This window comes from Nicotiana tomentosiformis, chromosome 1 (assembly GCF_000390325.3).
Source record: "Nicotiana tomentosiformis chromosome 1, ASM39032v3, whole genome shotgun sequence".
Classification (NCBI taxonomy): Eukaryota; Viridiplantae; Streptophyta; class Magnoliopsida; order Solanales; family Solanaceae; genus Nicotiana; species Nicotiana tomentosiformis.
In genome coordinates, this window is record NC_090812.1 from 131,235,427 (window position 1) to 131,307,515 (window position 72,089).

The window sequence follows — 72,089 nt, forward strand, 5'->3', positions numbered from 1 at the left end:
GTAGTCATCTTTTAGTGTACCACCAGCACGGGGTTCATACAATGATTACTCTAGTTATCTGGCACAGGCTTAGTACGAGCAGCCACACCCGTTGAGGGGTTGTTATGAGTGTGGCGATACCAAGCACATCATGAGAGATTGTCCCAGACTCGGTAGTGGTGGATTTCATCAAATCACTCAGACTTTGGGCTCTATTCCAGTTTCTACTCCACTTGCACAGCTAGCTAGGGGTAGAGGAAAGGTGGGTAGAGGGCGCCCTAGAGAGGGAGGCCCGACCCGTTGATATGGTTTCTATGGTAGGGCTGAGGCCGCTACACCAGATGGTGTCTTTACAAGTATGGTTTCGATTTGTTATAGAGGAGCATCATTCTTATTTTGATTCGATTCTGCTTATCGGAGTGAGTCCTCCTATCTTGCTTTGCATATGGGTGAGTTTCATGATTCTTGTACTCTGCTTATGTGTTTACCCTTGTTGGGAGATTCTATAGTGGTAGCTCATGTCTATCATTGTGTTTTGTTCACCATTGAGAGCTATAAGACTAGATTGAACTTTCTGTTACTCATTATGGTAAGTTTTGACGTGTTTTCTAGATGGTTTAGTTATGATTTGTGATTTAGGTGCTCTACCGATATGGAAAGTCCATTATGTGTTGTGAGTTTGTTTGCGGAATAGAGTTAGTGGAAGTTTTCGGTTGGTGTGAGGTGTATTCTACTTGTGATTCAGAGCTGAGGGTGAGACCCTCGCATTTTTATGTGGTTTGATATGTTTGAACCGGGCTACGTGCCGCGATGGAGTTATATTAGGATGAGATCCTTGTGATTAGTTCATATGCTTTGATTCTCCCTTGTGGAATTGATTCGTAGTATGATACTGATAGGGAGTTGTGCCTGTCAGGCTTGTTTGATAGTTCTCTCAGGTGTTCATCTTTCAATATTTAGTCATATTCGCGTTATGCTTATTGGGTTTTAGCTTGCGAGGTATGTGCCTAGGTGGCGTTGAGTTATGATTTGATAGTTCTCTCATGTGTTCCTCTTTCAATATTCAGTCATATTTGCATTGTGCTTATTGGGTTTTAGCTTGCGAGGTGTGTGCCGAGGTGGCGTTAGGTGTGATTTGTTGATTTGGGTGAATGGTTATGAGATCTTCATGTTTCTTGCATCGTTCTTAGCATTATGAAGGCTTGCGACAAGGTTTTAGCTGATATGAGGTTATTTGCCAGTGCTGGATTTGATTATGGGCAGATATGGTGGTCAGAGATGTTGTTATGGGCATGTGGGTGATGTATTACGTCGGGTGCTCATACCTTGTGTGTATATCATGAGGTGTGGAACCTAGTTGAAGTTGGTACAGTGTGTTGATATGGGAATAGGGTCTTTGGGAAATGATCGGATGGTGAAACAATTTGGTTCTAAGGCTTATCGGTGTGGGTGGAAGGAAAACTCTTCAGTTGAGATGGTGTTGTCGGACTTAAGTGGATTGGGGTGACGTGGGATCACCTGCGAGTGTATGTATGGTGAGTTCATTCGGTGATTTGATGACTTCAGTCTGTTCTTGTCACAGATCTGTGTAAGGCCCCGTAAAATTTTGCTAAGGAATTCTAGTTTTGTGGTGTCGAGGTCGGGTAATGTGTACGGATGTACCGCGGTACAAACTTTTTGGGTTGAAGAATGCATCGAGGTGTTGGTAGAAATGTTTTGCTGAAGGGCCAGCTATGCGGTCAGATTCGCGACCGCAGATCCATTTTGCGGGCCGCATACCCGTCGCAGAGCTGAGCAGAAAAATGGTTAAATTTTGAAGGTCGTTTTGCGGTCTGATCTGCGATCGCACATCCATTTTGCGGTCTGCATTTTCCATCACAGAGTTGGCTTGAAGAATTTGGTTGGATTATTCTGCGGCCGCATAAGTGGTCTGTGGACCGCAAACCTGTCTAGACCATTCCAGTTTTTGGGCATCAGTTTCGCGGTCCATTTTGCGGACCGTATATCTGTTATGCGGTCCATTCTGCGACCGCAGACCTGAGTTCGGATGGTCCATTTTCCAATTTTTATAACCCGACCCCATTTTGATAAATAGCCTTAGTGGCTCATTTTGAAGAAAATATCTGATGATTTTAGAGAGAGGTGAGAGCATTTTAGAGAGAGAAGGAGGAAACCTAGCCTTCTAATCACTCATTCTTGCACCAATCTTCAAGAATCAAGGAAGCCAATCACTAGATTATCATTTATCCAGATTGTTATTGCTAGAAGTGTTGGGACGTTGTGGTAATCTAAGGGAAGCTCAAGCAAGGTATGTTGGCTAAACTTCTCTCCTATAATTGAATCCCATGATGTTCTTGTAAGTCCCGAGTTATTCATTGTAAATTGACTATTCCGAATAAGCTTTGTGTCGAAAGGTATATGTTCAAAACGTGTTCCGAATTCTCTTGTCATATTATGCTATCATACAAGAATGTGTTCAAGTATGGGATGTGTGTTAAGATGTTATGACTTCAAGTCGTGTTTCGAATGAAGGCTATTATGCCAAATTGTGTAAGAAATCTCGATGTGCTTAAGACTCTTAATTACTCATGTGTGTAATGAAAGCCGTGATTAGAGATGCTTTTGTTGATAATCTATAAAGATGCTTGAAAGTGAAAGGAGTGAGTTGAGATATAAAGTGTGGCCACCGTGCCAAGAATGAAAGTTATACTTGTGTCCAATAGTGCCAATGAAATGAAATGATGTGTGAAAGATTATAAAATGAGACTTGATTCAACTGTTCCAAATTGACTTTGAAAATAGATTTGCCTAAAATCTTATGTACTCAAGTTGTGCCCAAATGTGGTTGTTTCAACTAATGATATGCTTTTTAAGTATTTCTAACGTGTTTTGAGCTCTTTTATATTCATGAGTTGAAATTGTGTATTGCCCTTTTGGGGAAAAGTATTTCAAGAATAAATGTGTAACGACCCGGCCAGTCATTTTAAGAGTTATAGCCCCATTCCCCTATTTACTGCTCAATTTATGCTTCACAATTGTTATGTGACTTTCCGGGTGATTAGTTTGGGTCCGGTGAGGTTTTAGGAATGAATTGGAACACTTAGTTCCAAGGTTTAAAGTTTAAGTTGAAATAGTGACCGGATGTCGACTTATGTGTAAACGACCTCGGAATAGAGTTTTGATTATTCCAATAGCTCTGTATCATGATTTTGGACTTCAGAGCGAGTCCGAAATTTTTTTTTGGAAGTCCGTAGTGGAATTTGGCTTGAAATGGCGAAAGTTGAAATTTTGGAAAGTTTAACCGGGGAGTTGACTTTTTGATATCGGGGTCGGAATCCAGTTCTGAAAATTTTCGTAGCTCTGTTATATCATTTATGACTTGTGTGCAAAATTTGAGGTCAATCGGAATTGATTTGATAGGTTTCACCATCGAATGTAGAAGTTAAAAATTCTTAAGTTCCTTAAGCTTGAATTGGGGGATGATTCGTGGTTTTAGCATTGCTTTATGTGATTTGAGGTTTCGACTAAGTTCGTATGATGTTTTAGGACTTGTTGGTGTATTTGGTTGAGGTCCTGAGAGCCTCGGGTGAGTTTCAGATGGTTAACGGATCAAAATTTGGACTTAAATAGCTGCTGGAATTTTTCTCCTGGAAATCGAGGCTGGAAATCGGGAGCTGGAAATCGAGGGCAGAAAATCGAGGGCAGGAAATCGAGGGTAGGAAATCGAGAGTAGGAAATCGAGGGAAGGAAATCGAGGACAGGAAATCGAGGGTAGGAAATCGAGGGCAGCGCCTGGACAGAAACTTTAAGTTATAAAACTGAGGCTTCGTCCCATTTTCCATTTTTGACAAATTGGAGCTTGGGAGAAGCAATATTTGGAGAGATTTTCAAGGAAAATCATCCGGGTAAGTGATTCTAACTCGGATTTGGTTAATAGACACGAATATATCATTGTTTCCATCATTTAATTAGTGTTTTGAGATGGAATTTTGGGGGAAATGAGGAAGAGTTCTTGGGCTAGAATTTTGGGGTTTTGAATGGAATTTTGTTGTCGGATTTGAGTAAATTTGGTATGGTTAGCCTCGTGAGTCAATGGGCTTTCGGAGTTTGTGACTTTTGTCGGATTTCGAGACGTGGCCCGGGGGCCGGGTTTGAGCCAATTTTGGATTTTTGGCTATAATTTCGTATTTTCTTGTGGAATTGATTCCTTTAGCCTATATTGATTGTACTATACTGCTTGTGGCTAGATTCGGGATATTTGGAGACCAATTCACGAGGCAAGGGAATAGCGGAGTAAGTAATTACGCGATTTTGAGGTAAGTAACACTTCTAAACTTGGTTCTGAGAGTATGAAACCCCGAATTGGTGTTATATAAATTGTTTGGAGGTGACGCACACGATAGTTGATGAGCGTGTGGACGTGCACCATTGAAATTGTAACTTGAATAAATTCTGTGAAGTTGTAAAAATTAAAGAATCATGTTGTTATCTGAACATTTCCCACGTGTTAGAGAAATTAAGTTGAGGCTCTTATTAAATATCATGTTTAGGCTACGTGCCGATATTTTGGGACCCATAGGATCGTGTTGCTGTTAAATTAATTGTTTTTAAAATGTACATTTCACACTCAGTCATATTCGTCCATTGTGAGGATATTTATGGGATCGTGTTGCGTGCCGCAGCAGGCCATATTGGCTTTATATATATTATTGTTATATGGATCAGGGCTACCCGCCTGCAGCAGGCCTTATAGGCTTTACTATTATATGGATCGGAGCTGCCCGCCTGCAGCAGGCCTTATAGGCTTTATTATTATTATTATGGGATCGGACTGCACGTCATCGTAGGCCATATCAGCTTTATATAGCGCTTGGGCTGAAGGAGCCCCTCCGGAGTCTGTACACACCCCCAGTGAGCGTTGATGATTATATATTCAGGATGGACTTCCTGGGGAATAGACTTGCCTTACTTATTTATATTGTGATGAATTTTCCTGGACATGGATCTTGTCCGTATCATTTACATTTGGGGATAAATTACCCCAGGGCTGGATTGGCCTTATACAGTACTGAGTGACTGACTGTCAGTCGATGTGTATGTATATATGAGATGGAATATCCCTGGGCTGGATTGGCCATAAACAGTATTGAGTGACCGAATGAATTCTGACCAGTAGTACATGAGGTCTTTCCGCTGAGATGTCATATTCCTCATATCATGCAGTATTGATCTATTTTTGCTTGTACTGGGTTTAACTGTTGAACTTGAAAGCATGCCTATATTTCTGTACCATTGTTTATGTACTGGATTGTACCTGCGGAGCTCATCACTACTTTCAGCCTAGAGGTTAGTCTTGTTACTTATTGAGTTGGTTGTACTCATTCTACACTTTGCACCTCGTGTGCAGATCCAGGTGCTCCCGGATACGGCGGCTGCTAGATTTCAGAGTTTATTTCTGTTGGAGACTATCAAGGTAGCTGCTTGGCATCCACAGACTTTGACTCCCTTTCTTTTTAGTTATTGTATTATTCTATATTTTTAGACAGTGATTTTATCAATCACACTTTGTATTCATTTAGATGCTCATGGACTCAGTGACACCGGATTTTGGGAGTGTTTATATATGTATTTTTGAGATTTCTTCCGGTGAATTTAATTATTATGTTTTCAAACTTAATAGATATAGTTGTTTATTGGGATTGTCGGCTTGCCTAGTATCGAGATAGGCGCCATCACGACAGATGAGATTCTGGGTCGTGACAAGTTGGTATCAGAACCTAGGTTACATAGGTATTACTAGTCATGAGCAGGTTTAGTAGAGTCTTGTGGATCAGTACAGAGATGTCTGTACTTATCTTCAAGAGGTTGCCGAACCCATAGGAAAATTTCTCCTTCTTGCAATTCTGTCGTGCGAATTTATTGATTCCAGAAACTAAATTTTTGTTATTCTATTCTCTTACAGATGGTGAGGACACGTACTACCGGATCAGACTGTCAGCCACCAGTGCCACCAGTTAGGGTCGCGAGAGGTCGGGTCCGTGGTAGAGGCCGGGGCTGAGGTAGAGGTCGAGGTGTAGCTCGTACAACAGTTGGAGTCGCACCTGTAGCACCACCAGTTGCTCCAGCTTAGGAGCAGATTCCAGATATAGCTGAGCTGACAGGACCAGCTCAGGCACCAGCTGTGGCCATTGTGATTCCAGGCCTTCAGGAGGCTCTAGCCCAGATATTGACAGTTTGCACTAGCCTTGCTCAGGTGGTTTTGGCTCAGGTCGCACCTGCCACTTCTCAGGCCGGGGCGGTACTCCTACCCATGTTGCCCGTACCCCAGATCAGGTAGTGCAAGGACTTCATATGCCGGGGGCACTACTAGTCCAGCCAGTTACAGCTGCTCAGGCCCGGTAGTCCCCGTTATGGCAGATGATGAGCAGAGGAGACTTGAGAGATTTGGGAGACTTCTACCTCTATCATTTAGCGGTGCTGAGTCAGAGGATAGGGTTTTCTGGATAAGTGCCAGCGGATGCTTCGGACAATGGGTATTCTGGAGACCAGTGGGTCTCGTTCACTACTTTTCAGTTTTCTGGGGCTGCTTTCAGATGGTGGGAGGCTTATCAGAGGCACAGGCCGGTCGGTACATTTCCACTCACATGGCAGGAGTTCTCTGTCCTATTTTTGGAGAAGTTTGTGCCGCAGTCTTGCAGAGAGGAGCTGCGCAGGCAGTTTGAGTAGTTACGTCAGGATGGCATATCTGTGATGCAGTACGAGATAAGATTTTCTGAGTTGGCTTGTCACGCAGTTTGGTTGGTTCCCACAGATAGGGAGAGGATTAGGAGGTTCATTGATGGCCTGACATATCAATTGTGGTTACTTATGACTAGGGAGAGGGTATCTGGTACCACTTTTGACGAGGTGGTTGACATTGCTCGGCAAATAGAGGTGGTCCGTAGCCAGAGCATGGTGAGAGGGAGGCCAAGAGGCCTCGAGGTTCGGGCGGTTCTGGTGGGGTACCTTCTGGAGGGCAGTCCTACCACAGCAGGGGTTGTCCTTACACACACGCTCAGACGGATCGTCCAGTTCACCGTGGTGCATCATCTAGCCATGGTTCATACAGTTCTCATCAGGGTCAGTCATCTCTCAGTGCACTTCCAGCCAGAGTACATCTTGTGCTCCTTTAGTTCAAGGATCATCTATACCAGGTTTTTCTGGTAGTTATTCTGGTTCTCGAGGTCTGCCTCAGAACTCGCCACCATTCTTCGAGAGGGAGTGCTATGAGTGTGGAGAGTTGGGTCATGTGAGGAGATATTGTCCCCGCCTTATGCGAGGTCCAGTTCAGCAGAAGAGTCAGGCTACTACTTCTGCACTAGTTGCTCCACCACCCACCCAGCTAGCTCGGGGTGGGGCTCAGTCATCTAGGGGTCGCCCAAGAGGGGGAGGCCGATCAGGTGGCGGTCAGGCCCAATTTTATGCTTTTCCTCCTAGGCCAGATGTTGTTGCTTCAGATGCAATGATCACAGGTATTGTCTCAGTGTGCCACAGGGATGCTTCTATATTATTTGACCTTGGTCCCACTTATTCGTATGTGTCATTGTATTTTACTCATTACCTGGATATGCCCCGTGAGTCCTTAGTTTCACCTGTTCGTGTATCTATGCCGGTGGGCGATACTATTATTGTGGACCGTGTATATCGGTCGTGTGTGATAACTATTGGGGGACTGGAGACTAGAGTTGATCTCTTATTACTCAGTATGATTAATTTTGATGTAATCCTGGGTATGGATTGGTTATCTCCATGTCATGCTATTCTGGACTGTCATGCAAAAATCGTGACGTTGGCGATGCCGGGGTTGCTGAAGATCGAATGGAGAGGTTCTCTAGATTATGTTTCCAGCAGGGTAATTTCTTATTTGAAGGCCCAACATATGGTTGGGAAGGGGTGTTTTTCATATTTGGCCTTTGTAAGAGATGTCGATCCAGATACTCCTCATATTGATTCAGTACCGGTAGTGCGAGAATTTTCGGAGGTATTTCCTGTAGACCTGCCAGGTATGCCACCCGATAGGGATATTGATTTCGGTATTGACTTAGTGTCGGGCACTCAGCCCATTTCTATTCCTCTGTATCGTATGGCACCAGCTGAGTTGAAAGAGCAACTTCAGGAACTCCTTGATAAGGGGTTTATTAGGCCTAATGTGTCACCTTGGTGTGTACCGATTTTATTTGTAAAAAAGAAAGATAGTACTATGCGGATGTGCATTGATTACAGGCAACTAAACAAGGTTACAATCAAGAATAAATATCCTTTGCCGCGTATTGATGACTTATTTGACCAGTTCTAGGGGGCGAGGGTACTCTAAAATTGATTTGAGATCTAGGTATCACTAGTTGAAAATTCGATATTCGGATATTGTATAGACGGCATTCAGGACTCGTTATGGCCACTATGAATTTCTCGTGATGTCTTTTGGGCTGACCAACTCCCCAACAGCATTTATGCACTCGATGAATAGTGTATTCTAGCCATATCTTGATTCATTTATCATAGTATTTATTAATGATATCCTGGTGTACTCACGTAGCCAGAAGGAGCATGTACAATACTTGGGTATTGTATTACAGAGGCTGAGAGAGAAGAGACTTTATGCCAAATTCTCTAAGTGTGAGTTCTGGCTTAGTTCGGTGGCATTCTTGGGACACACAGTGTCCAGTGAAGGAATTAAGGTGGATCCGAAGAAGATAGAGACAGTTCAGAGTTGGCCCAGGCCATCTTCAGCTACTGAGATTCGGAGTTTTCTCGGTTTGGCCGGTTATTATTATCGCTTCGTGGAGGGTTTCTCATCTATTGTGGTGCCTATGACTAAATTGACCCAGAAAGGTGCTCTGTTCAGGTGGTCGGATGAGTGTGAAGAGAGCTTTCAAAAGCTCAAGACAGCTTTGACTACAACCCCAGTATTGGTGTTGCCTACAGGTTCAGGGTCTTATACTGTGTATTATGATGCACCGCGTATTAGTCTCGGCGCAGTGCTGATGCAAGACGGTAGGGTGATTGCCTATGCGTCCAGACAATTAAAGGTAAATGAGAAGAATTATACAGTCCACGACCTTGAGTTAACAGCTATTATTCATGCCTTGAAGATTTGGCGACATTATTTGTACGGTGTCCATTGTGAGGCTTATACCGATCATCGGAGTCTATAGTATTTGCTTAAACAGAAGGGTCTTAATTTGCGACAATGAAGGTGGTTGGAGTTGCTTAAGGATTATGATATCACCATTCTCTATCATCCCGGAAAGGCCAATGTGGTGGCCGATGCCTTGAGTCGTAAGGCGAAGAGTTTGGGCAGCTTAGTATACTTACCGGTAGTAGAGAGGCCTTTAGCCTTAGATGTTTAGGACTTGGCCAACCAGTTTGTCAGATTGGATATTTTTGAGCCGAGCCGAGTTTTGGCTTGTGTGGTTTCTCAGTCTTCTCTTTATGATCGCATCAGAGAACGTCAATATGATGACCCTCACCTGCTTGTCCTTAAGGACACGATTCAGCATGGTGATGCCAAGGAAGTCCTCATTGGAGATGATGGTGTATTACGGATGCAGATTAGGCTATGTGTGCCTAATGTAGATGGTTTGCGTGAGTTGATTCTCCAGGAGGCTCACAGTTTGCGGTACTCCATTCATCCAGGTGTTGCGAAGATGTATCAGGATTTGAGGCAGCACTATTGGTGGACGTGAATGAAGAAAGATATAGTTGGGTTTGTAGCTTGGTGTTTAAATTGTCAACAGGTGAAGTACGAGCATCAGAGACCGGGCGGAATGCTTCAGAGACTTCGTAGTTGGGCTCCCACAGACTTCGAGAAAGTTTGATATTGTTTGGGTGATTGTAGATCGGTTGACCAAGTCAGCTCATTTCATTCATGTGGTTACTACTTACTCTTCGGAGCAGCTGGCTCAGGTTTACATTTGCGAGATTGTCAGGCTTCATGGCGTACCAGTATCTATCATCTCTAATCGGGGTACACAGTTTACATCACAGTTATAGAGAGTCGTACAATGAGAGTTGGGTACTTGTGTGGAGTTGAGTATAGCATTTCACCCTCAGACGGACGGGCAGTCCGAGCGCACTATTCAGATGCTGGAGGATATGCTTCGTGCTTGTGTGATAGATTTTGGGGGTTCTTGGGATCAGTTCTTGCCACTTACGGAGTTTGCTTACAACAATAGTTATCAGTCGAGCATTCAGATAACGCCGTATGAAGCCTTATATGGTAGGCGGTGCCGGTCTCCAGTGGGTTGGTTCGAGCCGGGCGAAGCTAGACTATTGGGTACGTACTTGGTTCAAGATGCTTTTGAAAAGGTTAAATTGATTCAGGATCGGCTTCGTACAGCCCAATCTAGAAAAAAGAGTTATGCGGATCGAAAAGTTTATGATGTTGCATTCATGGTTGGTGAGCGGGTGCTGCTCCGGGTTTCGCCGATGAAGGGTATTATGAGATTTGGGAAGAAAGGCAAGTTGAGCCCTAGGTATATTGGGCCTTTTGAGATTATTGAAAGAATTGGAGAGGTGGCTTATAGACTTGCACTACCATCTAATCTCTCTGCAGTTCATCCAGTGTTCCATGTTTCCATGCTCCGAAAGTATCACGGCGATCCGTCTCATGTGTTAGACTTCAGCTCAGTCCAGTTGGATAAGGATCTATCTTATGTTGAGGCGCCAGTGGCCATTTTGGACAGACAGGTTAGAAAGATAAGATCGAAGAGCATTGCTTTGGTAAAAGTACAATGGAGGGGTCATCCAGTTGAGGAGGCGACTTGGGAGACCGAGCATGATATGTGTAGTTGTTATCCTCATCTTTTTAAAACTCCAGGTATAATTCTAAATCCGTTCGAGGACGAACGTTTATTTAAGAGGGGGAGGGTGTAACGACCCGGCCAGTCATTTTGAGAGTTGTAGAGCCATTTCCCATTTACTTCTCAATTTATGCTTCACAGTTGTTATGTGACTTGTCGGGGTGATTAGTTTGGGTCCCGTGAGGTTTTAGGAATGAATTGGAACACTTAGTTCCAAGGTTTAAAGTTTAAGTTGAAATAGTGACCGGATATCGATTTATGTTTAAACAACTCCGGAATAGAGTTTTGATGATTCCAATAGCTCCGTATGGTGATTTTGACTTATGAGCGTGTCCGGAACAATTTTTTGGAAGTCTGTAGTAGAATTTGGCTTGAAATGGCGAAAGTTGAATTTTTGAGAAATTTGACCGGGGAGTTGACTTTTTGATATCGGGGTCCGAATCCAGTTCTGAAATTTTCAAAGCTCTGTTATGTCATTTATGACTTGTGTGCAAAATTTGAGGTCAATCGGAATTGATTTGATAGGTTTCGGCATCGAATATAGAAGTTGGAAATTCTTAAGTTCCTAAGCTTGAATTGGTGTATGATTCTTGGTTTAGCATTGTTTTATGTGATTTGAGGTTTTGACTAAGTTCGTATGATGTTTTAGGACTTTTTGGTGTATTTGGTTGAGGTCCCGAGGGCCTAGGGTGAGTTTCATATGGTTAACGGATCAAAATTTGGACTTAAACAGCTGCTAGAATTTTTCAGCTGGAAATCGAGGCTGGAAATCGGGGGCAGGAAATCAAGGGCAGGAAATCGAGGGCAGCGCCTGGACAGATACTTTAAGTTATAAAATGGGGGCTTCGTCCCATTTTCCATTTTTGACAAATTGGAGCTTGGGGAGAGGCGAAATTTGGAGAGATTTTCAAGGAAAAACATCGAGGTAAGTGATTCTAACTCGGATTTGGTCAATATACACGAATATATCATTGTTTCCATCATTTAATTAGTGTTTTGAGATGGAAATTTGGTGAAAATGAGGAAGAGTTCTTGGGCTAGAATTTTGGGGTTTTGAATGGGATTTTGTTGTCGGATTTGAGTAAATTTGGTATGGTTAGACTCGTGAGTGAATGGGCTATCGGTTTTTGTGAATTTTGTCAGATTTCGAGATGTGGGTCCGGGTGCCGGGTTTGAACCGATTTTGGATTTTGGCTATAATTCCGTATTTTCTTGTGGAATTGATTCCTTTAGCCTATATTGATTGTACTGTACTGCTTGTGGCAAGATTCGGGATGTTTGGAGACCAATTCACAAGGCAAGGGCATAGCGGAGTAAGAAATTACGCGGTTTTGAGGTAAGTTACACTTCTAAACTTGGTTCTGAGGGTATGAATCCCCGAATTGGTGTTATATAAATTGTTTGGAGGTGACGCACACAATAGTTGACAAGCGTATGGACGTGCACCATTGAAATTGTGACTTGAATAAATTCTATGAAGTTGTAAAAATTAAAGAATCATATTGCTATCTGAACATTTCCCACGTGTTAGAGAAATTGAGCGGAGACTCTTATTAAAGATCATGTTTAGGCTACGTGTCGATATTTTGGGACCCATAGGGTCGTGTTGCTGTTAAATTAATTATTTTAAAAATGTACATTTCACACTCAGTCATATTCATCCATTGTGATGATATTTATGGAATCGAAATACACGCCGCAGCAGGCCATATTGGCTTTATATATATTATTATTATATGGATCGGGGCTGTCTGCTTGCAGCAGGCCTTATAGGCTTTACTATTATATGGATCAGGATTGCCCGCCTGCAACAGGCCTTATAGGCTTTATTATTATTATGGGATCGGATTGCACGCCGCAGTAGGCCATATTGGCTTTATATAGCGCTTGGGCTGAAAGAGCCCCTCCGGAGTCTGTACACACCCCCAGTGAGTGTAGATGATTATATATTCGGGATGGACTTCCCAGGGCATGGACTTGCCTTACTTATTTATAATGCGATAAATTTCCCTGGACGTGGATCTTGTCCGTATCATTTACATTTGGGGATAAATTACCCCTGGGATGGATTGGCCTTATACGGTACTGAGTGACTGACTATCAGTCGATGTGTATGTATAAACGGGATGGAATATCCCTCGGCTGGATTCGCCATAAACAGTATTGAGTGACCGAATGAATTGTGACCAGTAGTACATGAGGTCTTTCCGCTGAGATGTCATATTCCTCATATCATGCAGTATTGATTTATTTTTGCTTGTACTGAGTTTAACTGTTGAACTTGAAAGCATGCCTACATTTCTGTACCATTATTTATGTATTGGATTATACTTGCGGAGCTCATCACTACTTTCAGCCCAGAGGTTAGTCTTGTTACTTATTGAGTTGGTTGTACTCATACTACACTCTGCACCTCGTGTGCAGATCCAAGTGCTCCCGGATATGGCGGTTGCTAGATTTCGAAGTTTATTTTTGTTGTAGACTATCAAGGTAGCTGCTTGGTGTCCGCAAACTTTGACTCCCTTCCTTTTTAGTTATTGTATTGTTCTATATTTTTAGACAGTGATTTTATCAATCAGACTTTGTATTCATTTAGATGCTCAGTGACACGGGGTTTTGGGAGTGTTTATATATGTATTTTTGAGATTTTTTCCGCTGAATTTATTTATTATGTTTTCAAACTTAAAAGATATGGTGGTTTATTGAGATTGTCAGCTTGCCTAGTATCGAGATAGGTGCCATCACGACAGGTGAGATTTTTGGTCGTGACAAAATGATGTGTTACTCGTTTATGATTTTAACTTGTGATTCGATTGCCAATCATTTTACTCTATTTCTTGGAAAGAAATCCATTGTGTTTAAAGTATTCATTACTAATGAACCTAAAGTTGTGATTTTCGGAGTATTCTATTTGTTGATATTTATAATGATGGTCCATGAAAGGAAAGAAATTAAAATGTGAAATATGAAATACGGCCATTGTGCCATGAATGAAGAATCATATGTATGGCCAAGAGACACAATGAAATAATGATGTTGTAAGTGGTTGAAAGTGCCAATGAGGCTATAAATGGCGTGAAAGGTTATGAGGTAAATGCAATTGTATTTCTGTTTTCCTTGTATGAAAATAAAAAAAATGTTTTTTTTCGGAAATATCGTTAGTCACCGAGGAAGGGTAGGTTGGCATAACCTAACCCCGGAATACACCTCCACCCGCATACATTGGGGTGAGAGGGCCGCTTTGTGTAGAGATTGTGATAGTGAATACACCTCCACCCGCATACATTGGGGTGAGGCGGCAGGGCCGCTTTGTGTAGAGTTGTGGTATTGTGATTACACCTCCACCTGCATACATTGGGGTGAGGCAGCAGGGCCGCTTTGTGTAGAGTTTATGATTGTGGTTACACCTGCACCCGCACAAATTGGGGTGAGGCAGCGGGGCCGCTTTGTGTAGAGTTTGTTACAAGGGATCTCCCAACCAAAAATAATATTACTATCATATTTTTAAAATTATGTTTATTTTTTAACTTGGTATTTGGATATCATTGGTTGTTGTCATTGTTTTCATGGTTCTCCCTTTTTATTTTGGCATTCTATTTTGAAAGAGGACAGTTAGCTTTACATACTAGTACTATTCCATATGTACTAACATCCCTTTTGCCGGGGGCGCTGCATCTTCAATGGATGCAGGTGGCACGACAACGGACAGCTTTGGATCTCATTAGCAGTTACTCCCTATTCAGCAGGTTTTAGTGAGCCCTACTCTGTTTTGGGCTTTATGTCATTTGACGTTGTACTTTACGTTTTGAGGTGTAGTCGGGGCCTTGTCGCCGGCACTTCCATTCTACTCTTCGGTTGTACTTAGATGCTCTGTAGATAGGTTGTGGGTGGTGTTTGATGTTGGGTAATAAACTAGAAGTGTTGGTATGTGGCAAACATGTTTTTTATCATATCTATAAACTTGTAATATTTTGGAAATTGTAAAATGAATCTCCTTGAGTAATGGAAAAGAATGTGGAGCTTTTGACTCCTCTCATGTATATTTCTGGAGACTGATTCTTATATTGTTAATGGGCAAGGTTAGGTAGAAGGCATCTAGCATGCTTGCTTGACCGGGGTATCTCGGTTGAGCATCGGTCGCGCTCCCCGAGGTCGGGGCGTGACAATCAGTATGTTGATGTTCATACTTATCTTAGAGAGGCTACGGGGCATCTAGGAGATATCTCTTTCTTTCTCCCCTTATCATGTGACTTTATTTCAGCTTGAAGTCTATAACCTCAGTTCATTCTTATCCACTTATATGTGATATTGAGTACTCAGTATCAGTTGTGCATCAACGACTTATGATATCATGGATGAGGTGCTAGATGTGCTTCTATGTTGTCAAGGTAGGCCAATTTAAAGAAATTGCGGCCAGGTTTTGACCGTAGCATTGGCTCAGTAGATTTAGTTATGTGAGCATGTAATTTAGGGCTCTTATGTCTGGTAGTGTCCCTAGTATGGGAACTGATGGCTCAATAAGTGGCTAGATAGCTATGTGATGGGTATTATGTGACTGAGGACTATGCTTAGATAGTTTGGATGTGACGAGAAGGATTTTCTTGGGATGCGAAGAGCTATGGATTTTTTTATTATCATCTCAGTATGTTGTATAGTCTTAAGATCTGGATGTGTGGGTGGATATTTCAGTTGTTCATTTGAGTAATAAAGTGGATTATTATATCTTGTTGACGAGTGTAGACTTGGGAAGATTAATTGATTTCAAAATGGTTGTGACCATGGTAAGATTAAATGAAGAGGTCGATTTGGGTTTAAGCATGTGGATTATCTTCTGCGAGAAGGTTTGAGGTTGTATGATTCTTATGAGGCTTCTATCAAGAACTTTCCTTCCATCCAGTGGAATGTATGTACTACCATTTTAGAGCGCTTGAGGAAGTTGGCTCGACTGTCATGAGGGTTAGTGTGCACTCGGCAGATCATTTGAAGTGTGTCTTGACTAGTGTTGCAAGAGCTTATAAGGAACTAAATAACAGTGTGAGGCCATGGCAGTTAAGAAGGAAGAGTATTGTAGGTTGTCAGATAATGTTTTTTGGCTTCAAGCCAAGTGGGTGAGTCTACCATCGACGATCAGGTCATATGGGCATATAGTGTTGTAGTTCCTAGACTTGGATACGCTTATGGATTGGATATGGTTTGAGAAGGGCGTCATCGAGGATGATTGTTTCAAGAAATTTGTTGGATGCACTGATGTGTAATATACTTTATATTGTTGTGGATATGGGGTGCATGGAGAAAGGATTTACCCCGTAACTTAAAGATGATATTGCTTCTTAAAGTATTTATATGCTAATAGAGCACAAGTCGTTTGGTGCATATTGGCTATGCATAGGAGATTAGAGTAGAACAGATGACTCTCAAGAAAGGTTTGAGTGGGTTTAAGTTCCGAGAGATGGTGCTTAAAGATTTGCCAGATTTCATTGTGTGGCTAAAGATTCGAGATTGCATTGGGTTGTGCCCGAGACTTATTTCTATATATCATTATGGATGCTTCGTTGCAGCATTAAAGAGATGAAATAGATAGCTTCAGATTCATTGAAAGTCTCTTTGGGCGAGCATTTCAGTTTGAGGTACATTTGTGTTTGGCGGCCTGCGAGGCTTGGTTGATTTAGACGGATCAGTGCTAATGGCTTGGTTATGTGCAAATGAATTTCAAAAATTTCATTATGGTTTTGACCAAGACTTGAGGTTGATTCCTCTACAGGTACGAAACGTTTGTCGCATGTTATGATCCTCTCCTAAATTGAGTTAAGTGAAAGGCTACTGGTCGATGGAATGAATTTGAGGAGGACCATACTACTTATTGTCACGCCCCGAACTCAGGGAGCACGAACGGCGCTCAACCGAGTGAACCCGGTAAAGCAAGCATGTTAGATACTTTCCACCCAAACTCACTTATGAAATAAGAGAACACATATTTTCGTTAATTAGACAATAAGGAGATCATGTATACAATACCAATTTATTACCATTAGTAACTTCATTTTAAAGCCTCAAATTACACACATTTTCATGGTCTGAAGTGGAACAAGTAATTCAAACATAATATAACTTGTTTGACTTCCCCATCACTAATATACAACCCACACTATGTCTACAAAGCCTCTATTAGATAAAAAAAAGTACAATGATAGTGCCGACAACAAGGCCCCGGCTATACCTCAAACACAATACACAAGGAACAAAAGATACATGACCCCGAAATGAAGTGGGGCTCACCAATTTAGTTGGGAAGAGGGTGCACCGCTATCACTGATCAATGTCTCCTGCAGTGGAACCACCTGCATCCATTGAATATGCAGCGCCCCCGGCAAAATGGACATTAGTACATATGGAATAGTACTAGTATGAATGACAAAACACCCTCTCAATAGAACGAGTAATAATACAAGCAAGAACAATTATAATATCAGTGGAAGCCTCAAACAACATCAAACCTCAAGTTAGGACCAAGACAGTGTTCAAATAAATTTCCATATCTTTAGTTGGGAGATCTTTAGTACCAATATGCCACCGTTCACAATACCACCGTACTTTTAGCACAGAGTTCGATCATGACCTGATCGGCTAGGCTGTCTCATCCGAGATATCAACCATAATCACAATTTCAATTATAACTTCCAGCACAATCACCACCATGTGTGCGGCATGGCGTCCGATCACGACCCGATCGGCTAGGCCGTCTCACCATAATGATGTGTGGATCAACATCATCCTTTTCTACCAATCATCTCATTTCATACTTCTTTCACATCTTTTCATTTTATTGGCACTAGTGGCCACAATTATAAAATCATTCTTAGCACGTCGGCCATGTTTAGTATTTCATGCTCCCCTTTTTCACTTCAAACATCATCATCATCATCATCAACAACAATAAGGCGTTTCAAATCAAGGTTTTTAGTACACATGTGAGAAATTAAGAGTCTTAGGCACATAGAGATTTTTCACAAAATTTGGCATAATAGCCTTCGTTTGAACTTGACTTGAAGCCGAAACATTTTTAATGCACAGCCCATACTTTGAACACATTCTCAAATGATAATATAACATGATAAAAGCATTTGGGATACATATTGAATATATATCTTTCAACACAAGCTTATTCGGAATAGCTAATTTTATAATGAACAACTCGGGACTTATATAAATTACATGAATACCGTAGGATTCAATTCTAAGAGAGGAGTTTAGCCAACATACCTTGCTTGAGCTTCCCTTAGATTACCACAATGTCCCAACACTTCTAGCAATTCCAATCATCTAGAGATATAATAAAATTGAACCATAATTAGGGAGAGATTCATGGTTTCAGCTCATTTGAGCATTTTATCAAACACTAGATGTGCAAAATGATTACAAGGTTCTTACACAAGATTTCTTTCACTTCACAATCCAATCTTTACCCATTTGGGCTCAACAATCTTCCCACAAACCTTATTAGTACATGCATGTATACATAATACTCTCACACCCAAGAATCATACTCCCAATCACCCATCTCTTACCCCAAACTCGAAATTGAAGACTAGGGTTAGAACCTTACCTTTTGAGTGAAGATCTTGTGAAATTTCTTTGTTGGATTCCAAATCTTGAATAAGATCTTGATGAACAAAGCACTTGAGCTTCTTCCTCTCTCTATAACACTCTCACTTCTCTCAAAAAATATCACATTTTTGCCTTCAAAATGAGCCCAAAGGCTATTTATCAAAATGGGATCGGGGTTATAAAAATCAGAAAATGGACCCTTCGATTCCAAGTCTGCGATCGAATAGTGGACCGTACAGTTGATATGTGGCCCGCAAAATGGACCACAGAATTGATCTCTAAAACCTGGGTTGTTTCGGGTTGGGTCTGCGGCCCGTAGACCTGTTCTGCGGTCGCATAATGTACCGCAGAACTTTCCTCCACAAATCTCCATGATTATTCTACGATGTATTGTGCGGTCTGCGAAACGATTATGCGGCCGCATAATGGACCATATAAAGGTCCTAAAATTAACTCAAGTCTCTGCTTCACTCTGCGACGCTTATGCGGCTCGCGAAACGGTTTTGCGGTCGTGAAACGGACCGCAGAATTGCCTTCTTCTACCAAAAGGTTTCATCAAAAATTTAGTGAAATTTTCATCAACGCATACGTCTACCCCAGCATCACGGAGCCTTAGGTTTTAGGTGAAATTTTACGGGGCCTTACATCCTCCCCCACTTAGGATCATTCATCCTGGAATGATGGTCAAAATTCACCATTAGCACCCAATGTGAGTGAGTTGCTATAACACACACCAGCAGTTCCAAATTTTAGACTAACTCCCTAAATTTTCAAAACTTTTGCCAGACTGATAACTATTGTTATAGGCAAATTCTATGAGTGGCAAATGATCATCCAGCTACCCTTAAAGTCAATAATACAAGCACGCAACATATCCTCAAGCGTCTGAATAGTCCGCTCTGCCTGCCCGTCAGTTTGTGAATGAAAGGTTGTACTAAGATTCACCTGAGTACCCAAACCTTGCTGAAATTTCTTCCAAATATTAGCCGTGAACTGTGTCCCCCGATCAAAAATGATAGAAACTGGAGTGCCATGCAACCTGACTATTTCTTTGATATACAACGGAGCATAATGTTCTGTTGTGTCGGTAGCCTTAACCGGTAAGAAGTTTGCTAATTTTGTGAGTCGATCCACAATCACCCAAATCGAGTGAAACTTACGAGGAGTGTGAGGTAGTCCTACCACAAAGTCCATATTAATCATTTCCCACTTCCACATTGAAATTTTTATGTTCTGTGCCAACCCAACGGGCCTTTGGTGTTCGGCCTTCACTTGCTGACAACTTGGACATCTACCCACAAAGTCCGCTACATTCCTCTTCATATCATTTTCACCAATAGACCTCCTTAAGATCATGATACATTTTTGTAGAGCCCGGGTGCATGGAATACCTAGAAGTGTGAGCCTCAGTCATGATTCTCTCCCGGAGATCATCTACATTTAGAACACATAGACGCCCTTGATGCCTTAGTGTACCATCACCCATGCCAAGAGAAAAGGCCATGGTCTTATATTTATGAATCCCCTCTTTCAATTGTGCCAACATATGATCGTTGTATTGCTTCTCCTTGACTTCCACAACAAGTGATGATTCAGCCCTATTTTGCAAAATCACCCCTCCTTCACAAGAGTCTGCAAGACGAACTCCCAAACTAGCCAATCGGTGAACTTTCTTTGCCAATGGAATTTGATATGCCTTCAAGTGTGCTAAACTACCCATAGCTTTCCGGCTAAGAGTATCTGCCACAATATTAGCCTTCCCCGGATGATATAGAATATCAATGTCGTAGTTCTTGAGTAACTCAAGCCATCTTCTCTGCCTCAGATTCAATTCCTTCTGCTTGATAATATATTGAAGGCTCTTATGGTCCATGAATATATCCACATAGACCCCATATAAATAATGACGCCAAATTTTCAATGTGAATACCACCGCCGCAAGTTCTAAGTCATGCGTGGGATAGTTCTTCTCATGATTTTTGAGTTGCCTAGAAGCATAAGAGATCACCTTGCCATGTTGCATCAATACACACCCAAGTCCGATTCTCGAAGCATCACAATATACTACAAACCCATATGTACCCTCTAGTAGGGTCAACACCAGTGTCGTAGTCAATCTTGCTTTCAACTCCAGGAAGCTCCTTTCGCAAGCATCAGACCATTGGAACTTAATTGCATTCTGCGTCAATTTAGTCAACGGAGAGGCAAGAGTAGAGAGCCCCTCCACAAACTTTCTGTAATACCCACCTAAGCCTAAGAAACTGCGAATCTCTGTTGGAGTTGTAGGCCTCAGCCAATTCTTCACAGCTGCAATCTTCTGAGGACTAACCTTAATTCCTTCACTAGAGATGACATAACCCAAGAATGTGACAGATTCAAGCCAAAATTTATACTTTGAGAACTTTGCATATAACTTGTGCTGATATAGGGGTTTGCAAAACTACCATGAGATGATCAACATGGTCCTCTCGACTTCGTAAATATACAAGAGTATCGTCAATGAACATTATCACAAAGGAGTCAAGAAAAGGCTTGAAGTCTCGATTCATAAGATCCATGAATGTCGTCGGGGTACTCGTTAGCCCAAAAGACATCACCAAAAATTCAAAGTGCCATATCGGGTTCTAAAAGCTATTTTCGGAACATCCTGCTCCCTGATCTTCAATTGGTGATACCCGGATCGTAAATCAATTTTGGAGAAGTACTTAGCACCCTGTAATTGGTCAAATAAATCATGTATCCTTGGCAGTGGGTACTTATTCTTGATTGTGACCTTGTTGAGCTGCCGATAGTCGATACACATTCTTAGTGACCCATCCTTCTTCCGTACAAAGAGAACTGGTATGCCCCAAGGCGACACACTCAGACGGATAAAACCCTTCTATAATAAATCCTTCAATTGTTCCTTTAGTTCTTTCAATTCTGGCAGTGCCATCCGGTAGGATGGAATAGATATAGGTTGCATGCCTGGCATCACATCAATCCCAAAATCAATCTCCCAGTCTGGTGGGATCCTAGGGAGCTCTTTCGGAAAGACCTCCGAAAACTCATTCACAATTGGCATAGACTCAAGTGTAGGTGCCTCAGCATCGGTGTCCGTAACCCAGACCAAATGGTAAATACACCCCTTGTGATCATCTTCGTGGCCTTAAGGTAAGAAATAAACCTACCCTTCGGCACCACATCATCCCTCTTCCACTAAATAACTGGCTCATTTGGAAATTCGAACCTAACGGTACTAGTTCGGCAATCATGCTTGGCAAAACATGAAAAATCCAGTCCATCCCCATTATTACATCAAAATCGACCATCCCCAATTCAATGAGATCGGACATGGTGTCCCGACCACGCAACGTGACTACACAATCCCTATAAACCCGCACGGCCAAAATAGACTCACCAACCGAATAGATACAGAGAACGACTCATGAAGCTATTCCGGTTCTATCCCAAATTCCATAGCAATATAAGGAGTGACATATGAGAAAGTGGAACCGGGATCAATAAGAGAATACACATCATGATATTGGATAATCAATATATATGTGACAACATCTGGAAAAGCCTCTTAATTCTAGCGACCCCTCATAGCATAGAAATGGCTGGATCTCCCAAACTCTGTGCTCCACCCCTAGCTGCACCACGCCTTGCGGGTGTTAGAGTGCCTCGAGCTGGAGGAGGTGCTGCGGATGTAGTAGCTGCAGAACTGGCTGGTTGTGTCGTGCCCCTGCCCGCACCCTGGCGGGACGAACGACAATCTCTCTGAATGTGACCCCTCAATCTGCACCCGTAGCATATGGGTAAGTCCATGTAACAAATTCCTAAGTGCATATTTCCATACCGAGGGCATGGGGGCCTCTGCTGCTGCTGGAATCTACCACCATGCTGACCATGCTGGTAGGAGCCCCTATTGCCCTGACTGAGCCTGAAACGGCTCCACTGCTGCTGACTGGGCCCTGATGGTGGTGCACTAACTGAAGACTGAGAAAATGACTGATATGGCCCTGATGACCCTCCCATGAATGCTGACCTGCCACCACCAGAAGAACCACCAAAGTTGTCCGCGGATCGGGCCTTATTACTACCCTCTCGCTCCATTCTGTTCTTCAATTTGTGGGTCTCTGTGGCTAGAGAGAATTCCACCATCTTTCCATAGTTCATATCAGAATTCAAGGCAGCTGTAGCAGACTCATTAATTACCAAGGGACTAAGGCCTTGCACAACCCGGCGCACTCTAGCCTCCATAGTAGGCAACATGTAAATAGCATACTTGGACAGGTGCATGAATCTCATAAGGTGCTCCAACACACTCAGGCTACCTTGCCTCAGGCTCTCAAACTCAGCGGCACGGGCTGCCTAAGTCTTGGCAGGCCAGAAATGATCAATGAAGGCATTGACAAACTTACCCCACCTCGTCGGATGGCTCCTCTCCTCACGGGACTCCTCCCATAGCTCAAACTAAGAATATTCCACCTCTTTCAAGCGGTAGGAGACCAACTCCACTGCATCTATCTCAGTAGCACACATAACTCGGAGAGTCTTATGCATCTCATCAATGAAGTCCTGGGGTTCCTCCTCTGCGTTAGTACCCATTAACACTGGAGGATCTAACTGAAGAAACCTGTTCACCCTGGAACTAGTAGAATCCCCTAGTGGCTGGAAGAAGTAGGTGTAATATTCGATCTCTCGGCCTGAAAAGCCACTATCTGAGCCAACATCTGTATGGATCCCCTAAGTTCCCCATCAGAAACACTAGGACCGGAAGCTGAGGCTGAAGGCGGAACTGGAATATCAGTTGGAGGAATCGATGCACCCTCAGTGGGCATAGGAACTGGTGCAGTCTGAGCAGGAGTAGTAGAATCAGGCAGTGTAGTAGTTGGGGAATTATCCTCACCCCTAGTGTGCTTACCCGCATCACCAAGTATAGGATCAACTGCCACTCCTGGGGTGACATTAACTCTCTGGCCAATTCTTGCCTTCTTCTTAGGTGTCATGTACTGAAAATTAGAGTAACGCACGAGTTAAGGGAGGAATAGTCTTACAATCAGCTTTATCGCACAATCTAGAACATCAAAGAAGGGTGTTATTCTTAAATTCCCAAGTAGCCTCCTAATTATAGATGTTGTCACGACCCGAAATTCCCATCTTCGGGACCGTGATGGCGCCTAACATTTCACTTGCAAGGCAAGCCAACGTTAGAATAATTTAAACTATTTATAACAATTCACCTTAATTAAATAGTATAGAAACCAACAATCGGAATAATATCTGAATTTAAATATGCAACCCAAAAATAATACTATATCTAAATACCATCCCAGAACTGGAGTCACAAGTGCACGAGTTTCTAGAATAATAAAAACAAGGGTCTGAATAAAAATAAAGTTGCCTGAAAGAAAGCACACAGCTAAGATAAAGTAGAAGGGGAATTCAGAGCTGCAAACGTTGTGCAGCTATACCTCAAGTCTCCTCTGATAGCTGAATCCGAGCAAATCTACAGTACGCCGCTGGGACCAACTCTGGTATCTGCACAAAAAGTGCAGAGTGTAGTATGAGTACAACTGACCCCATATATTATGTAAGTGTCGAGTCTAACCTCGACGAAGTAGTGACGAGGCTAAAGAAGGTCGCTTACATTAACCTATACGTAATAATAATAATAATAATAATAATAATAATAATAATAATAATAATAATAATAATAATAATAATAATAATAATAATAATAATAATAATAATAATAATAATAATAACAACAACAACAACAACAACAACAACAATAACAATAATAATAACAACAACAACAACAATAATAATAATAATAATAATAATAATAATAATAATAATAATAATAACAACAACAATAATAATAACAATAATAATAACAACAATAATAATAATAATAATAATAATAATAATAATAATAATAATAATAATAATAATAATAATAATAATAATAATAATAATAATAATAATAATAAAGGGAATAGAATTAAGAGCGGTAAATCATATCAATAATTCAAGTCAATTCAGCAGTCATAAACATTCAATTAATTTCCGTTGCGGCGTGCAACCTGCTCCAACAATATAAACGTAGAATAATTCCATTGCGGCATATAAGCCGATCCAACAGTATAATCTTTTAATTTAATTCAGTTGCGGTGTGCAACCCGCTCTAACAATATAAACTTTCAATAAAACCGTTGCGGCGTGCAACCCGCTCCAACAATATAAACTTAAACTAAATTCGTTGCGGCGTGCAACCCGTTCTATCAGTATAATTAAACAACTCTTAAATGAAAAAAAATACTCCAATAAATACCACATTTAATAAGGAATTATTAGGCAACAAAGCATACGATAATTATGATTTATTTAGAAAATAAGTAATGGCAAGTAGCAATTAATTGTGGAAATCAAGGAGAAAATAGGTAATTTGATATTTAATATATTAAATGTCAAGTAGCAATTAAGACACATAATTCAAATAAGCATGTATCAATTATAGCATGAATCCAAGACATAATATTGGACAAGGAATATGAGAGAAATAATTAATATAATAATTAATTCATGATTTAAAATAATTTATGATTTTCAGATAAATATGCAAACTATCAATTTGACGACGTATAGGCACTCGTCACTTCACCTATACGTCATTACACATGAAATTTACTTAACAAATAATTCAAGGGTTTTATTCCCTAAAGTCAAGGTTAACCACGACACTTACCTTGTTTTGCAATTTCAAGTGATCACTCGACCACAGCTTTTCCTTTCGAATTATCCTCCAAACCTAGCAAATTATTTACCAACAATTCAATTTGAGCTTTAGAAATTATTCACAATTCGAAAGAGACTTAATTTAAGTCATTTTCGGAAAAGTCAACAAAAGTCAACTTGGGGCCCACTTTTCGAAACCCGACGAAAAATTACGGAATCAGGACACCCGTTCCGATACGAGTTCAACCATATAAAAATTATCGAATTCTAACATCAGATTGCCTTTCAAATCTTCATTTTACACTTGTGGAAGATTTTATTAAAAAATCTGATTTTTCTTCAATAGATTTATGATGTGAATGAGTATCGAATCATGAAATTTAATAAATATAGGATAAGGAATACTTACCCAATTCGAACTTGTGAAAACCTCTCTGAAAATCGCCCAAACCGAGTTCTAAATCGCGGATAATGAGAAATGGGATGAAATCCCATTTCCAGAACTTAAGTTCTGCTGTCCAGGGATTTCTTCTTCGCGAACGCGACAGGACCCTCGCATTCGCGAAGCACATTTTTATGCTTCCCCAGATTTATTCTTCACAAACGCAAGGGCAGTCTCGCGAACGCGATGCTTTGCCAAGCTTGGCATTCGCGAACGCGGTCTCCCCTTCGCGAACGCGAAGCCTTATCGCCTGGTGCCCGGCCAGGCCTCGCCCTTTTACGCGAACGCGAACACTCCCACGCGTTCATGATGAACACTGTCCATTACCCTTCACGAATGCGGTCCCCTCTTCGCGAACGCGAAGAGTAAATTCCGCCTGCCTCCAGTTACTCTTCGCGAACGCGATGAAGGAAACCAGAAACTGCACCTGAAAATTTCCAGCAAGGTTCCAAATCCAAAATTCATTCCGTTAACCATCCGAAACTCACCCGAGACCCCAGGACATCAACCAAATACACCAACAAGTCCTAAAACATCACACGAACGTAGTTGCAATCTCAAATAACATCAAACAACGCTAAAACCATGAATCATACCCCAATTCAAGCTTAAGGAACTTATGAATTTTCAACTTCTACATTCGATACCGATAACCTATCAAATCAAGTCCGATTGACCTCAAATTTTGTACACAAGTCATAAATCACATAACAGACCTATTCAAATTTTCAGAATCGGATTCCGACCCCTATATCAAAAATTCAACTCCCCGATCAAACTTCCAAACTTAAATTTATATTTTAGTCATTTCAAGCCTAATTTAACTACGGACTTCCAAATAATTTTCCGGACATGCTCCTAAGTCCAAAATCATCATACAGAGCTATTGAAATCATCAAAACACTGATCCGGGTCCGTTTGCTAAAAATGTTGACCGAAGTCAACTTAAGTGAGTTTAAAGTACTATTTCACATTTTTCACATAAAAACTTTCCGAAAAAATTTACGGACTGCGCACCCAAGTCAAGGAATGCTGAAAGGTGCTATTCGATCCGAACACATAAATTAATATTAAATTTAAAGATGACCTTTCGGGGCATCACATTCTCCACCTCTAAAACAAACGTTTGTCCTTGAACAGAATTAGAAAATTACCTGAGATGGTGAAAAGGTGTGGATATCTACTACGCATGTCCGACTCGGACTCCCAGGTAGCTACCTCAATCGACTGACCTCTCCATTGTACCGAACTGAAGGATAACTCTTAGACCTCAACTGTCAGACCTGCCGGGCTAGAATAGCCATCGGCTGCTCTTCATAAGTCAAGTCTTTGTCCAATTGGACTGAGCTGAAATCTAATACATGGGACGGATTACCATGGTATTTTCGGAGCATGGATACATGGAACACCAAATGAACTGCTAATAAACTAGGTGGTAGTACAAGCATGTAGGCTACTTCACCCACCCTTTTAAGAATTTCAACAGGTCCAATATACCTAGGGCTCAACTTGCCCTTCTTTCCGAACCTCATTATACCTTTCATAGGTGAAACTCGAAGCAATACTCTTTCTCCTGCCATGAATGCAACGTCACGAACCTTACGGTCGGCATAACTCTTTTACCTAGATTGAGCTGTGCAAAGTCGATCCTGAATAACCTTAACTTTATCCAAGGCATTCTGTACCAAATTAGTACCCAACAACTGAGCCTCTCCCGGTTCAAACCAGCCAACTGGCGAACGACATCGCCTCTCATTTAATGCTTCATATGGAGCCATCTAAATGTTGGACTGGTAGCTGTTATTATAGGCAAACTCCGCAAGTGGCAAGAACTGGTCCCAAGAACCTCCAAAGTCTATAACACAAGCGCAAAGCATATCTTCCAGTATCTGAATAGTGCGCTCTAATTGTCCGTCTGTATGTGGATGAAATGTTGTACTTAACTCAACCCGCGTGCCTAACTCGCGTTGTACAGCGCTCCAGAAGTGTGAGGTGAACTGTGTACCTTGATCAGAAATGATAGACATTGGTACACCATGAAGGCGGACAATCTCGCGAATGTAAATCTCAGCTAACCGCTTTGAAGAATAGGTAACTGCCACGGGAATGAAATGTGCTGACTTGGTTAACCTGTCCACAATGACCCATACTGCATCGGACTTCCTCTGAGTCAGTGGGAGACCAACAACAAAATCCATAGTGATACGCTCCAACTTTCACTCAGGAATTTCTAACTTCTGAAGCAGACCACCAGGTCTCTGATGCTCATACTTGACTTGTTGACAATTTAAATACCGAGCTACATATGCAACTATATCCTTCTTCATTCTCCTCCACCAATAATGTTGCCGCAAATCTTGATACATTTTGGCGGTACCCAGATGAATAGAATACCGAGAACTGTGGGCCTCTTCAAGAATTAATTCACGAAGCCCATCCACATTAGGCACACAAATACGACCCTACATCTGCAGAACTCCATCATTTTCCACAGCAACCTGCTTGGCACTACCGTGTCACACCGTGTCCTTGAGGACAAGCAAATGAGGATCATCATACCGTCGCTCTCTGATACACTCATATAAGGAAGACCGAGCGACCGTGCAAGCTAGAATTTGACTAGACTCTGAAACATCTAACATCACGAACTGATTGGCCAAAGTCTGAACATCTGCAGCTAACGGCCTCTCACCAACCGGAATATACGCAAGGTTGCCCATACTCACAGCCTTTCTACTCAAAGCATTGGCCATCACATTGGCCTTTCCAGGGTGATACAAATTGGTAATATCATAGTCTTTCAATAACTCCAACCATCTTCTCTGCCTTAAATTGAGATCTTTTTGTTTGAACAGATTCTGTAGACTATGATGATTAGTGAATATCTCACATGAGACACTGTAAAGGTAATGTCTCCAAATCTTCAGCGCATGAACAATGGCTGCCAATTCTAAGTCATAAATAGGGTAATTCTTCTCATGAACTTTCAATTGCCGCGATGCATATGCAATCACTCTGCCATCTTGCATTAATACTGCACCAAGCCCAATGTGAGATGCATCACAATACACTGTATAAGATCCTGAACTTGTGGGTAATATCAACATTGGTGCCGTAGTCAAAGCAGTCTTGAGCTTCTGAAAGCTCAACTCACACTCGTCTGACCATCTGAATGGGGCACCCTTCTGGGTCAATTTGGTCAGTGAGGATGCTATAGATGAAAACCCCTCCACAAACCGGCGATAATAACCTGCCAAACTTAGGAAACTCCGGATCTCTATAGCTGAAGTAGGTCTAGGCCCATTCTGAACTGACTCAATCTTCTTAGGATCCACTTTTATGCCTTATGCCTATACAACATGCCCCAAAAAGGCAACTGAGTATAACCAAAATTCACATTTCAAAAATTTGGCATATAGCTGATTATTCTTCATAGTCTGAAGTACAATCCGAAGATGTTGCTCATGCTCCTCTCGACTGCTAGAGTAAGTCAAGATATCATCAATGAATACAACCACGAAAGAATCCAGATAGGGCTTGAATACCCGGTTCATCAAATCCATAAATGTTGCTGGGGCATTTGTCAACCCAAATGACATCACTAGGAATTTGTAATGCCCATACCGAGTCCGAAAAGTTGTCTTAGGGGCATCGGATGCCCTAATCTTTAACTGATGATATCCAGACCTCAAATCGATCTTTGAAAACACCTTGGCACCCTGAAGCTGATCAAATAAGTCATCAATTCTTGGTAACGGATACTTGTTCTTGATAATATCCATGTTCAACTGCCGATAATCTATACACATCCATATTGAACCATCTTTCTTCTTTACAAATAACACTGGTGCACCCCAGGGCGAGATGCTAGGTTTAATGAATCCCTGATCAAGCAAATCTTGTAACTTCTCCTTCAATTCTTTTAGTTCCGGTGGGGCCACACGGTATGGTGGAATAGAAATGGGCTGGGTGCCCGGAGCCAAATCAATACAGAAGTCAATATCTCTATCAGGTGGCATCACCGGCAAATCTGTAGGAAATACATCTAGAAACTCACGGACAACTGGGACTGAATCCATAGAAGGAACATTCGCACTACGATCTCGAATATAAGCCAAATAATCTAGACACCCTTTCTCGACCATACGACGAGCTTTCACGTAAGAGATAACCTTGCTGGTGGAATGGCCAAGAGTTCCTTTCCACTCTATTCCAGGTAACCCCGGCATGGCTAAAGTCACTGTTTTGGCATAACAATCTAATATAGCATGATAAGGTGACAGCCAATCCATTCCCAATATAATATCAAAATCTACCATATCAAAAAGTAGAAGATACACGTTAGTCTCAAGACTCCTAATAGTAACCACACACGAACGATAGACATGATCTACCATAACAAAATCTCTCACCGGTGTGGACACACACACAGAAGCACTCAGAGAATCATGAGGCACAACCAGATATGAAGCAAAATAGGAGGACACATAAGAATAAGTAGATCCTGGATCAAATAGAATTGAAGCATCTCTATGGAAAACTAGAACAATACATGTGATCACGACATCGGATGATTCGGCCTCAGGCCTAGCTGAAAAAGCATAAAATCGAGGTTGAGCCCCACCACTCAGAGCTATATCTCTGGGACAGCCTCCGCCTCTAACTGGCTGGCCTCCACCTCTAACAACCTGACCTCCACCTCTAATTGTCTGACCCCTGCCCCTAGCTGGCTGGGCGGGCGGTGGAGCAATCGGTGCCGGTATGATGGCACGAGAATTCTGCTGAGATCTATTGTTCGACAACCTAGGGAATACCTTTTGATGTAACCAATGTTCCCACACTCATAACACCCATCTTGCTGTTGTGGCTGCTGAAGCTGAAGCTAGCCTGAACGGGCCGAATAACTGCTATAATAATTTTAGAGCGGTGGTGCACTGATAGGAGCTGAATGTGCACATCTATGAATCTCCTCACTCTCTCTTTTTTAGTAGGAAGCAAGACGATGTCATGACGTGCTAAGTCCACAAATCAGGTCTCATACTGGGTAACAGTCATACTACCCTGCTGGAGACGCTCAAACTACCTGCGATATTCCTCTCTCAGTGTAATAGGAATAAACTTCTCCAGAAATAGCTGTGAGAGCTGATCCCAGGTAATTGCAGGTGAATTCCCTTGTCTAGCGAGTACATACTCTCTTCACCACCTCTTGGAGGAACCAGTCATCTGAAATACAGCAAAATCAACTCTGTTGCTTTCAACTATTCCCATGTTCCGCAGTACCTCATGGCAGTGGTCAAGATAATCCTGTGGATCCTCAGAAGGTGTACCACTGAAGTGAACTGTAAAGAGCTTAGCAAACTTGTCCAACCTCAATTAAGCCTCAGAAGACATGGCAGGTCTATCACTGTCCTGTTCCGCAACAACTGGCTGAACTATCCCAACTGGCGTAACTACTGGAGCCTGATACTAGGGAGCCATCTGCTCCGGAGCGGGAGTAGTGGGAGTTTTTGCTCCTCCCCTAGCCTGTGAGACGGTTGGTGCCACTGGAAATGTACCATTCTGGGCCACACCCTCCATTAGGCTCACTAAACGGACTAGAGCGTCCTGAAGTACTCGAGTAGCTATGAATCCTTCCGGGACCTGAACTGGTCCAACATGTATTGTCTGAGCTGGAACCTCCACTTCCAAATCCACTTGAGGTTCTACAACAGGTGGTGCTGCTCGAGCTCTAGACTGAGCTCTACCTCTTCCTCTACCTCGACCTCTGGCACGACCACGGCCTCAGCCTCTACCCCTGGCCATAGTTGCCACCGGGGACTCTGGTCCCTGTCCGTCGGTATATGTATTACGTGTTCTCGCCATCTGCGAGAGAATAAGAATATAATGGTTCAATCATCGATGATAGAATAAAATCACACGACAGAATAAGAAAGAAGTGATATTATTCCTAAACTTCATAGCCTCTAAGAGATAAGTACAGACATCTACATGCCGATCCTTCAGACTCTACTAAGCTTGCTCGTGAGACCTAAGTAACCTAGCACTCTGATACCAACTTGTCACGACCCGAAATTCTCACCTTCAGAACCGTGATGGCGCCTAACATTTCACTTGCTAAGCAAGCCAATGTTAGAATAATTTAAACTATTTTTAACAACTCATCTTAATTAAATAGTATCGAAACCAATAATCGGAATAATATCTGAATTTAAATGCGCAACCCAAAAATAATATGATGTCTAAATACCATCCCAGAACTGAAGTCACAAGTGCACGAGCTTCTATAATAATACAAACAACGGTCCGAATAAAAATAAAGTTGTCTGAAAGAAAGCACACAGCTAAGATAAAGTAGAAGGGGACTTCAAAGCTGCAAACGTTGTGCAGCTATACCTCAAGAAGTGCAGAGTGTAGCAAATTATTTACCAACAATTCAATTTGAACTTTAGAAATTATTCACAATTCGAAAGAGACTTAATTTAAGTCATTTTCAGAAAAGTCAACAAAAGTCAATGTGGGGCCCACTTTTTGAAACCTAACAAAAAATTATGGAATCATGACACCCGTTCCGATACGAGTTCAACCGTACAAAAATTATCGAATTCCGACATCGGATTGCCTTTCAAATCTTCATTTTACACTTGTGGAAGATTTTATAAAAAAATCTGATTTTTCTTCAACAGATTCATGGATTCATGATGTGAATGAGTATCGAATCATGAAATTTAATCAATATAGGATAAGGAACACTTACCCAGTACGAACTTGTGAAACCTTCTCTGAAAATCGCCCAAACCGATCTCTAAATCGCGGATAATGAAAAATGGGATGAAATCCCATTTCCAGAACTTAAGTTCTGCTATCCATGGATTTCTTCTTCGTGAACGCTACAGGACCCTCGCGTTCGCGAAGCACATTTTTGTGCTTCCCCAGGTTTCTTCTTCGCAAACGTGATGGTAGTCTCGCAAACGCGATGCTTTGCCAAGCTTGGACTTCGCGAACGCGGTCTTCCCTTCGCGAACGCGAAGCCTTATCGCCTGGTGCCCAGCCAGGCCTCACCCTTCTACGCGAACACTCCCACGCGTTCGCGATGAACACTGCCCATTACCCTTCGCGAATGCGGTCCCCTCTTCGCGAACGCGAAGAGTAAATTTTGCATGCCTCCAGTTCCTCTTCGCGAACACGATGAAAGAAACCAGATACTGGACCAGAAAATTTTCACCAAGGTTCCAAATCCAAAATTCATTCCGTTAATCATCCGAAATTCACCCAAGGCCACTGGGACCTCAACCAAATATACCAACAAGTCTTAAAACATCACACGAACTTAGTCGCAACTTCAAATCACATTAAACAACGCTAAAACCACGAATCATACCCCAATTCAAGCTTAAGGAACTTATGAATTTTCAACTTCTACATTCGATGTCGAAACCTATCAAATCAAGTCCGATTGACCTCAAATTTTGCACACAAGTCATAAATGACATAACGGACCTACTCAAATTTCCAGAATCGTATTCCAACCCCGATATCAAAAAGTCAACTCCCCGGTCAAACTTTCAAACTTAAATTTCTATTTTAGCCATTTCAAGCCTAATTTAACTACGGACTTCCAAATAATTTTCTGGACATGCTCCTAAGTCCAAAATCACCATATAGAGCTATTAAAATCATCAGAACACCGATACGAGTCTGTTTGCTAAAATTGTTGACCGAAGTCAACTTAAGTGAGTTTTAAAGCACTATTTCATATTTTTCACATAAAAACTTTTCGAAGAAATTTACTGACTGTGCACGCAAGTCGAGGAATGCTGAAAGGTACTATTCGAGGTCTCCGAACACAAAAATTAATATTAAATTTAAAGATGACCTTTCGTGTCATCACAGATGTGATCGACAACACACCGATAAGAAGGACTTTACTAGACACGGCTCTGAGACATCCTAGGACATTTTAAAACCTTAGGCTCTGATACCAAGTTTGTCACGCCCCGAACTCGGGGAGTGCGACCGACGCTCAACTAAGTGAACCCGGTCAAGCAAGCCCCTTAGATACTTTCTACCCAAACTCACTTATGAAATAAGAGAACACATATTTTTGTTAATTAGACAATAAGGAGATCATGTATACAATACCAATTCATTACCATTAGTAACATCATTTTAAAGTCTCAAATTACACACATTTTCATGGTCTGAAGTGGAACAAGTAATTCAAACACAACATAACTTGTTTGACTTCCCCAGCACTAATATACAACCCACAGTATGTTTACGGAGCCTCTAATAGATACAAAAGAGTACTATGATAGTGCCGGCAATAAGGCCCTGGCTATACCTCAAACACAATACACAAGGAACAAAAAATACATGACCCCAAAATGAAGTGGGGCTCACCAAGTCAGCTGGGAAGAGGATGTACCGCTATTACTGATCAATGTCTCCTGTTGTGGAACCACCTGCATCTATTGAAGATGCAGCGCCCCCGGCAAAAGGTACGTTAGTACATATGAATAGTACTAGTATGAATGACAAAACACCCTCTCAATAGAACGATTAATAATACAAGCAAGAACAATCATAATATCAGTAGAAGCCTCAAACAACGTCAAACCTCAAGTTAAGACCAAGACAACGTTCAAATAAATTTTCATATCTTAAGGTGGGAGATCTTTAGTACAAATATGCCACCGTTCATAATACCACTGTACTTTTAGCACGGAGTCTGATCACGACCCGATCAGCTAGACCGTCTCATCCGAGACATCAACCACAATCACAATTTCAATTATATTTTCCAGCACAATCACCACCATGTGTGCGGCATGGCGTCCGATCACGACCCGATCGGCTAGGCCATCTCACCACAATGATGTATGTATCGACATCATCCTTTTCGACCAATCATCTCGGTTCATACTTCTTTCACATCTTTTCATTTCATTGGCACTAGTAGCCATAATTATAAAATCATTCTTGGCACGTCGGTCGTATTTAGTATTTTATGCTCACCTTGTTCACTTTCAAACATCATTATCATCATAAAAAACAAGGCGTTTCAAATCAAGGTTTTTAGTACACATGTGAGCAATTAAGAGTCTTAGGCACATAGAGATTTTTTACAAAATTTGGCATAATAGCCTTCGTTTGAACTTGACTTGAAATCGAAACATTTTTAATGCACAGCCCATACTTTGAACACATTCTCAAATGATAACATAACATAATAAAAGCACATATATCTTTCAACACAAGCTTATTCGGAATAGCCAATTTTATAATGAACAACTCGGGACTTACATAAATTACATGAATACCGTGGGATTCAATTCTAAGAGAGGAGTTTAGCCAACATACCTTGCTTGAGCTTCCCTTAGATTACCACAACATCCCAAAACTTCTAGCAATTCCAATCAACTAGAGATATAATAAAATTGAACCATAATTAGGGAAAGATTCATGGTTTCAGCTCATTTGAGCATTTTATCAAACACTAGATGTGCAAATTGGTTACAAGATTCTTCCACAAGATTTCTTTTACTTTACAACCCAATCTTTACCCATTTGGGCTCAACAATCTTCCCACAAACCTTATTGTTACATGCATGTATACATAATACTCTCACACCCAAGAATCATACTCCCAATCACCCATCTCTTACCCCAAACTCGAAATTGAAGACTAGGGTTAGAACATTACCTCTTGAGTGAAGATCTTGTGAGATTTTCTTGTTGGATTTCAAAGCTTGGACAAGATCTTGATGAACAAAGCACTTGAGCTTCTTCCTCTCTCTAGAACACTCTCACTTCTCTCTAAAAATATAAGATTTTTGCCTTCAAAACGAGCCCCAAAGGCTATTTATCAAAATGGGGTCGGGTTATAAAAATCAGAAAGTGGACCCTCTGATTCCAAGTCTGCGATCGCAGAGTAGACCGCAGAGCTGATGTGTGGCCCGCAAAATGGACCGCAGAATTGATCTCTAAAAACTGGGTTGTTTCGGGTTGGGTCTGCGGCAGGTCTGCGGCCCGCAGACCTGTTCTGCGGTCGCATAATGCACTGCAGAACTTCCCTCTAGAAATCTCCATGATTATTCTATGATGTATTATGCGGACCACAAAATGATTATGCGGCCGCATAAAGGTCCTAAAATTAACTCAAGTTTCTGCTTCACTCTGCGACGCTTATGCGGCTCGCAAAACGGTTCTGCGATCGTGAAACGGACCACAGAATTGCCTTTTTCTGACAAATATTTTCATCAATAATTTAGTGAAATTTTCATCAACACATACGTCTACCCCGGCATCACGAAGCCTCGGGTTTTGGGTGAAATTTTACGTGGCCTTACACTTATGATTCAAAGTTGATAGTGGAATTCTCATATTTTTATATAATATCATGACAGATGTGGTGAGCTGTGTGCAGTTGAGATTGAATGGACAAAGTTGCGGTTCAGTTTTGAAAGGAAGGTAATGAGTTCCATACAGCATAAGAGATTCCAGATATTTAAGAGAGTGCTAGCACTATCTTGTATTACCTAGGGAAGGTGTGTGTTGTGGAAGACGCGTTGTGTATTGATTTACAGTTATTTGACTAGTACTTCAAAAATTGCATGGTTGGTAACCGTATATCACTACTCGATGTAGAGGATTTATGGGAGCATTTGTCATGAGATGATTGTGTATGACACAACATCAGTAATTTAAATGGGATATTTAAAGATCGAATATAGAGATTCTTGTATTCATGAGATTTAGAGATGGGATCTTCGTGGAGGTAAACTACCCATTTGGTTGAGGACTGTGAAAGTATGTTTAGGGTTAGACAGTTGATTGTATGTGTAATGGATACAGTCACTATGTGACTTATGGAAGACTATTTACCTATTTCTGAATGGTTTGAATCGGTTTAGGGGACTATTGATAGACCTAATGTGAACGTGTATTCTACACTGGATTGAATTTGCTTACTCAGCGCAACTTTTACTTTGGGTGAATCATCGGGTAGGACTGATTTTATTCATGCCCTGATCTATTTCATATGTTACTCTCCTATGCTACGATGGGTTGTAAAGCTACTTGATTATTCACGTGCATGTTATTGTCATGTTTAGGCCTTATGGCGATGTGTGAGTGAGATGGCTCTTGAGATATTGATTTGCTTATTTCACCTCAATCGTGCTTACCATTTTCATAGTGTATTATGCGATTCGTCTCCCCATGGTTATGCTTATACATTGTATGTGCTTGTTGTTGATACACATGTGTTTGGTGAGTATGAGAATTATGGCTTATGGGTATTACCATATGGATTAGTATAATGTTAGATCGGGTTACACGCCGTAACGAAGTTATGTTGGGATACGATTCATTGTGCTTACTTCGTGTCTTTTGTTTATCCCTTATGTGATGGATTCATAGCATTGTGCTTTTGTGGTTGTATCTGTTAGACTTATAGCCTAGGTCTCTTATTTGGTTCTATTCTCATTGTTGGTCATATTCGAGCAGTTACTTAGTGCGCGGATTGCGTCGTATGAGGTCTAGATGGCATTTGATATGGCCAGTCAGTCAGCAGCTTGTACTGGGTGAGACGAGTTTATTGGACCTGGAATTAGTCCAATTAGTTTTGGATAAGGTATGTTTGTAAGAAGCATGTCATTAGTCAGCTCAGAATTTGTCAATGGTTCTTGTCGGGAGAGAGAACTCCACGACTGGTTGATTTGATGGGTGGTTATGGGTTTCTTCATGTTTCTTTCATCATTAGCAATGTTGCAAAGGTTTGGAACAAGGTTTTATTTTAGGCGAAATGGCCTTCTGGCCTCTTAAACTTGCTCTCATTTGTAAAGCTGATCCACGAACTTACATCATTCTTGGAAAGTAATTCCAAAAATCTTTAAAAAAGGAAAACATAACCTTAAATAACTAAGAAATCAATAAATATAGTCCCAAAATATATGAAAATAAGTCTCAATCCAATCTTGGATAAAATCTTGGAAATCTTGAAGGAAATTTACAAGCAACTTGGCACCAAGTCATTCTTGGAAAGTAATTCCAAAAATTTTTTTTAAAAAAAAGAAAACATAACCTTAAATAACTAGGAAATCAATAAATATAGTCCCAAAATATATGAAAATAAGTCCCAATCCAATCTTGGATAAGGTATGTTTGTAAGAAGAATGTCATTAGTCAGCTCAGAATTTGGCAATGGTTCTTGTCGGGAGAGAGAACTCCACGACTGGTTGATTTGATTGGTGGTTATGGGTTTCTTCATGTTTCTTTCATCATTAGCAATGTTGCAAAGGTTTGGAACAAGGTTTTATTTTAGGCGAAATGACCTTCTGGTCTCTTAAACTTGCTCTCATTTGTAAAGTCGATCCACGAACTTACATCATTCTCATATGAACACTCAAACTCATGTATTTGGTAACTAATAAACCTATTCGACCATTGACCATGGACATGTAGCAGTGGCAGAGGTGATGTGGACAAAGTGTGTGCAAGTCACGTAAATTACACGTGTGACTATAATTATTTTGATTTTCAAAAATCTAAAATCAAAAAAATGCAAATGAAGAGAAAGAAAATAAGCCCCCACCCCAAATAAGTAATACCATTATTCCCCTGACCTTTTTTTTGTTTCTTTTCATCTTTCCCCATTGTCGTCTGCCCCACACCTCCCCTTCTTTTCTTTCTCCCTCACTCCAATCTTTTTCCCCTCTTCTATTTGTTTCAAACCCAGGAAACAATAGTGAAAAACAAAGAAAAGCAATGAATTTTGTCAAAATATTTTTGTAAATCCTTTCTCTCACATTAACTCCCCCTCTCTTTTTTGTATCCATCTCAAATTAGAAGATAGATAGAGAAAAGAGAAAGACCATCGAAAAATTGTCGAGTTTTGGTCAGAAATCCCACTTACACAGTCCGGCTTCTTCCCTCTTTCTGATTTCACCATTCATGTACTTTTTTGACATAGCCTCGCCGGCTCTCTTGATGCCTTGATAGAATTTTAGCAGGTGCCTGATTGACTCTTTGACTTGGGTATGGATTTTATTAAAAGTGAAAGATGGAATGGATTTTATGGAAGTCCATGGCTGATTGAGGCATGTGGTCAGGTGATGACTGAGATTTTTTCTTGGACTACGACGCTAAAAGGTGTAGAAGAAATAGTAAAAGAAGTAAAATAAGAGATAAATTTTGATAAATTAGTTTTAAAGGAAAGGGGCCCACAAATGACATATGTAAAATAATAAATGGTCTTAGAATTTGACGTGTTCTTCCTGTCAGGCAATTGAGCTACACGCTCCGATGAATTAGTTTATTTATACTCAATTGGTTGAGTTAAGGTGCTAAAATGGGAAAATTAAAAGTTTATATATCAGCTTTAAAATCCCGTACAAGTTTAAGTGGCCATGAGGCCATTTTGCTAATTACTGGTAACGAATTTGGTAACGAGTAACTATTATAGTTGGAAGATATGGCTATGGGCATATGCGTTATGTGGTATATCATGTGGTTATATCTTGGGAGTAAATTTATGGCTTGAAGCAGCTTGTGGGGATTGATTATAACGCATATATACAAGAATCAGATCTTAGAGGGAGTTGCGGAAGTTGGAATTTGGTTCTAAAGATTGTAAGCTTAGGTTGAAGGAAGAATCTTCGATCCAAATTATGCTAATGGTCTTATATAGATTGAGATGATGTGAGATCACCCATGGGTATGTGTATGATGAGTTTATGCAGTGATTTGGTAGCTTTGGAACGACTCGGCACGTTCGAGGATGAACATATATTTAAGTGGGGAGAATATAACGACCCGACCAGTCATTTTGAGTTTTAGAATTTTGTTCTGTGATTTGAGACCTTGAGTGACTTTATATAATTCATTATGACTTGTTTGTATGGTTGTTTTCGGTGTTTAAGAGGTTCGAGATTGATTTGGAAGAGCGATTCTAAATTTAGTAGCTTTAGATTGAATGAGTTGACCAAGATTTTACTTTTGAGTAAACGGCCTCGGAATCGGGATTTGATGGTTTCAATAGATTTGTATGGTAATTTTGGACTTGGGCTTATGTTCGAATTTGAATTTAGATGTTCCTAGAAGGTTTTGGCTCTATTTGTCGAAAGTTGACAATTTGTAGAATTGAAGAGTTCATATCTTTGGCTAGAAGTTGATTTCAATATTATCGGACTCCTATTATGGTTTTGAGTCTTTGGGTAGGTTCTTTTAGTTGATTGGAACTTATGTGCAAAGCTTGGTTGTGATCCGAAATGTGTAAGTATGATTTGGACGCATTTGGCGATGTTTGAAAATTTTGTTAAAGAATGGATTTTGATCTTCGATTCTTGATTTTAATCATTTTTTGGGTCTTTGGATAAGTTTGGGTAATGTATTCGTACTTGTTAGTATTATTGAACGAGAGCAAAGAGGGATCAGGTGTGTTTCGGCGTAGTTACGGATCATTTTGGTTGATTTTGGAGCAGTTAAGTCGTTGATGTGTTGCAATGCTTCAAAATCACAAAGTTGGGCTCGCAATTGCGGAGAAGGATTTTGGCCTACTGGACAATTATGATTCGTGTTCCCATAGAGTGATTTGGGAGCTGGGATCATTGTGCTTCACTTTTGCAGGTGATGTCTGCGTTCGCGTAGACCTGGGCAGACTGGTCATCGCGTTCGCTTAGAGACAGACCGCATTCGCGTAGAGGTAGAGGTAGGAGGAGGTTGGCCTATGCATTCGTGTGTGTGTGTGATCGCGTTCGCTCATAGTCCGAGTTAGCTAGGGTGAATTTGACCTTCGCGTTCACGAAGGTGTGTCCGCGTTCGTGTAGATGTGCGACTGCTTGGCTTTTGCGATCATTGGGCTTCAGACATAATCGCTTAGTTGTATACCCTATGGTTACGGCAATTTGTTCTATGTGATCATGGTACATATGGTTGCAATCACGTAAGGTACTTCTGAGCAAACCATAAAATGTTATTTCAGGACTTTTACCCATTCTTCCATATTTTGAGCCCTAGACTTCGAGAGGAGGAGATTTTGAAGAGAAATTTCACTACTACATTGAAGGTAAGGAATTTTCACTTGGATTTGGTTATCTATCATGAATCCTCATGGATTTCGACACCTAAAAATTGGGATTTTAAAGTGAAAATTCAGATTTTTGTCTACACTTTAAGAGATGTATTTTGAGGATTTGAGTATCGATTTGAACTCGATTTTGGAGACTAATTATATATTTGGACTCGGCAGGTTATGGGACAACGTATTGGTTTTGAATTTCGGGCACGCTAGCCCGGGTTGACTTTTATTGACTTTTTGGAAATTCATAAAAAACTGAAGCTTTATTGATTGGTATTACTTCTTATAGCATTGTTTAACTTCCTTGGATGATGTTTGGCTTGGATTTGCATGTTTGGAGGGCTAGAACGAGATTTTGACGCGATTTGATGTTGAAGACTAGCCTGATAAGGTAAGTTTCTAGCCTAGCTTTGGTTTGAGAAAATGTTTTCTAATAATTGACATTGTTTGTTACATGCAAGGGTGATGTACATGCGAGGTGACGAGCGTATATGCGTGCACGGGGTATATCCATGTTCGGTATGGTCTATAGGTTGTATCATACATGATTTTCATCGCATATCTTCTCAATATGCTAGCTCCAAAATGTATACATGCCTCTTTATGCATATATTCTATGTATGCCGCTTTGGTTGAAGAATTGATTCACAGTAAATATCTTCTCTATATGTCAACCTGTGTAACTTTGACTTGCTTACTTATGCATATCTTTTCTATTTACAATTGTTGATGATTTATTGATGCTAGATGCATATCTTCTCTATATGTTGCTTTAACTGATAAAATGATTCATGGTGCATATCTTCTCTATATGTTGCTTTAACTGATAAAATGATTCATGGTGCATATCTTCTCTATATGCAGCTTTAATTGATGGAATGATTCACAATGCACACCCTCTCTATATCCTGCTTTAATTGGTGAGATGATTCACGGTACATATCTTCTCTATATGGCAATCTGCGTAACTTGACTTGTTTAATCATGCATATCGTCTCTATATATTGAATTGCTAGTTTGTTTACGATGCTTGTTCATATTTTCTCTATATGCACTGATGGCCTTACTTGTAATTTATGCTTAGATTTCAGTATTGTTGTCATGTACATATATATTCTATTGCACATCACATGTTAAGTAAAGTGAGTATCTTTTGACTTAAAAACTCGTCATTTCTTCATTGAGGTTAGTCAAAATACTTACTGAGTACGAAGGCTAGTATTGAAGATGCCCCAACGTTCCAGATACAAGCTACCACTTGTTCATGGTAACTTAGGATTTGTACTTTTGCTTATATATATTCAAAACAGATGTTGTATTTTTTCGTACCGGGTTATAAATATAAATCTTAGTGGCTCATGACTTGTACTACCAGTCATTAGAATAATTGTATTGATTTTCGTATTTTTATATTATTTATTGGATGAATTCCAATTTGAATTGTAGCATATGTTCGGTAGTTTACCTAGGAGGATGAGTTAGGTATTGATAGCATCCTAGAAAGCTCAACTCTATTCAAGGATAAGGATGAAGCTTTGGAATCTCAAAGAGGACTTCAACAAGATGTCAAGCTAAAGAGTAGCAAAACAAGGCCATTAGAAGTGCAAATAAAGAAATTGTTAATTGGGAGGAAGACCTCAAGGATAAAGGATATGAATTGTCTAGGTATTGTAATTATTTATAGGACTTTATTTTCTTATTTTTTTAGCCTTAATTTCGTGACCCCTCCCACCTATATAAGGGGTGTCTTCTTTGTTTTTAGACTTAGATTATTATACACTATTATTAATAAAAATTATGAGATTTTTCTTGCACTCTTGTGTGTGGCTACTCTTGGATTTATTCTTCAACCTTCAAGACTCAACTTAAGGTGGTAAGACTAAACCCTATTCAAAATTTTAGATCACTTCTAGGTATTCAAGAAATGTGATAAGTTTAGGCTTATTATTGTTCTTGTTATTATAAAGGGTCGGGTTTCACAATCTATCTCTTGTTTTTAATTCTCTATCAAAGACGATTTGTTCTTCGTTAGCTAATTGTTGTTGTCAGGATTCAACTTCAAGAATAGATTTCTTGAATTCAAGAAATACTTTCTTGAATTCAACCTATCTTTAATTTCTGTCTTCTTTTTCGTTTCTCTACTTTTTAGCTTCCGTATATATTTTGATTTTCTTATTTTTCTTTAGTAATTCTTGAACCCCTATCGTGTTGTTATCAAGTGGTATCAGAGCATAGGTTAATCAAGATTTCAATCTTGACAATCTTGGGAGGTTCTTGAGCAAAAAACCAAAAAACAAAAAAAAACAAAAATTATCCAAAAAAAAAAGTCTTATTGCTCATTATTATTTTTAGAATTCAAGTATTATTTGGTTTCCAAGTCAAGAAAGGAAACAAGAAGAGGGATCCTAGTTCTTGAAAATTAAGGTAACTTCTTTCCTTATTCTTGTGGGTTTTGGGTTTCTTAAATTCCTTCTTTTTTTTTTCCTACTAACTAATTCCTATTCTTCCTAGGTTTGGTCCTTCACTTTTCTTTTTCTAACTCCATATTCTTATCACTAACGGTTGTGACTAATAAGGTTTATTAATAAATCTAAAGATTCACGATCAAGAGACTCTTTGAGTGGAAAAAGGCAAGATAAGTGAGAACATTAGAGGGGGAAAGCCAAATTTGAGAGATACATATTTCTTCTAATTTATGTCAAGATGTCTCAAACAGGTAGCTATAGTGAAAGGAGGCGAGCTATGATTCAACAACTTGAAAAGTCGAACTTACAGTATACCAAATGGAAGGAAGACAATGGTAAAGTAAATTTGGGTTGGGACATCTCTGCATCTAGTTTATATTTATATCATTGATCATTAATTTAACTATTTTTTTACCAGTTTAACCAACTCCAAATTATTTAACATATATCTTTTAGACCTCAGCGAGAAGATCAAGTATTTTATAAATGTGTACAAACAAAAAAGAAAATGAAGTAGAATCACATATTAAATCTTTTAAAATGTCATCAGAAATAACTTGTTTCCTAGCGCTTCATTTGTTTAGTATTGTTAGGGTTTGCACTGATTTTCTTTTCGTATTTGAGTATTACTTGTTACTTGAAGAAAGGGTAAAATATTTATCATAGTTAATTTTATTTTTTATTAAAAAAAATCTTTTTCATATTTGACAGATCCCTTTCTTGGGGGAAAAGATTGTGACCTCTATAAATTGAGGATCCCTCCTTCATACACAATATAATAATATAGTCCTCAAAAGAGTTTCATTTAGGGAGAGAATTTATTCTCTCAATAAGTTTTTCTTTTCTTCTATGTTAGTATATTGATGTAGGTCACTTGACCAAATCATATTAAATTAGTATGTCTCTTTTTAATAATTTTTTTTATGTTATCTGATTTATCATCGCAAAGATTTGTTTGATAATTTTCGCATGATGCCTTGTTATTTTTTATCCCATCAAGTAGTATCAGAGCTAATGATTAACGGGATTGAAGACATGTTCAAAATGGATTCAAATTAAGTTACAACCAATTTGATGATAATAAGATTTTTATCCAAAAAAAAAATCGGAGTATTGCACCTGGAGATAAACTTTCAATCATATTTTCAGTAATCCTGCTACTGTATCTTTAAGATAAAAATTATTTTTAACCTATGGTTACTTTAATGCATAGGCTCCAACTTTTAACCCATGCTACTTTTAAAGCATGTACTCAACTTTTAACCCTGCTCACTTTTTAGCGTCGGAGTCTAATATTTTTAACTCATACCCATTTCTAACACATAAGGCTCCAATTTAGAACAAATATCTACTTTTAACCATGGCAAACAACTGTGATGAAAATTATGTGAAGACGGTGAATCAGGTTTTGTCAAGAAAATCCAAGTCAAATCGACTTGAAGGAAGGGTAAATTATTTACTATAATTGATTTTATTTTTCATAAAAGAAAATATAAATCTCTTCCATATTTGACTGATACCTTTCTTGAAGGAAAAAATTGTGACTTATATAAATTGAGAATTTCTCTTCATACACAAATTTATAATGTAGTCCTTAAAAGAGTTTTATTTAAGGGGATAATTTATACTCTCAATAAGTTTTCTCTCTCTTTTATATTAGTATATTGATGTAGGTCACTTGACCAAATCATATTAAATTAATATGTCTCTTTTTAATAGATTTTTCTATGTTGTCTAATTTATAGTCGATTTATGTTGTTAGTTTTCGCATGACGCCTTGTTATTTTCGGTCCCAACAAGTATAATATAATTTTTGCACCTTTTTTGGTACCTTTTTTGTTTCAATTAAAAATATTATTTTAGTAGTTGCTTTTGCTTATAATTTAACAACAACCTATCCAATGTAATCTCACAAGTAGGATTGTTTAAACCTTAATATTTTATTTTTTAAACACAAGGGGTAATTGTATTTTTTAATTAATACACTAATTAAAGGTAGAGTGTAACAACGAACTAGATAATGACAAAATTTACGATTATATCATGTGAAACAATCTGAATCGAGCCATCAAATAGCTTATCAATTGGAACTAATAGCTTGTTTGATCATGTTTTTTCTAGTCAAAAGTACTTTTTTGTCAAAAGTATTTTTTCTGAAGTTAAGTTGTTTGACCAAGCATTTAGAAGGAACAAAACTACTTTTGAGTATAAGCAGAAAAAATAGCTTTGTTTCAAAACACTTTTTTGAAAAATATTTTTGAAAAAAATATACTTAAAAATATTTTTTAAAAGCTTGTTCAAACTCTAATTGGTGCTCAAAAGTATTTTTCAAAATAATTAGTCAAATACAAATTGCTTCTCACCAAAAATACTTTTTTGAAAAACACATTTTAAAAGAAGCTGATTTTAAAAGTTTGGCCAAACACGATATAATTACTTATATTTTACAACCAATCAAATAATACTTCATTTAATTACCTAGACCAAACCTGATAGTTATAAATTATCCAATGAAGAACTAGACAATGCAAGGGGAACCATCTTTTTTATTTTTATAAATTAAAAAAAAATGTTTCTCAAATGAAGGGGAGTCTCAACTGAATTTGTACAACTGTTGGGAGTGGTAGGTAAAAGTCACCACTTTCAACAGAATCACTTCTCCGCCCACCTCTTGTTGCCCACGCGCTAGCTCATAGCGCGTTAGCCAAGTTTAATATTTTACATTTTCAAGATCCATCCAACTCCAACCACCCCCCTCTTTCTATATATATACTGCAGCGATTCCTCGCTTCAAACTCGTGTCTCGTTCCCCTTCTTCTTAATCTTAAGGATCAAGAACCAATAGTGGTGTAAATCATATACCGGTTCTTTCTCTTCCTAAAGGTACGCTCTGTCATTCGTCCCTTTCTGTGTCTCTTCTCTACCACCCATTTCTTGTTCTAAATTCTTCAACTTCTGTTTTTTAGTCGTGTTTTCTCCTTTTGAGTGTTCTTCCTCAAGATTGTTTGATTTAGCAACACCAATTTGGTCTTTGTTTGCTTTAGATCTATTGGTATGTACTTAACCATTTCATAATTCTATTTTGGCACAGTCAGGGTCCATTTCAGGTTCAGCTTTTTAGTTCTTTTTCTTTTGATTTAGATCTATTGTTATTGGAAGTTCAGTTTTTTTTAGTACCCCAAATTGGTTTCTTGATTTGATGTGAATCTGTTGGTATAAACCAATCTGATCTAATGCTTTAAATTCTGCTAGTATGTGGTATTTGTATTTCTATGCATGAGAGTTGAGTTTCAGATCTGTGTGATATGGGGTGTAGATCTGGATACAGGTATTTGTCAATTCATTGGATCTGTCTTTGTGAAATTTTGTTTGAGTATGGCAGCATTGTTTATATTGGATGAAACTTAGATCTGGAGGTTCTTGAAGTTGATAGATCTGATTGTATAATTGGGTTATTCAATAAGTGGAGTACTATATGATTGAACACGACATGCTTTCTGTACTGGGCTTCCCTTTTACTGTCTTGTGTTTCTATCCCCGTTTAATGGTAGTAGCAGTATAATATATAGCAACTGTAAAAGAGGGGTCACGGGATAAGCTTCAATCTGGGTTGATTATCTTATTTATAACTTAGCATTGTGTACTTGTTTGGTGTTTGTACATTGTCTAAAATTTCATTCTCTGTTTAGTAGCAGTAGTAGTACAATACTATATGACAATTGTTACTTTTTCACTTGTCAAGAAAATTTATTACTGTGAGGGGACAAGCTCAGCTTTCTAGTAATGTACTTTCTGTGGACATTCATTACATATTTAATTAGAGCAACACGTGCAAGTGCTCCCAACCCCCATTCCAAAAACTTTTAAATAATAATACTACTACTTAGCTGCATATCATTTTAATTCCCTTTGAGTATGTCAATGTGATGTTTCTACCAGTTTTAACAAAATGTTATATTTCTACCAGATTTAACGAATGTGATCTGTTTAAATATCCTGATTGAGTTCTTGTCTGATTGGCTGTATTTGGTGAATCAGCAAAAATGGCATCTCACATTGTTGGATATCCCCGTATGGGCCCAAAGAGAGAGCTGAAATTTGCTCTCGAGTCTTTCTGGGATGGGAAGAGCAGCGCTGAGGACTTGAAGAAGGTGGCTGCAGACCTCAGGTCTTCCATCTGGAAACAGATGGCTGATGCTGGCATCAAGTACATCCCCAGCAACACATTCTCTTACTATGATCAGGTGCTTGACACAACTGCAATGCTCGGTGCTGTCCCAGCTAGGTACAATTGGGCCGGTGGTGAGATAGCATTTGACACTTATTTCTCCATGGCTAGAGGAAACGCCTCTGTCCCTGCTATGGAGATGACCAAGTGGTTTGACACCAACTAGTAAGTAACATATCAATCTTTCCCTTTTCATATGTAAGAATTATCTTGATTTCCACGTACTTATAGATGATTTGTTTGCTGTTTGATCCAGCCACTTCATTGTCCCTGAGTTGGGACCTGATGTTAACTTTTCTTATGCTTCTCACAAGGCAGTAGATGAGTACAAAGAGGCCAAGGGGGTAAGTGACTTCATTTTCTTATTTTCAATTTATGAGACATATTTGTTATATGTCCTATTAGAGGAGAAGTCTCTTAAATTTGAGGTAGCATGTCTGCTACGGGGGATTTACCTTCCGTGCCAATTATTTATAATGGTGAGAAACTTGTGATACATATTGGATGGTGAGAAGGTGGCAGTACATTTTCTTGTTTCCATTTTTCTTAGGAACAGGGGTCACCACTGATGTTAATCTTTATGATCCTTATACCAAATATCATATGAAACTTTTCTTTATTTACTTCACGAAAATAAGAGATTAAATTGGTGAGTAAGTATCTTGACATTTTTATTGCAGCTTGGTGTAGACACTGTTCCAGTCCTTATTGGCCCAGTCTCATACTTGTTGCTATCCAAACCTGCTAAGGGTGTTGAGAAATCCTTCCCTCTTTTGTCACTTCTTGACAAAATCCTCCCAATCTACAAGTACGAAAGTTTTTTCTCTTTCCTTTGTCACACCCTATTTCCAGTCCATTCCATCTTTTAACATAAAATTATTGATGCAGGGAAGTTATTGCGGAATTGAAGGCTGCTGGTGCTTCTTGGATTCAGTTTGATGAACCTACACTTGTGTTGGATCTCCAAGCTCACCAATTGGAAGCCTTCACTAAGGCCTATGCTGAGTTGGAATCATCTCTGTCTGGTCTTAATGTTCTCACTGAAACCTACTTTGCCGACGTCCCTGCTGAAGCATTCAAAACCCTCACTGCTTTGAAGGGAGTTACTGCCTTTGGTTTTGACTTGGTTCGTGGAACTCAGACCCTTGATTTGATCAAAGGTGGCTTCCCTTCAGGCAAGTACTTGTTTGCTGGAGTGGTTGACGGAAGGAACATCTGGGCAAATGATCTTGCCGCATCTCTTAACCTCCTGCAATCTCTTGAGGGTATTGTTGGAAAAGGTTTGTAACTCATGCCTGTTGCACTCGATAGTAGATTTTGCATGTGGTTTGGTTCAGATGATAACTCTTTCTGTATTCTTCTTTTTGCAGACAAACTTGTTGTCTCCACATCTTGCTCACTTCTCCATACTGCTGTTGATCTTGTCAATGAGACTAAGCTAGATGATGAAATCAAGTCATGGTTGGCATTTGCTGCCCAAAAAGTTGTTGAAGTTAACGCTTTGGCCAAGGCATTAGCTGGTCACAAGGATGAGGTAATACTTTATCTTAACTAAGTCATCTTTAAAAAAGTGGCTGCCAAAAATATATCTTTGTCCATTCTTATATAAAACATATTGAGAAAAGCGACTTCCAATAACTAAAGTTATTTTATTAACTCTTGTTATATGTGAACTGATATCTCTTTCATGGTTAAATTTCTTGGATTTTACTTTCAGGCGTTCTTCTCTGCAAATGCTGCCGCTCAGGCTTCCAGGAAATCCTCTCCAAGAGTGACAAATGAAGCTGTCCAAAAGGCTGTAAGTGAAGAACTAAGAGATTGTTAACTCCTGATGACCTTGTTTTGAGGATCACGTAGTACTTACCAATTTATGCTCTTTTGATTACTCAGGCTGCTGCTCTTAAGGGTTCTGACCACCGCCGTGCTACAAATGTCAGTGCTAGACTTGATGCCCAACAAAAGAAACTTAACCTCCCAGTTCTCCCAACCACCACCATTGGGTCCTTCCCTCAGACGGTGGAGCTTAGGAGAGTTCGCCGTGAATACAAGGCCAAGAAGTGAGTATTATCACCTGTTATTTACTTGTTTGTTCTCAGATTCCTTGAACCTGGCTTCTCATAATGTCTTATGTTGTAGGATCTCTGAGGAAGAGTATGTTAAGGCCATCAAGGAAGAAATCAAGAAGGTTGTTGATCTCCAGGAAGAGCTCGACATCGATGTCTTGGTTCACGGAGAGCCCGAGGTAAGGCAAATTACCTTGATTTACCGGCAAAGCTAAGCTGTACTTTACTCCTTATTACTTTCATGCATATTTTTCTGCCTTAATATTTTTTATGGATTTTAATAACTTTGGATGTTCAATGCTTACAGAGGAATGATATGGTTGAATACTTCGGAGAGCAGCTTTCTGGTTTTGCCTTCACTGCTAATGGATGGGTTCAATCTTATGGATCTCGATGTGTGAAGCCACCAATTATCTATGGTGATGTGAGCCGCCCCAACCCAATGACTGTATTCTGGTCAACAACAGCTCAGAGCATGACCAAGCGCCCAATGAAGGGAATGCTTACCGGGCCAGTTACCATTCTCAACTGGTCTTTTGTCAGAAATGACCAGCCAAGGTAACCTTTTACCTCCTTATAAGTCGGGAACAGGGGAGAAGATCCATTTAAAATCTCTTATAATAATTTCTTATAGTGTTACAAGTCAATGTTGATGTGTATATCTCCGTTTCCAGATTTGAAACTTGCTACCAGATTGCTTTGGCCATTAAGGATGAAGTGGAAGATTTGGAGAAGGCAGGCATCACTGTTATCCAAATTGATGAAGCTGCTTTGAGAGAGGGGTTGCCTCTAAGGAAGGCTGAGCACACTTTTTACTTGAACTGGGCTGTCCACTCCTTCAGAATCACCAACGTCGGCATTCAAGACACCACCCAGGTCCTCAATCTGACATTGTTACTTCAACTTTGAACTTGTTTATTATCTCTGCTTCTTGTTCACGAGTCGTTTTTTGTGTCTGGCAGATCCACACCCACATGTGCTACTCCAACTTCAATGACATTATCCACTCCATCATTGACATGGATGCTGATGTGATCACAATTGAGAACTCACGGTCCGATGAGAAGCTCCTCTCAGTTTTCAGGGAGGGAGTGAAGTATGGTGCTGGAATTGGCCCCGGTGTCTATGACATCCACTCCCCTAGAATACCATCAACGGAAGAGATTGCTGACAGAGTTAACAAGATGCTTGCTGTTCTTGACACCAACATCTTGTGGGTCAACCCAGATTGTGGTCTCAAGACTCGCAAGTACGCTGAGGTAAAGCCAGCCCTCGAGAACATGGTTTCTGCTGCCAAGGCCATCCGCACCCAACTTGCCAGCACCAAGTGAGTCAGATTGAAGGCGTGGGGACATTTCAAATTCCCTTTTTCATGGTGTTCTTACACTTCAAACAGAAAATTTTATGTTGATTTTTAATGATTGTGTTGGCAACAAAATATTGTTGTGTAGGTTAGTCCTGCCCGCTGGGCATTTTCTTCTCGTCTTTGAGCCATTTCGTTTTCCGACGAAATTATATCCACTGTATTATGATGTTTCTGGGCCGATATTGTTACTATGCGTTACTTCATACATTTTGACAGTGACATTTTCATTCACAAATTCATTCATGTGTCTTAGGTAAATTCATTCATATTGCAATCTCTCACCCACAATCCCCTTCATATCGAGATGGATTGCAATCTTACTTTATTGTATTTGGAGTTGCTCTTTGATTCTCTACCACGTATCAATCAAGAGTATGTTAAGGCCATTCTCTTCTACGTATCTCTATTTGGAGTTGCTCCTTGATTCTCTACTACATATCCCTAATTTAAGGGAATTATGCCACCCGTACATGTATCAACCCCTAAAAATTAGTTTGCACTAGTTCCCTAACCGCCCTAACTATGTATCAACACCTAAAAATTAGTTTGCACTAGTTCCCTAACCGCCCTAACTATACTATGTCCTGCAAATCCTTAATTACTTAATACCCCCTCAGTTTTATTTTAGGTGAACAGAAGTAATTGCCCACTTTTTATGAAAGAAAGAAAGACTTTTGAAACTTGTAATTTTATATACAACAACAATAAACTTTAGGTGAACAAAAGTAATTGCCCACTTTATGAAAGAAAGAAAGACTTTTGAAACTTATAATTTTATATATAACAACAATAAACTTTAGGTGAATATAAGATATTGCCCACTTTTTATGAGCAAAAAAAGACTTTTGGAGCTTGTGAATTTTTATATAACAATAATAAACTCAGACCTTATCCCTATTTTATGGAGGTAAAGAAATTATTTCTGATAGAACCCATGTTCAAGGTAAAAGTGAAAATGTATTTGAGTTTCGTTCTCCTATTTGATGCTTTTCGTATGTGTGTTTGTGGTTTTGTGATTTACAGGGGTGATTGGTTTGGCTTCGAAAAAGTTTGAGAGTGAATTGAGGCACTTAGTCTCATTTTGGAAGCTTAAGTTATAAGAGTTGACCAAAGTTTGACTTTGTGTAAACGACCTCAAATTTGTGTTTTGATGGTTCCAATAGGTTGTATGGTGATTTTGAACTTAGGTGTATATTCGGAATTAGATTTGGAGGTTCCTATGATATTTTGGCTCTATTTACCGAAAGTTGGCAATTTGTAAGAGTTCATAGGTTTGATCGGGGGTTGACTTTGATAATATTGGAGTCGGATTGTTGTTCCGGAACTTGGTATAGGTTCGTTATCACATTTGAAACTTATGTGCAAATTTGATTGAAATCCGGATTGGTTAGACTTGAATCGGACGCGTGGTTGCAAGTTAGAAGTTCTTGATATTAAGAGAGTGATTTTGATTGGCGATTCTTGGTTTTAATGTTATTCGTGGTGTTGCGAGCCCTTGGACAAGTTTGAACAAGATATTGGGACTTGTTAACATGATTGGACGGGGTCCTAAGGGACTCAAGTGTGATTCGGGGGTGGTTTCGAACCATTTACCCTTATTTTTGGATTACTGATTTTCTGGTGCAGGGTGCTTTTTCGCGATCGCGGAGGGTGTCTCGCAATTGAAAAGTGGGAGAGATTGACTCTTCGCGTTCGCGTGAGTAGGGCCGCATTGGTGGAGGGTTGAGGTTTCGTGCTTCGCATTAGCGGAGATAGTCCCACATTCGCGTAGGCTTAGCAGGGCAGTGCACCACGTTCACGATTGGGTCTTCGCGTTCGCGAAGTGGGGGCAGCAACTGGGCAGATTGTGGCTTTTGCGATCACGAAGATAGTCCCATGATCACGATGTATATACCTAGGCAGAATATTTAAGTTAAGATTTTGGGGTTTTTACCTACTTTATCATATTTTGAGCCCTAGACTTCGAGAGTGGGAGATTTTGAAGAGTAAATTCACATTATTGTAGGTAAGCAATTTACACTTGAATTTGACTTTTTATCATGTTTTTTCATGGATTTAACACCTAAAATCTTGAATTTTAAAAAGAAATTGAGGGTGGGGGTGGGGTGGCAAAACTTTTGAAAAGTAAATAATTGAGATTTGAACCCCGATTTGGAGTCGGTTTTGGATGAAACTTGTATATTTAGACTCGTATTGGAATGGATGTTTATGACTTATGAGTTTTGTCGGGTTCCGGAAACGGGTCCAAGTTGACTTTGTGTATTTGATTAAAAATTCAAACATTATTATTTGGGATCAATTTCTATGGCTTTATTTGACGTTATCGATGATTTTTAGCTACTGGGCGGAAATATGTTTCTTGGCTAACCTTGTTAAGAGGGAAACCCTTAGGATTTGACTTGAGTGTTATGTGTTTAAGGTATTGGGGGTGGTGTATATACGTGATGACAAGCGTATATGCACTTACCATGTTACATCATGATCGGGGTAGAATTGGAACATTTTATGCCTTACTTTGATTATGTGCTCATTTTATTCATGATTTGTTTAGCTTATATGACTACGTTTGTGTCACGACCCAAAATCTCACATGTCGTGATGATGTCTATCTCAATACTAGACAAGCCGACAATCTCAATAAACCACCATATCTTTTAAATTTAAAAACATAATAATTAAATTCAGCGAAAGAAACCTCACAAATACAAATATAACACTCCCAAAACTTGGTGTCACTGAGTACATGAGCATCTAATATGAATACAATGTCTGACTGATAAACAAAACCAATGTCTGAAAGTATAGAACAGTATAATAACTGAAGGAAAGAGAGACAAGGTCAGCAGACGCCAAGCAGCTACCCTGATAGTCTCCAACTGGTAACACACTGAGGTCTAACGGGCGCCGTGTTCAGAAGCACCTGGATTTGCACACAAGGTGCAGAGTGTAGTATGAGTACAACCAACTCAATAAGTAACAAGACTAACCTCTGGGCTGAAAGTAGTGACGAGCTCCGCAGGTACAGTCCAATATAAATAATGGTACAAAAATGTAAGCATGCTTTCAAGTTTAACAGTTAAACTTCCGTACTAGTGAAATAGATCAATACTGCATGATATGGAGAATATAGCATCTCAGTAAAAAGGACCTCATGTAAATACAGGTCATAAATTATTCGGTCACTCGGTACAGTTTATGGCCAATCCAGCCCAGGGGTGTTCCAACTCGTATATAAATACACATCAACTGACAGTCAGTCACCCAGTGTCGTACAAGGCCAATCCATCCCTAGGATAATTTTATCCCCAAATATAACTGATACAGACAAGATCCATGTCCAGGTAAACTCATTACAATACAAATAAGTAAGGCAAGTCCATGCCCTAGGAAATCCATCCCGAATATATATATATAATCACCTACGCTCACTGGGGTGTGTCAGACTCCGGAAGGGCTCCTTCAGCCCAAGCGTGATATAAAGCCAATATGGCCTACTGCAGGCGGGCAGTCCCTATCCGTATAATAATAAAGCCTATAAGGCCTGCTGCAGGCGGGCAGCTCCGATCCATAAAATGGTAAAGCCTATAAGGCATGCTGCATGCGGGTTCCATGTAGTAATCATATATGTAAAGCCAATATGGCCTGTTGCGTCGCGCAGCTCGATCCCATAAATATCCTCAGAATGGACAAATATTATTGAGTGTGAAATGTATATTTTTTGAATAATTAATTTAACAGCAACACGACCTCATGAGTCCCAAAATATTGGCACGTAGCCTAAACATGATCTTTAATAGGAGCCTCAGCTCAATTTCTCTAACACGTGGAGAATGTTCAGATAATAACATGATTCATTAATTTTACAACTGCACAGAATTTATTCAAGACACAATTTATATGGTGCACGTCCACATGATCGTCACCTATCGTGTGTGTCACCTTCAAACAATTTATATCATACCAAATTCGGGGATTTATACCCTCAGAACCAAGTTTAGAAGTGTTACTTACCTCAAACCGTGTAATTATTTACTCCGGTATGCCTTTGCCTCGTGAATTGGCCTCCAAACGCCTCGAATCTAGCCACAATTAATTCGATTCAGTCAATAAAATTTATTGGAATAAATTCCATAAGAAAATACTAATTTTCCAACAAAATCCGAAATTTAGCTCAAAAGTCACCCGTGGGGACCACGTCTCGGAATCGGACAAAAGTTACAAAATCCGAAAGCTCATTCAACCACGAGTCTAACCACACCAATTTTATAAAAATCTGACATCAACTCGACCTCCAAATTATCAAATTTTATTTCCAAATCCCTAAGTTCAAATTCCCGATTTACACCTCAAAAACATGTAATCTAGTCGGATTATTCGATGATAATTCAATATTATGGAGTAGAAATGATCACAAGTGACTTACCTCAAGTTTTCCTTGAATTCTCTCTGAAAATCGCACCAAAAATTGTACTTGAAGCTCCAAAAAGGGCAAAACTTGGAACCCCTTCGAAATGTATACTGTCCAGGGGTTCCACACCTGCGACTCACTTAGCCGCTTCTGCGGCCTTGCAGGTGCGAGAATTCAACCGCTTCTGCGGTTTCGCCAAGCCTCCACTAGAGCCGCTTCTGCGAGCTAGGAGTCGCTTCTGCGGGCTTGCATTTGCGAGCCTCGCTCCGCTTCTGCGGAAAGCTCGCTTCTGCGATAGCTGGTGCGCACATGCGGCTTCGCACTTGTGATCAAATCTCCGCAGGTGCGAAAATACCAAAAGCGAAAATTCCAGCAGTGGTTTTAAGTCCGAATTTGACCCGTTAACTATCTGAAACTCACTCGAGGCCCCCGGGACCTCAACCAAACATACCAACAGGTCCTAAAACATCATACGAACTTAGTCGAACCCTCAAATCACCTCAAACAACGCTAAAACCACGAATCATACCCCAATTCAAAAGTCAATCCCCCGGTCAAAATTCCCAAAAATTTAACTTTCGACATTTCAAGCCTAATTCCACTACGGACCTCCAAATAATTTTTAGGACACGCTCCTAAGTCCAAAATCACCATACGGAGCTATTGGAATCATCAAAACTCCATTCCGGGGTCGTTTACACATAAGTCGACATCCGGTCACTATTTTAACTTAAGCTTTAAACTTTGGAATTAAGTGTTCCAATTCATTCCAAAACCTCACCGGACCCGAACTAATCAAACCGGTAAGTCATAAAACAAATGTAATGTATAAATTGAGCAGTAAATGGGGAAACGGGATTGTAATACTCAAACGACGTGTCGGGTCGTTACATTCTCCCCCACTTAAACATACGTTCGTCCTTGAACGTACCAAGAGTTATTTCCAAGCCATCACATCAGTATTCCATCTTACCACGCATATACCCGGGGTGATCCTACGTCATCATATTTTGTGTAAATTGTATAGGCCTGACAACACAATATAATTGAAAATCATTACTTCTATCTTAGCCAATAAACCTTGGAATTCAATTTCCAACATTTAGAATATCTTTTCAAGACCTGAATCTCATATCAACACGATGTATAAGTCTGAACAAGCTGTATCATGCCATAACCCTAGCCCCAGATATAATCACTTAACATACTACATAACTTGCATACTCGCAGCACCATTTTCGATCACATTAACTACTCCAAAGTAACCCGGTAATAGTATTAAACCCCATATCAAACAAAATCTCATTCTAAAACCTTCGTACACTGCTAATAATGAAAGAAACACATGAAATCTCATAACACCTTATCAGATCGACAAGTCATGGAGCTCTCCCGCCCCAACCAGAACCATAATCACTTTCTAAGCTGACCTTCAATATTATCCTCCCTATATACCGTAATCAAACCTGATAGTATCCATTCTAGGTCCAATGACCTTATATTATTAAACACAACAATCCAATTGACATGCCACACCAATACAACTCAATCCACAACTGCGCAACCTTGTACCCAAAATGGAAGATGCCTCAAAGTAGAGAACCGTATTGTAAGTTCAACAAGCACCACCACAACTGTAATGCTATAAGGTCATTATATATAGTAGAACCAAGACACACAAATTTAATAACAGTAACTAGCTCTTCTAGAGCTCACATTAACATCACTCGCACGAATAACTCACGTGCTATAGTATCAATATCTGAACCCGCACGGATAACTCATGTGCCAATAATATCAATAATTTAAATATCAATAGTCTATCCACCGGGAGAGTACTGTAATACCAATGCACATCCGTAAATCAAAACACAATGCCTCTTTCAACCGCACACCCTTATCAGGGATTACCGAGCAACTATAACATTCATCTAAATATATAACACTAACCATTCCGTCCAGAATTCGTGATCTTCCTTTCAAGAATGAACTGCCACCTCGTACATATAAATCTAAATCCTGCACACCACACCACACCTATCATGTGAAAAGCACGAGAATCTCATTATAAACCTTGAGTCACCAGCAAATTACATACCCTATTAGTTGGAAAGTTTTCTCTTGCTTCTTTCCCGGAGGAAATCACAATGCACAACATGTTCCCCACACCGGTAGAAAATATCCAGTCCCAACCATGGTAGAAACCAATAAGAACACTTTGAAATCCATTTTCACCAAATCAAGCTATCATAACTAATTTCCTATATCTCGTCCAAGCCATGCTGGTCACCAAAACCCAAAATATTGCCACCAAAACATCTATAAAGCCTCCACATCATTATTACCCAAAAGAACTGAGCATGCCATTACAATACTGGTCTAGCCTACAACCTAGTGGTCCTATTTTCTCCGAGGTCCTCCTAAATTACCTTCAAGTTGATATTTCTCCTTATCAGAACACTATTATCCTTTCCCAAAGCTCACTATAAGACATCCCAACATAAAACCACATCGTCCTAAGGTCCATAAGTCATTGTATTCTTTTTAAGCACCACAAAAGTACCACAACCATAACACTCACTCTGAAAATACCTTATGTGAATTTAAAATTGTTCTTTTCCCCTTCTTATACTGGAATGTGGAATCCATAGTCGTACAAAATTACTGCAAGTCCCGTATCATCCAGTGTAATAACTGATTCTGGCGATATACAAATTACAAAAAAAATTCAATTGACACATATACATTTTGAATCCATTATAACCCTTTCGAAAGTCACCCATTATGCTCAAATCTAAGTTGCACCGCTCGAACGGTACAAAAGACACAAGCCCCCATTAGCACAACATCCCCCAAAGAAGTAACCCTACCTTAACACCACCAATCAAATTCATACTTTGTGTGCACTACATCCTTCAAAATAACAATTTAATCATCTCATAAAGTGTAATATAACTCGCATTCAAGAAATTTTCTTATTCAAGTTATCCCCGATCTCAACCTCTGCAAGCCATAACTAATCCACAAGTGTACCTCGGAACGAAACCAATACCGCACATAATCGCGCAATCAAATCGTAGATAGCAGACTCCCCCACTTGGTCCAAAGCCATATAACAAAAACATCATATATCTCACCATACCCAGATAATATCTAAATTGATCATACTAAGCAATAAAAGATCAACTCTAGTCTCGTCCCCCAATAATTTCCACACATGACTGATACACTCGGTACACAATTATAGTATCGCCCACTGCGTAGATACATGAACACGTGAAACTAAGGACTCACGGGACATATCCAGAAAATGAACAAAATATGATGAAACATACGAATATGTGGAACTAGGGAAAAATAATATAGATGCCTCCCTGGGGCATACTGAGACAATACCTGTGATCTCTACATTTGAAGCAATAACATCTGGTCTGGCAGGAAAAGCATAGAATCGGCCCTTACCGCCACCGGATCGGCCTCCCCTTCTTGGGCGACCCCTAGCTGACTGAGTCCCACCCCGAGCTGGCTGAGCGGGTGGTGGAGCAACTGGTGCAGAAGTAGTAGCCTGACTCCTCTACTGAACTAGACCTCGCGTATGACAGGGACAATATTTCCTCACATGGCCCAGCTCTTCACACTCATAGCACTCCATCTCGAAGAATGGTGGCTAGTTCTAAGGCGGACCTCGGGAACCAAAATAACTTCTAGAAGGACGTGGTACATATGATCCATGAACTGATAGTGCACAGAGTGTACTCGAGGCTGGAAGGGCACTGAGAGCTGAGTGACTCTGATGAGAACTGTATGAACCATGACTGGATGATGCACCACGATGAACTTGACGACCCCTGTTGTGGTAGAACTGTCCTCCAGAAGGTACCCCACAAAAACTGCCCAAACCTCGAGGCCTCTTAACCTCCCTATCACCATGCTCCTGGCTATGGACCACCTCTATTTGTCGAGCAATGTCAACTACCTCGTCAAAAGTGGCACCAGATACCCTCTCCCCAGTCATAAGCAACCGCAGCTGATACGTGAGGCCATTAATGGACCTCCTAATCCTCTCCCTATCAGTGGGAACCAACTATACTGCATGACGAGCCAACTCAGAAAATCTCATCTCATACTGCATCACGGACATGCCATTCTGACGTAATTGCTCAAACTGTCTGCGCAGCTCCTCTCTATGAGACTGTGGCACAAACTTCTCCAAAAAGATAACGGAGAACTCTTGCCATGTAAGTGGTACTGCACCAACCGGCCTACGTCTCTCATAAGCCTCCCACCATCTGAAGGCAGCCCTAGAAAACTGAAAAGTAGTGAACGAGACTCCACTGGTCTCTAGAATACCTGATGTCCGAAGCATCCGCTGGCACTTATCCAGAAAACCCTGAGCATCCTCTAACTCAACACCGCTAAATTATGGAGGTCGAAGCCTCCCAAACCTCTCAAGTCTTCTCTGCTCATCATTTGCCATAACAGGGACTACCGGGGCCTGAGCGGCTGCAATTGGTTGGGCTGGTAGTGCCCCCGGTATCTGAAGTTTCTGTACTACCTGGTCTGGAGTACGGGCAACAGGGGTATGAATACCTCCCCCGGCCTAAGAAGTGGCAGGTGCGGCCTGAGCCAAAACCACCTGAGCAAGACCAGTACAAACTGCCAATATATGGGCCAGAGCCTCCTGAAGGCCTGGAATCAAAATAGGTATAACTGGTGCCTGAGCTGGCCCCGCCGGCTCAACTGCATCCGGAATCTGTTCCTGAACTGGAGCAACTGGTGATACTATAGGTGCTGCTCCAACTGCTGCACGAGCTATACCTCGACCTCTACCTCGGACCCGGCCTATACCACGGCCCCGGCCTCTCGCGGCCCTAACTGGTAGCACTAGTGGCTGACCATTCGATCCGGTAGTACGTGTCATCAAGTTCATCAAGACTTTTAGTTTCCAAAATCATCAAGTTCGCATGACTGAATATAATAAAGTGAAATTTCCTAAGGGTTCGACAGCCTCTCGAAGATAAGACAGACGTCTCCGTACCGATCCGCAAGACTCTACTAAACCTGCTCATGACTCGTGAGACCTATGTCAATTTAGAGCTCTGATACCAACTTGTCACGGCCCAAATTCTCACATGTCGTGATGGCGCCTATCTCAATAATAGGCAAGCCGACAATCTCAATAAATCACCATATCCTTTAAATTTGAAAATATAATAATTAAATTCAGCGGAAGAAACCTCATAAATACAAATATAACACTCCCAAAACCCGGTGTCACTGAGTACATGAGCATCTAATATGAATACAATGTCTGACTGATAAACAAAACCAATGTCTGAAAGTATAGAACAGTACAATAACTGAAGAAAAGAGAGACGAGGTCAGCGGACACCAAGCAACTACCCTAATAGTCTTCAACTGGTAACATACTGAGGTCTAACGGGCGTCGTGTCCGGAAGCACCTAGATCTGCACACAAGGTGCAGAGTGTAGTATGAGTACAACCAACTAAATAAGTAACAAGACTAACCTCTAGGCTGAAAGTAGTGACGAGCTCTGCAGGTACAGTCCAGTATAAATAATGGTACAAAAATATAGGCATGCTTTCAAGTTCAACAGTTAAACTCAGTACAAGTGAAATAGATCAATACTGCATGATATCAAGAATATGACATCTCAGTAAAAAGGACCTCATGTAAATACATGTCACAAAATATCCGGTCACTCGGTACAGTTTATGGCCAACCCATCGCAGGGGTGTTCCAACCCGTATATAAATACACATCGACTGACAGTCAGTCACCCAGTATCGTACAAGGCCAATCCAGCCCTGGGATAATTTTATCCCCAAATATAACTGATACGGACAAGATCCATGTCCAGGTAAACTCATTACAATACAAATAAGTAAGGCAAGTCCATGCCCTGGGAAATTCATCCCGAATATATATAATCACCTACGCTCACTGGGAGTGTGTACAGACTCCGGAGGGGCTCCTTCAGCCCAAGCGTGATATAAAGACAATATGGCCTATTGCAAGCAGGCAGTCCCGATCCGTATAATAATAAAGCCTATAAGGCCTGCTGCAGGCAGGCAACCCCGATCCATAAAATAGTAAAGCATCTAAGGCATACTGCAGGCGGGCAGCCCCGATCCATATAATGATCATGTATAAAGTCATTATGGCCTGCTGCAGGCAGGCATACTCGTTTCATGTAGTAATCATATATGTAAAGCGAATATGGCATGCCGCGTCGCGCAGCTCGATCCCATAAATATTCTCACAATGGACAAATATTATTGAGTGTAAAATATATATTTTTGAACAATTAATTCAACAACAACACGGCCCCATGGTTCCCAAAATATTGGCACGTAGCCTAAACATGATCTTTAATAGGAGCCTCAGCTCAATTTCTCTAACACGTGGAGAATGTTCAGATAATAACATGATTCATTAATTTTACAACTGCACAGAATTTATTCAAGACACAATTTATATGGTGCACGTCCACATGCTCGTCACCTATCGTGTGTGTCACCTTCAAACAATTTATATCATACCAAATTCGGGGATTCATACCCTTAGAACCAAGTTTGGAAGTATTACTTACCTCAAACCGTGTAATTTTTTACTCCGGTATGCCTTTGTCTCGTGAATTGGCCTCCAAACGCCTCAAATCTAGCCACAATTAATTCAACTCACTCAATAAAATTTATTGGAATTAATTCCATAAGAAAATACTAATTTTCCAACAAAATTTAAAATTTAGCTCAAAAATCACGTCTCGGAACCCGATAAAAGTTACAAAATCCGAAAGCACATTCAACCATGAGTCTAACCATACCAGTTTTACCAAAATCTGACATCAACTCAACCTCCAAATCATCAAATCTTATTTCCAAATCTCTAAGTTCAAATTCCCGATTTACACCTCAAAAATATGTAATCTAGTCGGATTATTCGATGATAATTCAATATTCTGGAGTAGAAATGATCACAAGTAACTTACCTCAAGTTTTCCTTGAATTCTCTCTGAAAATTGCCCCAAAAACCGTGCTTGAAGATCCAAAAATAGCAAAACTCGGAACCCATTCGAAATGTATACTGTCCAAGGGTTCCGCACCTGCGACTCACTTAGCCGCTTCTGCGGTCTCGCATGTGCGAAAATTCAACCGCTTTTGCGGTTTCGCTAAGCCTCCACTGGAGCCGCTTCTGCGGAAAGCTCGCTTCTGCGATGGCTGGTGCGCACATGCGGCTTCGCACCTGCGATCAAACCTCCGCAGGTGCGAAAATACCATAAGCAAAAATTTCAGTAGTGGTTTTAAGTCCGTATTTAATCCGTTAACTATCTGAATCTCACCCGAGGCCCCCTAGACCTCAACCAAATATACCAACAAGTCCTAAAAATCATACAAACTTAGCCGAACCCTCAAATCACTTCAAACAACGCTAAAACTACGAATCAAACCCCAATTCAAGCCTAATGAACTTTGAAATTTTAAGTTTTCATAAACGACGCCGGAACCTATCAAATCAAGTCCGATTAACCTCAAATTTTGTACACAAGCTATAAATGACATAACGGGCCTATTAAAGTTTTTAGAATCGGATTTCGACCTCGATATCAAAAGTCAACCCCCCCGGTCAAACTTCCCAAAAATTTAACTTTCGGCATTTCAAGCCTAATTCCACTACAGACCTCCAAATAATTTTTCGGACACTCTCCTAAATCCAAAATTACCATACGGAATTATTAGAATCATCAAAACTCTATTCCGGGGTCGTTTACACATAAGTCGACATCCAGTCACTATTTTAACTTAAGCTTTAAACCTTGGAACTAAGTGTTCCAATTCATTCCAAAGCTTCACCGGACCCGAACCAATCAACTCGGTAAGTCATAAAATAACTGTAAAGTATAAATTGAACAGTAAATGGGAAAACAAGGTTGTAATATTCAAAATAACCGGCCGGGTCATTATAGTTTGCTCATTTATTCATGTTAAAGGTCATGCCTAGGTTTATGATTATTTGCAATGGCATGAGAACTTATTCTTGATATGTTGAATTGTTTAAATTATCCATAGTCATCTAGAAATTTCATGAGCACATATTCTTATATTTTTTATTAATTCCTTGTGCATCTTTTATTTATAATCCTTGAACATGTGCATATATTTTGTATATGGATACTTGATTTAGACTGAGGATTTTGGCACGGAAGGTAAGGCGTGCGGATGAAATATAATTATAGTACACATGACATGATGATCGAATATTTGATTATGAGTGAGCTATTGAGCTCCTTTTTTCACCTGGATTTGGATCCGTCCCTCCGGTCAGTTGAGATTACCTATGTTACTTTGGGCCTTGTGAATATGATTGGCACATGAATTTGAATCGGGTCGATAAATGAATTTTCTATCGGGTTTTGGTGATACATGAATTATGTATCGGGATACGTGGATCTTGTACCAGTCTGAGCATGCATAAATATTTTCGACTCCCTCAGATGCATTCATTTAGATGCTAATTGTTACTTGACACTCTTATATGCTAGTTGGGAGCCCCGACTCCGTTATTTGAGTATGTTATCTTTAACACTATATTTGGGCAGCGTTATGCCTATTTCATGTACTGAAAAAGCATGCTTAATATCTTTCGACTGTTAATATCTTTGATTGTAAGTGTTCGAATGTATCTAGCCTCACCATCACTTTTTCAATGTTAGACTTGATACTTACCGGGTACCCGATTGTGGTGTACTCATACTACATTTTAACACATCTTTTGTGCAGATCCTCAGGTTGGTGCTAGTAGAGCCTCCCATTGAGCTTAGGCGGTATCACAGAGACTCATGTTGAGCTGCACTCCATGGATTTAATTCGCAGTGCCCGAGTCCCTATTCCTTTACTATTTACTGTCTATTTGTATTTCAAACAGCTTTGATATGTATACATACTTATTCTATTTATGTAGTTGCTCATGTACTTGTGCCACCTAGTCTTGGGGGTTGTACTGTATCGGCCGTGTTTAGGTTGCATTATGACTATATCAGATATTATTATTGTTTTAGACTATTTTTTGTCTTTATTTATAATATGATACTATTATTAAGGAATCTGATTATATTTTTGTGAATTGTGAGTTGGCTTACTTAGCAAGTACGGTTAGGCGCCATCATGGCCTTAAGGTGGGATTTTGGGTCGTGACAGAAAAAGAAACAGATACAATAACTAGTAACAACATCAAGATAAGGTGATAAGGTGATAGAATAATCAAAGCGAAGAACTGACATATAGTAAAAGAAATATGCGGATAAGAAGGTACGAAAATACGAGAATTAATACTAATGCTATCGGCATGCAAATGAGACAATCTCGCATATTTACTAACCTTCTATCCTAATTTCCAACCCTCACATCCTCCGTGGCTATAAAATTATGTCATAATGGTAAAAAAAAAAAAAAAAAAAGAAGAAGAAGAAGAAGAAGAAGGAAGTTAAACTCTAAATTAACCATTAATATATAAATGTCATTCCTTTTTAAAATAGACTAAAAGGAATAGTGTCATATAACATAGAGCAAAGGGAGTACTACATTTAAATTCCAACTCTTCTCTTCTCCGATTAACTAGCGCGCGAGTTTGGAAATTTTTCTCAAAACTAGCTCTATTTCAGTACACCAAGAACTTTAGAGTGCAGAAATTCTTTTTTTCTTTTGATTAAGTAGAGTTTCTTTTGACAATAATGTTGGGCTGAAGGACAAGTTATTTTGCTAAAAAAAAATAAAAAAAAATTACTTTTACAAAGATTAAATAAGTTTTGTTGACACTGAAATTGGTAAAATTAACAAAAATCATAATGACCGAAGTAACTAATTCTAAGGAATTTAACGTTTGTTTCACAAATTAGAAGGAAATCTTAACTTCAACTTGAAATTGAAATAGGCTATTTGAAATAACTTATTTCAAGTAAAATAATAGAGAGATTAAATTATAGCTTTGCATCATCTTACAATGGAAGTTATGGATGGAGACGCGAAGAAACAAAATAGATTGAGATACGGAGAAAACGGATAAAAGGGTAAAATGAAAACGTTGGCTAAGGGCTTGAGAAGTTGTTAATCCCTCGTCTACACACTTTCCCTTAAGACCACTTAGAGAATTTCTTAATAGTACATATTAGGCTATAAATTTTTATATATTTACTTAACTAGTGAATATGCCGTGCTTCGCCTCGGTTGTATAAAAGATAATTAAGCAAATCAAGTTATTTGTTAGACCGGATTAGATTTGTTTTTCCAAAATGGAGTTTTATAATTTATACTTAGAAGAATACTAATTTTATTAAAATTCTTAATTTACGTGAACTAATTCTTCTTTGGATAGGTTAGAGCTTCTGAAAACTGAAAATAGTATTTACAGTTTTATCATCTAGTGAAGTAGGAGTCACAAACTTCAAGATTGTTATTTTTTTCTTTTTCTTTTCCAGATAATTTTATTGTATGGCAAATATAGTAATATGTTAGCAGATGAAAATAAAAAAATTAGTTGTTGACAACTTATCCACATCCCAAATTCACCTGCCATCGAATGATTGGGTTGTTGTCGGGCCACGACACTATGAGTTTATTGAACGTGTATTTGAGGCGCAAACAATTACTCCCTCCGTTCAAGTTTATGTGAACTTATTTTTTTTTTTATCCGTTCCAAAAAGAATGATTCCTTTCTAAATTTGAAAACAATTTAGCTTAAACTTTCAATTCTACCCTTACTGAGAAGCTTTTATAACCACACAAATACTCTGGATCCCTTTTTGACTTGTTTAGCACCACAAATTTCAAAAGTCTTCTGTTTTTCTTAAATTTCGTGCCAAGTCAAACAAGTTCACATAAAGTGGAACGGAAGGAGTAATTATCTTTTGATAACTCTAATTAAATAGCATTGGTCTTAAAAGTATCATTAGGTCCTAGAATTGTATGCAATTAATTACGGTATTACAATAGTTGAGTGCAGTAAGTTTATTTGTGAAATAAAAAGAAAAGAAGAGAATTGGTACTTTTCTTTTCATTATTTTCTTCACGCAAATAACTGTATCACAATATGATTGTAGTAACTTGTTCAGAGTAATACTAATGCAGCAACAAATATATAAAACCAATAGAATACATAATAGTGAACTACAAATGTATAATAACGGCGGAGTACATGTCATGACAGAAAAAAAAAAGAAAAAAAGTAATTATATTTGAATGAACCATGGATATCATATTAGTTAAAATCCGGCAACAGTGACCCTGTGATGGCCATCCTGGGAAATTCTTGGTAATCTCTTTCCTTTGACAGCCTCTTCAATATTTTCACACTAAGTAAATAGAAGGCACTGCAGTGAAATTGTTGGTTAAAGAGAATTCAATTCGTGTTCAACTATTAAAGCTTACAAAACATATACTGTATAAAAAAGAAACATGATCAGAAACATCAAACTACCGTCTCATCTAAGAAAATTATGTGTAAACTAATTAGTTCACCTTGTTTCCTCACATTGACGGAGTTTCACATTTGATAAAGTACTCGAATCACTGCAGTTCAATCATCTATATTAACATTCAATTCGGAAAGAAAAATATACTCTATTACAATAGAACAATAAAAGATCAAGTTAGAGGCGGTTTAATACATATGTAATGCACAAAATTATATTAAAAATATGATGAAGCATAGAGATTAATATGAATTATTATGCAGATTAATCAGATAATGTGGGAAAAAAATTTCAAACAAAGGTACAGAAGCAAGTAAATGGAAATAGCAATGAGTTTGCATGTAATGAGATGGGATATTTGCGATGAATACAAGCAACAAACCAAAAGGACACACCAGCCCAAGTGAAACAATTTAGTAGGTGCAATATTTACTGATACATATTTCCTGGCCCACAGAGGATAGCTTCTGCCTTACCTGGTCTAATACAGAACCACAAATATCATACAATTTGGTTCAATACAATTGAATAAACTGTACATTCAAATTTATAAGTGATAATTGAAAAATAATCATAATTTCAAAAGTAATCGAAATTTAGCCACTTTTCATGTAAAGATAAATCTGAAAGAAAACACTGTTCAAAATTCGGAAAATATTCTCGCATAATATACTGGAGTTTTAATTTTTTATATATGAACTTCCAGGATAATATACTGGAGTTCCAGTATAATATGCTGGAAGTTCATACACAGATGCTCCAATCTCCAGTATATTAAGCTGGAATTTTCCGTGTGCTGGAGTTCCAGTATAATATGTTGGAAGTTCATACACAGGTGCACCAATCTCCAGTATATTATGATGGAACTTTAGGTGTTGCAGCAAAATAGTGGCTATTTTTCAACGACTTTGAACACGCTGGCTATTTTTTAATTATCGGTCCGAAACTGGCTACCCCGTGCTATTTTCACTCGAAAAAAAGCATGCAAAATGGATCTGACGATGCACTTAAGTGGAGAAATAGGAAAAGAGAACAAAGGGCCCAAAAATTTGCACAAATTTAACAACTGTCTGGATAATAAAATTATTACACAAATAAAGGAGATAAGGCATGGACAAAGGGGAAAAGTTGGTGCTGAAATACTACTCCTGAGAAATATCCTAATACACCAAAAAAATGAGTAAGAGAGTAGTATATATCTCATTACCACCCTCAAGTATTGCAAAGCCAATATATTTAAGAAATGTAAAGAGAAAATTTGAAAAGACCATGATACAACTTCAATGTTGTGCATGTGAGAATTTGAAGAAACATTACAATTGAGTTCATGATTGCCAGTTACAAAACATCTATTCCGAGAGCGTTTAATTTCTGAGAGCTTTCAACTATTTTTAATTTTTTTCCACATAGTTTTTCTCATGGTTAAGCAAATATCAGAAACCGATTGAAAACAATAAACAACAAAACCAAATTAGAAAGATTTTGTGTGAAAAAAATAATAGAAGAAGTTGTTAAGTTACAACAGAGTTGATTCTGGTGGCACTGTAAATTCTTACTGTTGAAGAAGCCTTTCATTACATAAAGGCGCAATTTTACTTATGTCTTCGGGGCCTTCTCATGTAAGAGACACAAATGGTTTTAACATTTGCAATATAAATACTGATTAACATTTTGTTCATAGTTTTTTAATTACAAAGCGATCACTTTTGAGGTTTTACCATTTATTTTCCATGAACATCATATTATCTTTGATATAACACTCCACCATGGAGGAAGACTGGAAAAGCATAGTAAAATAGACACACGTACTTGCTCCGGTATTGTACATACTCGAAACCAAAATACAATCACAAGAGCATCAACAATCAAGATGTTGATGTAACGGATGTGAAGCATCAACAATTTAGGATGCTGATATAATAGATGCCGATTGATAGTTACTTTTTTCCAACAAACTTCTAATATAAGACCATAAAATATTTTTGTAAAAAAGAAAACTCAAATATAAGAGCATCAAATTTAAAAGACTAACCTTGATCAGATTCGACGTACATGCGGCAATATATAGTAACAAAAAAACTTGTAATATAAGGCCATAAAATGTTTTACAGAAAAATACAAATATAAGAGCATAAAATTCAAAATACTAATAGAGATTGGTGGGTAAATTGTAAACCAACTAATAGAGATAATGTAGAGAGAGAAAATAGTTAGAAAAAGGGTGATAATAACTTAGAAAAGAATTACAATGGTGGAACCCATAAATATGGGATGATAAGAAAGAAGTGAAGTAACGTTTTTGGGAGAAAGACGAGGAAGAGAGCAAAGGCAATAAAGGAAATTTAGGACGCGACTTTTCAAGTTTTGTTGTAGAGCACATAAATTGAAAAAATTGAAGGAAAAATAAGAAAATGTAGGAAAAAAAGATAAATTCAAATCCTGACTTGTAAGACTTGCCACGTGACTGGGCTATGCCCCTCTTTTATATAAATATATAGATTCTTTACGTTTATATATTTATTGGAAAATTAATACTTGTTCTATCTCACTTTATGTAACACATTTTTCTTTTTAATCTGGGCTAAAAAATGACATCTTTATACACTAAAAATAATTAAATTATAAATATTTTATTTTACCCTTAATGATATAATTTTATAGCCATATGATCCTCATAAACTATCTGTAGCGTATTTTAGACCATAAATACATTTTTATTTTTTAAGTGTCAAAAAATATAAGGACTAAGAAATAAATCCTAAATATTACTAGTTCATCTAAAGGTTAAAGTGTTTACCCGTAAAACAGTACAGTTAAATTTATACGTGGTTTATAGACAAGTGAATTAATTTAATCCTAAAATAATAGATGAATTAGACAAAAATGTAATACTTAGCCTTGAGATTGAGATAAAATAACAGAAATAATAATTCCTTGAGCAGGGCTTCCGGGGACAATAGCAATGATATCAGTGAACAAGAAGATGAAATTATATTGAGCTTTGAATAGAGTGTAGCGTATATTTACCAGAAAATTCGTGTCCTTTACAATGATATTAGAGCTTACTATTTATAGTTTCACCTAGGGAACAAGGTCCTAGGATCAAGCCCCTCTTTAATGTCAATTATGAGAGCTATTGAAGAATGTATCATATTTTACTCTATACAGATAGTCTAGCTGCTTTCCGATGGCATAACTTTAATTTGTGTCACCCGAAAGTTGGTAGAAACACCTTTTTTGGCGAAAAATTCGATGGCCCCCTCTGAAAAGTTTCTGACAGTTGATTAGACATACGTATCTTCGCATTTAATGCCCCGAACACGCGTCATCCCATGATTTAGCATTACTTTTGCAGGTTATCAAGAAAATTATGGCCACGATTTTAGCCGCCTATACCTTTACTTATACGCATCAACATCCTTCATTTACATTTCATAATACTCTAAATTTTCTCAAACTTTCTTTACTCAACTCTTACTTCGTCTTTAACCTTTCTTTAACTTTCTTCTTTGAGAGAAAACCTTCATTTTGATAAAAAATGGCCTCTTCTTCTAGAAACCCTAGTTCTTCAAAGAACAAAGGTAAAACTGATGATGCTGCTCCTCCTACGGTGAGCACCATCATCCCAAAGAGTCTAGTTACTACCAAAGATTTTGAAGAGAAGTATCCTTCTGCCCACCCTAATATGTGGGCTATTAGCGTATACCCTTCTTCCATCCGTCCTTCCAGTATCCCCGCTGTGAATGAAGACTGCCACTGTCAAGATTTGGACATTGTCGCTCTTGACCTGACAGAGTGGATAACCTTACCTAAGAAGGGTTTTACATATTTTTACACGTATCCCTTCACTTTGGGAGCGTTCTATTTGAGTGGAGAGCTTGACTCTGTCATTGTGGAGTTCTACTTCGCGACCAAGTGTGCTTGGCACAAGTAAGTCCTTCCGTGTGGAGGACAATCGCTTGTGTTTGGCGCATGTGCCAGGAGACAAGAGAAGAGCTAACCCTAGCTCGAGTGATGAACCTTTATTCTCCCAAGATCTTCCGCGGGGGAATGATAAATTTCAGCAAGCACGACCACCATCCCCTGCTATCCAGCATGGATGATGAAACAACCATGGATGGATGGAACGGTTCATTTCAGTCACCACCGGTGACATCATCCCGGCCACGGCTCCAACCTTTCCGGAATTATGGAACCGCACTCGTAAGTCTACCATTTGTTTCTTCTTCTGTTAAAGATCATTCTACATCATTATTGACCCTTCTTCTTTTACTTATTTCAGCGACTCGGTGGGTTCCACCTAAGGTTGAAGGCTTGGACCAATGGATCCAGAAAATTTTGGATGTTACTATGCCCGAAACTCGCACGTGGAAAGAATCGTCCCTTAAATACAGGTGGAAGGCCAAAAATTATGGTAAGTCAAAATCATCTTGTTTTTTCCTTTTCATATAAGGAAGTTGTTTGATCCTTCTCTCTTGTTGAATTCAAGTCTACCCTAGGGCTCAGTTGTCGTCCCTGAGGAGGACATTTTGGCTAATCCTGTTGATGCAGCGAGGCTATTGCAGGAGGCTTTTACGCAGGCAGGTGTCTCCAGGCCTGCTTCTGGTGCGAGTGCTTCTTCTCGGAGTCCTCGAACGGATAACAAACAACCAAAGAGAAGACGTTCCTCCACAGCCGAGGGAAAGAATAAGAGGGCAAAGAATGTCGCTCCCGAGTTATCTCCGAACGTTGTGGTGACGAGGCCCCCGCCCGGGCCGGCCGTAGACATCGTGATGATTGATGATGATGGGGAAGCCAGCGAGGAAGGGGCTTCTCTACATAGAAGACTACGACCTTCCTCAGCTCAACATGCTGCTCAATCTGTTGAGTTAGTTACACCAACCGAGGACGATGCCTCGGTGCTCTAGGGAGAGTTTGAGATGGTGGAAAATGCCAACTCCCGCTTCCGAATCCCAGTCGCTGCGCCCGGTACTGTGAGGCTGAGTATCGGGTCCCTACCGTCTTCGGTTGACGTGAAACCAACAACCAGCACTGCGCTTTCCGCAACCACTTCTCATCCTTCAATGCCATCAGCTCCATCTCCTTCTTCACCAACTCTTCCTTAACCACCAGCAACTGCTGCATCATCTCCACCGGCCGCAGCTATCCGAGAAGCGGATGTTCCTGTCCCCCAGTCCTTGGTTCATGGGAGCTTGGAGCAAAATTATGCCGCCCCTCAGAATATTCGCAAAGGAAGAGGAGCGTTACTCTCTCGGTCTTACAGGAAATCTTTCCAAGGCCCGCTGGCCCGATGTTTGGGACCCTTCAAAGCTAATTATGTTATGCGAGAAATCCACGAAGGGATCTGTGGAAATCATTCGGGCGCAGATTCCTTAGTACTAAAATTAGTAAGGGCATG

General features: G+C 39.6%; 1 protein-coding gene across 2 annotated transcripts; it reads left to right on the forward strand.

Annotated features, from left to right (window-relative positions):
- Positions 1–45,887: 45,887 nt before the first annotated feature.
- Positions 45,888–51,033, forward strand: LOC104111436 (5-methyltetrahydropteroyltriglutamate--homocysteine methyltransferase). Of its 2 annotated transcripts, none has more exons than XM_009621137.4 (12): positions 45,888–46,020; positions 47,176–47,530; positions 47,622–47,709; positions 48,046–48,173; positions 48,254–48,645; positions 48,736–48,899; positions 49,083–49,163; positions 49,256–49,422; positions 49,502–49,607; positions 49,736–49,986; positions 50,103–50,304; positions 50,391–51,033. In XM_009621137.4, exons 2-12 carry the CDS (start codon positions 47,181–47,183, stop codon positions 50,757–50,759), a joined length of 2,298 nt encoding a protein of 765 aa, XP_009619432.1. In that variant the 5' UTR covers positions 45,888–46,020; positions 47,176–47,180; the 3' UTR covers positions 50,760–51,033. The 2 variants fall into 2 exon arrangements, with proteins under 2 accessions (XP_009619432.1, XP_009619433.1); XM_009621138.4 differs by lacking the exon at positions 45,888–46,020 and adding an exon at positions 46,050–46,189.
- Positions 51,034–72,089: the final 21,056 nt, after the last annotated feature.

Bases quoted from the DNA above. Each gene is read 5' to 3' on its own strand.
- LOC104111436 (XM_009621137.4), top strand. From the start codon at position 47,181: ATGGCATCTCACATTGTTGGATATCCCCGTATGGGCCCAAAGAGAGAG. The intron at 48,646-48,735 runs GTTTGTAACTCA...TTCTTTTTGCAG, and splicing joins TGAGGGTATTGTTGGAAAAG to ACAAACTTGTTGTCTCCACA. The intron at 49,164-49,255 runs GTAAGTGAAGAA...TTGATTACTCAG, and splicing joins ATGAAGCTGTCCAAAAGGCT to GCTGCTGCTCTTAAGGGTTC.